Source organism: Bos indicus, chromosome 8 (assembly GCF_029378745.1).
Source record: "Bos indicus isolate NIAB-ARS_2022 breed Sahiwal x Tharparkar chromosome 8, NIAB-ARS_B.indTharparkar_mat_pri_1.0, whole genome shotgun sequence".
NCBI classification, from domain to species: Eukaryota; Metazoa; Chordata; class Mammalia; order Artiodactyla; family Bovidae; genus Bos; species Bos indicus.
This window is the reverse complement of record NC_091767.1, coordinates 32159686-32231774: the sequence shown is the minus strand read 5'-3', so window position 1 is coordinate 32231774 and position 72089 is coordinate 32159686.

Sequence of the window (72089 nt, the reverse complement as noted above, 5' to 3'; positions counted from 1 at the left end):
GGTGATAAAGTAAGAAAAGTCAAATTGTAATGGTGCCTACCCACTGGATTGAAGCACATAATCTTTAAAATGATAATCTACTGAAGACTTTTTCAGCAAAAGATTTTAGATTTAGATTTTAAAATGACAGCACTGTCACTATAGAAGATAGGCTGGAGGAACATGAGAATAGAAGCATTCTTTGAAAGGCAATGAGTAAGAAGTAATATTAATTTAATGACTATCAATTATTTTTTATATGCTAAATACTGAAAGGTGACAAACTTTTATAACCCTTAGTCTTAAAATTAATTCTTATATGTAAGATAAAACATTATTTCTAAGATAATCATGTTTACTAATATTTGCTTCCTAACTTTTTTCCAGATTTATTGAGATCTAATTAATATTAACAGTTTCCCTGATAGAGCAGTTGGTATTGAATCTGCCTGCAATCCAGGAGACCCTGGTTTGATTCCTGGGTCCAGAAGATCCCCTGGAAAAGGGATAGACTACCCACTCCAGTATTCTTGGGCTTCCCTGGTGGCTCAAACAGTAAAGAATCCACTTGCAATGCAGGAGACCTGGGTTCGATCCCTGGGTTGGGAAGAGCCCTTGGAGAAGGGAACAGCTACCCATTCCAGTATTCTGACATGAAGAATTCCATGAACAGAGGACCCTGGCAGGCTACAGTCCATGAGTTGCAAAGAGTTGGACACAACTGAGCGACTTTCACAGCACAGAAAGTTTAAGAAATGCAATGTGATTTCATACACATGTAGATTGCAAGGTTATAACCACAATATGTTAGTTAACACATCCATTACCTCATACTGTATGTGTTGAGAAATTTTATTTTGTCATCTTGCTGATATTACATCCCTAGACCCCTTTGTTTACTGAAGTATAGTTAATTTACAACATTTTGCTAGTTTCTGGTGTACAGCAAAGTGATTCAGTTACAACTCTTTCTTAATCACTTCCTCTAAAGAGGCTCTGAAAAGTCACCTTCCACTGCAAATTAAGAATTCAGGCTGAGGTGGATGAAACTGGAGCCTATAATACAGAGTGAAGTAAGCCAGAAAGAAAAACACCAATACAGTATACTAACACATACATATATATGGAATTTAGAAAGATGGTAACGATAACCCTGTATGTGAGACAGCAAGAGACATAGATATATAGAACAGTCTTTTGGACTCTGTGGGAGAGGGAGAGGGTGGGATGATTTGGGAGAATGGCATTGAAACATGTATAATATCATATATGAAACGAATCGCCTGTCCAGGTTCGATGCATTATACACAATGCTTGGGGCTGGTGCACTGGGATGACCCAGAGGGATGGTATGGGGAGAGATGTGGGAGGAGGGTGCAGGATGGGGAACACGTGTACACCCGTGGCGGATTCATGTTGATGTATGGCAAAACCAATACAATATTGTAAAGTAATTGGCCTCCAATTAAAATAAATAAATTTATATTAAAAAAAAAAAAAAAACTAATTCAGGCTGATGGAAGTTTTGCAGTCTTCCACATGTGCCTTCCTGGCTATCCTAGTGACCGTATCCAATTCTGCTAGCCAGAGGGGTACATGTGTAGCTAGATTTCATAGGTGAGGTCTGGGATATTTACTAATTTCCATATCTTTATAAAACACTTTTGATGTATTTTATCTTAAGCATGATATGTTTAACAGTTTTGCATGGCATACCTAACTACAGTTAATCCTTTCATTTAACTTGTGATATGCAGTCATGTAACAGATATCATTGGTGAGTTCATCAAGTGTTTGCTTCATTTTAAGTGCACAAAGTAGACAAAAGGAAACAGAAATAAGGAATAAATATAGTAAATGAGTCAACTATATAATATTTTAGAAGGGAATGAAAATAATGAAAAGAAAAAAACAGTATGAACACTGAAGGGCAGATTGGTAATTTGTAATTTTAAATTGAAAGTTTAGAGTAGTTAACATGAAGAAGATTTAAAGTTGAGTAACTGACTATATATACATGTCTGTTGGAAGACATTTCCAGACAACAGCGAAAATGTAGACCTGTGATTGCCATATCCTAGGACAGCCAGGAGGTGTGGCTAGAAATCAGTGAAATTTTAAAAATGTGAAGTCAAAGAAGGAACAAGAAAGGCCAAATTACACAAGATTATGTAGAGATCTCATTGTTTTAGATTTTACTCTGAATAAAATAAGGGGACCAGAAAAAAGATATGATCTGATTTACATTTTTAAAGTTTGATCCCTCCTGTGAGTATATATCCGAACAAAATGAAATGAGTACTTAAAAAAGATATTTGCAATCCCATGTTCACTGTAATAAGTTACAATAGAAAACTACATGTATAATTCAACCACAAAAGAAGAGATCTTGCCATTTATAAAAACATGGGTGAATGTAGATGGCATTATGCTAAATGACATTATGATACAACCAGACACAAGGAAACAAACAAATAAATAAATGGAATGATCTCACTTACATGTGGAATCTAAAAAAGTCAAGAACATAGAAGCAGAGAGTGGAACACTGATCACGGGGCAGTGACATAGGATGGCTTTTCCAGTAGGCATGTTTGGATGGGAGAGTTGGATTATAAAGAAAGCTGAGTGCTGAAGAATTGATGCTTTTGAACTGTGGTGTTGGAGAACACTCTTGAGAGCCCCTTGGACTGCAAGGAGATCCAACTAGTCAATCCTAAAGAAAATCAGTCCTGAATATTCATTGGAAGAACTGCTGCTGAAGCTGAAATTCCAATACTTTGGCCACCTGATGTGAAGAACGGACTCTTTGGAAAAGACCCTGATGCTGAGAAAGAGAAGGTGGGAGGAGAAGGGGACAACAGAGGATGAGTTGGTTGGATGGCATCACTGACTCAATGGACAACAGTCTGAGCAAGCTCCAGGAATCAGTGATGGACAGGGAAGCCTGGCATGTTGCTGTCCATGGGGTTGCAAAGAGTCGGACATGACTTAGTGACTGAACTGAACTGAACTGACATAGGATATATGGAGATGTGTTGGTTAAAGTGTATAAAGCTGCAATTACATAGAATGGTTAAGCCTAGAAAAAAAATGTAGAGGATGATGACTATAGTGAATAATACAGTACTGAATACTGGAAATTCACTCACAGTAGATTTCAGGTCTTCTCACCATCAAACAACAACAACAACAAGTTAACTACATGAGCATATGAATAGGTTGATTAGTTTGATTGTAGAAACTGTTTCACTATGTATATCAAATTACGTTGAAAATCTTGCATATACAATTCTTATTTCAAAAATAACAAACAATTTGAAAAAGCTCACTATTTATGCTACATGATGAGACTTTAGAAGCAAAGTTGGAGGTGAGGAGATCAATCAAAAGACTTTAGTAGTTATACACATGAAGAGGAGGGTTAGTAACTTGTCCAGAAGGCTAACAGTTAAATGATGAAATGATGTCTGATGCTGACTATATCTCATCTACCGGGGATATGGGAAAAAAGAGAGAACCAAGAAGGAAACCAATACTGACAACCAATACTGAGAGAGCTGGGAGTACAGCCGCTTTTAAAAATATCATAACAGTAATTTTGAATAGGACTGATATGGAATATTTACTGGGCATAAAATTTAAAATATTAAATAGACAATTAAACCACAGATCTGGTGATTCAGAGGAAGGTCTGGACTAAAGATATAAATTTCAGGGGATTTGATGTGGATTCAATTTAAAGCCGGGATACTACTCAACACTCACTCAATAAGGAAGTAAATGGTGATAAAAGCAGAGAATGAGAACTGATTAATGATTACCTTAAAACATAAGAAAATCCTCTCTGCAAAAAATGAAGTCTTAGAAATCAAGAGTTATGGAAGAGAGGATGATTAACCATGTCAAATCCTGTAGTCTAGTCTAGTTAAATGAGGACTGAACACAATTCACTAAAATTACCAAAATGGAAACAAATGGTAAAATTATCAAAAGCATTTTTTATTGTTGTGTTTTATTCAGTTTTTAATGGAGAAAGGATTTAGGAGACGAGGAGACAAATTGGAGAATCTTTGTAGGGTTAATTGGGAACTTTTCGAAAAGAGGAGAAAATATTTCATTAGATCTATTACATAGTGAAAAACAATAGAATTTTCTAAAAAGGATGATTCTAAAACATTAATCTCAAAAGATAGCTGAAAAATAATAAAATAAAATGATAAGGAATGGTTGGAAGTAGATTAGTACCAGCATTTTTTAACTCTCATCTCTTTACAGGAATCCTTAAAACCAAAATATATTTTCACATATTTCTTAGGTTTCTAAAATAAAGCAATTTGTTTCATCTTTTAAAATAAGTTGCATAATGTCAGAATTGCTAGATATATACCTTGGTTTCATTACAGACATATCACAAAAATTTAATATTACACAGAGAAAGGAATATCTATATTTTAATGCAATGCAATTTTCATATTGACAAATGATATAAAGTCACTAAAACTGCAAGAAAAAATCCATGTATTTCTAACAAACTATTATATTTGAATCATTTAAATAAAATCTTTTAGATTTTCCTGTTATTTCAATTCAGAACCCACTTCCATCTTTCCTCTAATAAATTATTTTTTGTCATTAGAGCTCTGATTTACAAACATTTGGGTGATATAAAGACTTAATTGTTATAGATTAGTAGGAGTGTGGCATGGAATCAACATTTGGACTATTAAGAAATCACCATTATTATTTACAGTTGATCAATACACAAAACTGCAAAGTGTGTGAGCATATTCTATTAAATACTCTCATGAAAGTAAATAATTTATAAGCAGTAAACTCTTTACACATAGTAGTAGTACTAAAATATTTAGGAACATAATTGATCAAAAGCCACTGTACTCTAGGAAGGACGGTACATCCTTATTAGGAAACTACATAACTAAATAGGGAACTATAGGGATATTAATAATAAATGCTGAGACTTCTCCTAGAAATATCATTTAATATTTTTCCCTCATTTTAGGCTTTCCCAGGAAAAATTTAATTGCATAACAATCCTAACGGTGCCATTTTTTGTCTATTTTAGTTGTCATAACATTTATTGTGTTATTAATTCAGCTGTCATCTTATTTATGTTATTAAACTTCTTAGAAAATGTTTATTTCATAAATTTACAAAACTGGTAACAAAGAAAAAGAAAGGAAAAATATCAGCATATATGGTTCTAAAGTTTTCAAGAAGTCCAAAATGAAATAAAAGCAGTAAGAGGGGGCATCCTTGTCTTGTTCCTGATCTCAGAGAAAATGATTTCTGCTTTTCACCATTGAATATGTCATTAGCTGTGGGGTTGTCATTTATGGCCTTTATTATGTTGAGGTATGTACCCTCTATGCCCACTTTCTGGAGAGTTTTTATCATAAATGGATACAAGTTTTTATCATACTACCCAGAGCAATCTATAGATTCAATACAATCCCTATCAAATTCCAAATGGCATGTTTGCACAGAACAGGAAAAATAACCCTAAAATCTGTATGAAGACATAAAAGCCCTTGAATAGCCAAAACAGCCTCGAGGGGGGAAAAAAAAATGGAGCTGGAGCAATTAGGCTTCCTGTTCAGACAAAACAGCTACAGTAATCAGAACAGTATGGTTCTGGCCCAAAAACAGACACAGATATCAATGGAACAAGATAGAAGGTCCAGAAATAAATCCACATGCCTGTGGTCAATTCATCTGTGACACAGGAGGCAAGAATATGCAATAGAGAAAAGGTAGTCTCTTCAATAAGTGATTCTGGGTAAAAAGGACAGCTACATGTAGGATCATGAAATTAGAACATTCTCTAACACTATATACAAAGATGAAAACAAAATGGATGAAAGACCTAAAGGCAAGACAGTTTCTATAAGGCTTCTAGAGGAAAAATAGGGGGAAATTCCTTGACATAAATTTACAGCAATATATTTTTGGATTCATTACCTGGAGTAATGCAAATAAAAACAAAAACAAATGGGATCTAATTAAACTCAAAAGCTTTTTCATAGCAAAGGAAACCATAATCAAAACAAAAATTCCACAGATTGGGATAAAATAGTCAACCAACAATGGGTTAATTTCCAAAATATACCAAAAACTCATATAGCTCAATGGAAAAAAAAATAATATGTGCAGAAGACCTAAAGAGACATTTTTCCAAAGATGACATACAGATGGTCAAAAGGCATATGAAATGATACTCAACACTGCTAATTATTAGAGAACTGCAACTCAAAGCTACAATGATGTATCACTCCACTCAGGTGAGAATGGTAATCATAAAAATATTATCAAATAATAAGTACTAGAGAGGGTTTGGTGGAAAGGAAACCATTTTATACCACTGGTAGGAATGTAAATTGGTGCAGCCACTATGGAGAAGAATAGGTTCTATTTTTAAAAAAACTGAAAATACAGTAACCATGTGATCTACCACCCTGATACCAATTCCTGGACATGTATTCAGAAAAGATAAAAACTCTAATTAAAAATTTAAAAAAAAACATGAAGTTCAATATTTATATCAACACTGTTTGTAGTAGCCAAGACATGGAGGAAATCTAAATGTTTATGTACAGATGAATGGATAAAGAAGATGTGGTATACACACACACACACACACACAAACATAGTAGAATATTACTAAGCCATAAAATGGATAAAAGTGTCATTTATACCAAAATGTATGGATCTAGAGATTATCATATTAAGTAAGCCAGATCAGATCGGATCAGATCAGTCGCTCAGTCCTGTCTGACTCTTTGCAACCCCATGAAGTGCAGCACGCCAGACCTCCCTGTCCATCACCAACTCCCGGAGTTCACTGAGACTCATATCCATCGAGTCAGTGATACCATCCAGCCATCTAATCCTCTGTCATCCCCTTCTCCTCTTGCCCCCAATCCCTCCCAGCATCAGAGAGTTCCAAAGAATAGCAAGAAGAATAAGAAAGCCTTCTTCAGCAATCAATGCAAAGAAATAAACCAAAAAAAAAAAAAAAAAAAAACAGAATGGGAAAGACTAGAGATCTCTTCAAGAAAATCAGAGATACCAAAGGAACATTTCATGCAAAGATGGGCTCAGTAAAGGACAGAAATGGTATGGACCTAACAGAAGCAGAAGATATTAAGAAGAGATGGCAAGAATACACAAAAGAACTGTACAAAAAAGATCTTCATGACCCAGATAATCATGATGGTGTGATCACTGACCTAGAGCCAGACACCTGGAATGTGAAGTCAAGTGGGCCTTAGAAAGCATCACTACGAACAAAGCTAGTGGAGGTGATGGAATTCCAGTTGAGCTATTTCAAATCCAGAAAGATGATGCTGTGAAAGTGCTACACTCAATATGCCAGCAAATTTGGAAAACTCAGCAGTGGCCACAGGACTGGAAAAGGTCAGTTTTCATTCCAATCCCAAAGAAAGGCAATGCCAAAGAATGCTCAAACTACTGCACAATTGCACTCATCTCACACGCTAGTAAAGTAATGCTCAAAATTCTCCAAGCCAGGCTTCAGCAATACATGAACCGTGAACTTCCTGATGTTCAAGCTGGTTTTAGAAAAGGCAGAGGAACCAGAGATCAAATTGCCAACATCTGCTGGATCATGGAAAAGTAAGCCAGATAGAGAAAGCCAAATATCATAGGATATCGTTTATATGTGGAATCTTAAAAAAAAAAAAAAAAAAAGGTACAAATCAGCTTATTTAAAAGACTCAAAGACATAGAAAACAAACTTATGGTTACCAAAGGGGAATGGAGGGTGAGGGATAAATAAGAAGTCTGGGACTAACAGGTACACACTACTATATATAAAACCAACCACAAAAATATTGTATATATTTTACACTATATATAAAAATAAACAACAAATACCTACTATATAGCACAGGGAACTATATATATTTGATACATTGTAATAACCTACAATGGATAAGAATATGAAAAAGTATATATGTATGTTCTATATATACATATATGAACATATGTATATATACAAATATATATTTGTGTATATATATACAAATCACTTTACTATATGCCCGTAAAACAACACTGTAAATCAATCAAATACCAATAAATAAACCATAAGCAAATATTTCATGTGTGAGAAAAAAAAATTTTGTTATAGAATTATATTCTAAAACTTAAAATATGAAATAATACTTAATAATTATTTGCTACTATTTGGTGTATGGTACTGACACAAAGACAGAAATATAGATCAGTGGAACAAAATAGAGATAAATTCATGCACCTATGGATACCTTATCTTTGACAAAGGAGGTAAAAAAATACAATGGGGAAAAGACAATCTCTTTAACAAGTGGTGCTGGGAAAACTGGTCAACCACTTGTAAAAGAATGAAACTGGAACACTTTCTAACACCATATACAAAAAGAAACCAAAAATGGATTAAAGATCTACATGTAAGACCAGAAACTATAAAACTTTTAGAGGGAAACATAGGAAGAACACTCTCCAACATAATTCACAGCAAGATCCTCTATGACCCAACTCCCAGAGTAAAGGAAATAAAAACAAAAATAAACAAATGGGACCTAATTAAACTTAAAAGCTTTTGCACAATGAAGGAAACTATAAGTAAGGTGGAAAGACAGCCTTCAGAATGGGAGAAAATAATAACAAACCAAACAACAGACAAAGAATTAATCTCTAAAATATACAAGCAGCTCATGCAGCTCAATACCAGAAAAATGAATGACCCAATCAAAAAGTGGATCAAAGAACTAAACAGACATTTCTCCAGAGAAGACATACAGATGGCTAACAAACACATGAAAAGATGTTCAACATCACTCTTTATCACAGAAATGCAAATGAAAAACCACAATGAGGTACCATCTTACTCTGGTCAAAACAGCTGCCATCAAAAAGTCTGCAAATAATAAATGCTGGAGAGGGTGTGGAGACAAAGGAATCCTCTTACACTGTTGATGGGAATGCAAACTAGTATAAGCACTATGGAGAACAATGTGGAGATTCCGTAAAAAATTGGAAATAGAATTGCCATATGACTCAGCAATCCCATTGCTGGGCATACACACTAAGGAATCCAGAATTGAAAGAGACATATGTACTCCAATGTTCATTGCAGCACTGTTTACAACAGCTAGGACATGGAAGCAACCTAGATGTCCATCAGCAGATGAGTGGATAACAAAGTTGTGGTACATATACACACTGGAATATTACTCAGCTATAAAAGGAGCACATTTGAGTCAGTTCTAATGAGGTGAATGAAACTCTAGCCTATTATACAGTGAAGTAAGTCAGAAAGAAAAACTCCAATACAGAATATTAATACATATATATAGAATTTAGAAAGATGGTAAAGACGACCCTATATGCAAGACAGCAAAACAGACACAGATGTAAAGAACAGACTTTTAGACTATGTGGGAGAAGGCAAGGGTGGGATGATTTGAGAGAATATCTTTGAAACATGTATATAACCATATGTAAAATAGATGACCAGTGCAAGTTCAATGCATGAAGCAGGAAACTCAAAGCTGGTGTTCTTGGACAACCCAGAGGGATGGGATGGGTTGGGAAGGGAGGTGGGAGGGGGCATTCAATGGGGAACACATGTACACTGCAGCTGATTCATGTCGATGTATGACAAAAATTGGCATAATATTGTAAAGTAATTAACCTCCAATTAAAATAAATAAAAATATGTATTGGGAGAAGAAAAATGTTTTGTTATAGAATTATATTCTAAAGCTTGAAATATGAAATAATACTTAATGATTATTTGCTAGCATTTGGTGGCAATAATCAGACTAATAATTTTCATAGATATGATTTAGAAAGATATGAAGTGAAAGTCGCTCGGTCATGTCTGACTCTTTGAAACCCCATGAACTATACAGTCCATGGAATTCTCCAGGCCAGAATACTGGAGTGGGTAGCCTTTCCCTTCTCCAGGGGATCTTCCTAGCCCAGGGATCGAAACCAGGTCTCCACATTTCAGGTGGTTTCTTTACCAGCTGAGCCACAGGGAAGCCCAAGAATACTGGAGTGGGTAGCCAACCTTTCTCCAGGGGATCTTCCCGACCCAGGAATCAAACTGGGTCTCCTACATTGCAGGCAGATTCTTTACCAACTGAGCTATCAGGGAAGCCAAAATCTGAATACACTCAAATAATTCATTATATTTGTGATTCAGAAAACACAGCAATTTTTCAGTCTACTACTATTATTAAGACATTACCTAGCTGTTTTTTAAACATATAAAATGCTGCTGCTGCTGCTAAGTCACTTCAGTCGTGTCTGACTCTGTGCAACTCCAGAGATGGCAGCCCACCAGGCTCCCCTGTCCCTGGAATTCTCCAGGCAAGAACACTGGAGTGGGTTGCCATTTCCTTCTCCAATGCATGAAAATGAAAAGTGAAAGTGAAGTCGCTTAGTCGTGTCCGACTCCTAGCGACCCCATGGACTGCAGCCTACCAGGCTCCTCCATCCCTGTGATTTTCCAGGCAAGAGTACTGGAGTGGGGTGCCATTGCCTTCTCCAAACATATAAAATATGGACTATTAATTCATTTCTATGAAGACCTACAAGGCCTTTTAGAACTAACACCCCAAAAAGATGTCCTTTTCATTATAAGAGCCTAGAATGCAAAAGTAGGAAGTCAAGAAACACCTGGAGTAACAGGCAAATTTAGCCTTGGAATATGGAAGGAAGCAGGGCAAAGACTAATAGAGTTTTGCCAAGAAAATGGACTGGTCATAGCAACACCCTCTTCCAACAACACAAGAGAGGACTCTACACATGGACATCACCAGATGGTCAACACCAAAATCAGATTGATTATATTCTTTGCAGCCAAAGATGGAGAAGCTCTATACAGTCAGCAAAAACAAGACTGGGAGCTGACTGTGGCTCAGATCATGAACTTCTTATTGCCAAATTAACACTTAATATTGAATAAAATGGGGAAAACCACTAGACCATTCAGGTATGACCTAAATCAAATCTCTTATGATTATATAGTGGAAGTGAGAAATAGATTTAAGGGACTAGATCTGATAGAGTGCCTGATGAACTATGGACAGAGGTTTGTGACATTGTAAAGGAGACAGGGATCAAGACTATCCCCATGGAAAAGAAATGCAAAAAAGCAAAATGGTTGTCTGGGGAGGCCTAACAAATAGCTGTGAAAAGAAAGAAGTGAAAAGCAAAGGAGAAAAGGAAAGATATAAGCATCTGAATGCAGAGTTCCAAAGAATAGGAAGGAGAGATAAGAAAGCCTTCCTCAGCGATCAGTGCAAAGAAATAGAAGAAAACAACAGAATGGGAAAGACTAGAGGTCTCTTCAAGAAAATTAGAGATACCAAGGGAACATTTCATGCAAAGATGGCCTCGATAAAGGACAGAAATGGTATGGACCTAAGGGCAGGAATACACAGAAGAACTGTACAAAAGATATCTTCATGACCCAGATAATCACGATGGTGTGATCACTCACCTAGAGCCAGACATCCTGGAATGTGAAGTCAAGTGGGCCTTAGGAAGCATCACTATGAACAAAGCTACTGGTGGTGATGGAATTCCAGTTGAGCTATTTCAAATTCTGAAAGATGATGCTGTGAAAGTGCTGCACTCAATATGCCAGCAAATTTGGAAAACTCAGCAGTGGCCACAGGACTGGAAAAGGTCAGTTTTCATTCCAATCCCAAAGAAAGGCAATGCCAAAGAATGCTCAAACTACCACAAAATTTTACTCATCTCATACGCTCATAAAGTAATGCTCAGAATTCTCAAAGCCAGGCTCAGCAATATGTGAACCATGAATTTCCACATGTTCAAGCTGGATTTAGAAAATGCAGAGGAAACAGAGATCAAATTTCCAACATCTGCTGGATCATCAAAAAAGCAAGAGAGTTCCAGAAAAGCATCTATTTCTGCTTTATTGACTATGCCAAAGCCTTTGACTGTGTGGATCACAATAAACTGTGGAAAATTCTGAAAGAGATGAGAATACCAGACCACCTGACCTGCCTCTTGAGAAACCTATATGCAGGTCAGGAAGCAACAGTTATAACTGGACATGGAACAACAGACTGGTTCCAAATAGGAAAAGGAGTACGTCAAGGCTGTATATTGTCACCCTGTTTATTTAACTTATATGTAGATTACATAATTAGAAACGCTGGGCTGGAAGAAGCACAAGCTGGAATCAAGATTTCCAGGAGAAATATCAATAACCTCAGATATGCAAATGACACCACCCATATGGCAGAAAGTGAAGAGGAACTCAAAAGCCTCTTGATGAAAGTGAAAGTGGAGAGTGAAAAAGTTGGCTTAAAGCTCAACATTCAAAAGACCAAGATCATGGCATCTGGTCCCATCACTTCATGGGAAATAGATGGGGAAACAGTGTTAGACTTTATTTTCTTGGGCTCCAAAATCACTGAAGATGGTGACTGCAGCCATTAAATTAAAAGACGCTTACTCCTTGGAAGGAAAGTTATGACCAACCTAGATAGCATATTCAAAAGCAGAGACATTACTTTGCCGACAAAGGTTCGTCTAGTCAAGGCTATGATTTTTCCTGTGGTCATGTATGGATGTGAGTTGGACTGTGAAGAAAGTTGAGTCCTGAAGAATTGATGCTTTTGCACTGGGGTGTTGGAGAAGACTCTTGAGAGTCCCTTGGACTGCAGGGAGATCCAACCATCCATTCTGAAGATCAGCCCTGGGATTTCTTTGGAAGGAATGATGCTAAAGCTGAAACTCCAGTACTTTGGCCACCTCATGAGAAGAGTTGACTCATTGGAAAAGACTCTGATGCTGGGAGGGATTGGGGGAAGAAGGGTAAGGGGATGACAGAGGATGAGATGGCCGGATGGCATCACTGACTCGATGGACGTGAGTCTGAGTGAACTCCGGGAGTTGGTGATGGACAGGGAGGCCCAGAGTGCTGCAATTCATGGAGTCGCAAAGAGTTGGACATGACTGTGCAACTGAACTAAACTGAATTCATTTCAACTTAACTTACGATAGAAATAAATTGGACAACTTCATTCAAACTCTACATTTCTACTAGTTTGGTAATTTTACATAAATACACTCCAATGATTTAACCTTGTAGAATTTTTTCTCAACTTTAGAGATTGTAAAATCAATTTACTTAACAAAATGAAATGCCAACAACAATGTGAACATTAACTTATAAATCAGCTTTTAAAATACTGATTTTATTCTTTCTAATCAATCATATGAGAAAATATGACTCAATGACTCATTTTAAATTCATTCCTGAAGGAATGCTTTCCAAAAGCGATATTATTATAACCTTTGGATATTAATTTCATTAGTGTAATTCTGAGAAATACATGAGGGTTTAAAAACTGCTTTCCATTAAAAAAACTGCTTTCCATTAAAAAAACTGCTTTCCATTAAGTTATATTAATTATGCTGCATATGTCAGACACTTGACTAATTATCTGAACTCAGGCAATCATAGGTAACTAAATCTACCATTGAGAGATATTAGTATCTTCAATATTATAAAAATGTGATACATTGAACAATGTGAATTTTATACTTTTTAAAAAGAAAAAAATCTTAAGAGAATAATTAATTGCCTTTTGGTGGGGGATAATAACTCTATAACCAAAGAACTTTTTAATATGGTACTAGGACTTCCCTGGTGGCACAAGGGATAAGAATCTGCCTGCCAATGCAAGGGCATGAGTTCAGTCCCTGGAAGATTCCACACACCATGGAGCAACTAAGCTGGTGCACCACAACTGCTGAGCCTCCGCTTTAGAGTCTGCAGGTCGCCACTTCTGAGCTCACCCTCTGCAACTACTGAAGGCCACGTGCCCTAGAGCTCCCATGCCACAACAACTGAAGCTGGTGTCCCTAGAGCCCGTGCTCTGCAACAAGACAAGTCACTGCAATGAAGAGTAAACCCCACTTGCCACAACTAGAGAAAGCCTTCACAAAGCAACAAAGACCCACCATAGCCAAAAATAAAAATTATAAAAATAAGTTTTTATAATATTATATATATTTTTTTCATTTTTTAAAAATATTGTAAAAATAAATGGCTTCCCTGGTAGCTCAGAAACTTCCTTAATATGGGAGACTCAGATTCCATCCCTGGGTCAGGAAGATCCCCTGGAGAACGGAATAGGTACCCACTCTAGCATTGACTAGAGACTTCCATGAACAGAGGAGTCTGGCAGGCTATAGTCCATAGGATCCCAAAGAGTCTTGACACTGAAGTAATTTAGCACATGCATTTGAATATATCTTTTTCAATGGCAACAAACTCTAGTTTTAGAGTGAAAAAAAAAAAAAAAAACAGGCTTGATCTGAAATTACTTTCTTTCTCCTGGTGTAAAATTAAGAGAGTTCATTAATGTCTGTGAGAATGAAATTGTTGTTTAGTCACTAAGTCATGTCCAACTCTTTTACAGCCCCTTGGAATTTCCCAGGTAAGAATACTAGAGTGGGTTGCCATTTCCTTCTCCAGGGGATTTTATTGACCCAGGGGTCAAACCCACATGTCCTGTGTTGCAGGCAGATTCTCTACCACTGAGACACCAGGGAAACCCAATTAATATTATTAATATATTTTAACAATAGATCACATCTAGTTTATATACAGTATTTTCAAAATCTTTCTTTCCTTTAAATGTCAAAGAATTATCCTAAGATAATTATTTCTGAACTAAGCCAAGGTCAGGAGTTAGGTGATTTGATATGTCAATATATTTAAAAGAGTACAGGGAAAAAAAAAATCCAAAGAGTTAAGCCCGATCCTCAGTATGGACAGACTCTTCCTGTCCATCACTCAACAATAAAATGAATATAATACTCACCTTCTGTGATGAAGCAGTGCTTGAAAAACACTGAAACAATGCATGTGACATAAACAACCAATTATAGTCACTCGGAAATGGATACAGACAAAGGATAAAATGAGCTTAGAAAACTACATCATGTTTTTGTTTACCATTTTCAACAGTCCTGCTTGCCATGAATTTATTTAAACTATGATTCAATTTGTGTCAAATATGAATAAATAAATAATATCTTTATATATCATTAATTCAGTATCCTCTTAAATACACGGTAAACATGCGATCTCAGAATCAGAAATATTCTCTCATCCATAGAATTTTTTTTGAAGCATAACATTCATATAGAAAATGTGAAACTAAGAGTTGTGGAGGCCTACAGTAAGCATTATTTCTGTTTGGCAACTTTCCCCCAGTATTTTATCTATGAGATATATGTAGTTTTTTATGGTATGAACAAATCACAATTATGCACTATACAACTGATGGATACATATTTCAGGTACTTTCATTTTGGAGAACATACATACCCAATTCCATTGGGTGTTAGGAATGGAACTGCTGAGTCATTGGATTGGTACGGGTTTAGCTTTATAGATAAAACCAAAGGTTTTATTCAAGTTATTAGTATAAACTCACTTTGCTGTGGCAGTTAGGATAATTCAGTTTTTCTCATTTGAATTGACATCTTGTCAATACTTGATATTGCCTGCCTTTTAAAAATTTAGTCATTCTTTTGGATGCATAATAATTTGCATTGTGGTTTTAATTTATATTTTTCTGAAAACTATTTTTAAAAGTTTAGTCCCATTTCAAAACCTTGTTTTTTCTATTACATGAAATGCTTGTTGAAATTCCTTATTCATCATCATCATCTGCTTTACACTATGAATTTAAGTCTTTGGACATGTATCAATGTATATCAATACATGTATATTTACAATGGATAGAAAAGTTTTATGCATGACTTTTTAGTCTTTCTGTGATTTTGTTTAATAAATAGAATTTACGCTTATTCCTTGGAAGGAAAGTTATGACCAACCTAGATAGCATATTCAAAAGCAAAGACATTACTTTGCCAACAAAGGTCTGTCTAGTCAAGGCTATGGTTTTCCCTGTGGTCATGTATGGATGTGAGAGTTGGACTGTAAAGAAGGCTGAGCACTGAAGAATTGATGCTTTTGAACTGTGGTGTTGGAGAAGACTCTTGAGAGTCCCTTGGACTGCAAGGAGATCCAACCAGTCCATTCTGAAGGAGATCAGCTCTGGGATTTCTTTGGAAGGAATGATGCTAAAGCTGAAACTCCAGTACTTTGGCCACCTCATGCAAAGAGTTGACTCTTTGGAAAACACTCTGATGCTGGGAGGGATTGGGGGCGGGAGGGATTGGGGGCGGGAGGAGAAGGGGACGACAGAGGATGAAATGGCTGGATGGCATCACTGACTCAATGGACGTGAGTCTGAGTGAACTCTGGGAGTTGGTGATGGACAGGGAGGCCTGGTGTGCTGTGATTCATGGGGTCACAAAGAGTCGGACACGACTGAGCGACTGAATTGAACGGAACCTATCTATTTTCCCTTTATTTTTTGTGCTATTTAATGAATCTTTACTGTATTGGTTATAGTCTGTGTTTTTTATAGAACCTTTCTTTTTTATACCTTTCATATTTAGGCTCTGACTTACCTGAAATTAATGTTTGTTTATAAGATACAAGATTCATGTTTTTCAGAAAGATATCCAATGAATTCAGAACATTTTATTTAAAATACCATCATTGAGAAAAGATCAAAATGGCAGAGTAAGAAGATAGGGGCAGGCTTCCCAGGTGGCACCAGTGGTAAAGAACCTGTCTGCCAATTTGGAGACATAGATTCAATCCCTAGGTCAGGAAGATACCCTGGAGTAAAGCATGGTACCTCACTCCAGTATTATTGCCTGGAGAATCCCAAGGACAGAGGAGCCTGGCAGGCTACAGTCCATAGGCTCTCATAGAGTTGGATACGACTAAAGTGACTTAGCACACATACACAGGAACACAAGGACTTCACCCCATCCCATGCACACATCAAAAGTATGTTTACATGTGGAGCACTTATCACTGAAAACTAACTGGATACTGGTAAAAAGAATCCCATACAACCAAGAATGAAAGAAAGATCCCCACAGAATCCAGTAAGAAGGAAAGAAAAGTGATTAGGTTCAGACCTATGCCCTTGGAGGGGACAAAAAAAAAAAAGAAGAGGGTTTAAAAGAGCAGATATCCTTCCTGGAAGTAAGTGCACATATTGGGTGCACATATTGGGTGCCCAAGTCGTGGGGTCCAATATTTGCAAGATAAGTCCACTTAGCTAATTTAAAAATGAGAAGGACTAACAGGAGTTCTGTAAGAAACATGGACTCTGCTGATCAAGACTCTGTACACACTTGCTTACTCCTAAAACAAGGTGGAGAGAGCAGAATGAAAAGCATGGAGTTCTGGCCAGGTTCCCATGACCAGTCCAGTATTTGTGCCTGACTGAGCTGAGTGCCCACTCTGGCCCCACAAGCTCCACAATGCAGCTCCAGACAAGGAGCAGTGCTGCCTGGGCTGAGGAGAGTACTCAGTTGTGAAGAACAAAGCTGGCTTGAACCTGAAAATGCATCTGAAGTGACAGGCACCCATTTTTGATTCTTAAGAAGTCAGCACCCTAAACAATGCTGAGAACCTGATCCAGTCCCTCTTGCTCCAGCACAGGCCCCCTCTGGGTAGAGGGTCCCAGCATTGGGAGGGGGAAGAGCACACTTAGAGGGAATGGAGCCAACACAGACCTGACTCTCAGGGCTTCTGATCCAGCAACTCGGAACCCGAAACCACCACAAGTAGGGTGGCAGTCACTCAGTTACTCAGTCATGTCCAACTCTTTGCAAACCCATGGACTGCAGCACGCCAGGTTTCCCTGTCCCTCACCAACTCCTGGAGCCTACTCAAACTCATGTCCACTGAGTCGGTGATGCCATCCAACCATCTCATCCTCTGTCATCCGGTTCTCCTCCCACCTTCAATCTTTCCCAGCACCAGGGTCTTTTCCAATGAGTCAGTTCTTCACATCAGGTGGCCAAAGGATTGGAGTTCCAGCTTCAGCATCAGTCTTTCCAATGAATATTCAGGACAGATTTCCTTTAGGATTGACTGGTTGGATCTCCTTGATCCAAGAAACTCTCAAGACCCTTCTCCAACACCACAGTTCAAAAGCACCAGTTCTTTGGCACTCAGCTTTCTTTATAGTCCAACTCTCACATCCATACATGACTACAGGAAAAACCATAGCTTTGACTAGACAGACCTTTGTTGGCAAATTAATGTCTTTGCTTTTTAATATGCTGTCTAAGTTTGTCATAGCTTTTCTTCCAAGGAGCAAGTGTCTTTTAATTTCAAGCCTGCAGTCATCATGTGCAATGATTTGGGAGCACCCCCCCCCCCCCCCGCCGCCAAAAATAATAAAGTCTCTCACTATTTCCATTGTTTTCCCATCTATCTGCCATGAAGTGATGGGACCAGATGCCATGATCTTTGTTTTCAAAATGTTGAGTTTTAAGCCAACATTTTCACTTTCCTCTTTCACATTCATGAAGAGGCTTTTTAGTTCTTTTTCGCTTTCTGCCATAAGGGTGGTGTCATCTGCATATCTGAGGTTATTGATATTTCTCCTGGCAATCTTAATTTCAGCTGTGCTTCATCCAGCCAGGCATTTCACATGATATACTCTGCATATAAGTTAAATAAGCAGGGCGACAATATATAGCCTTGACATACTCCTTTCTTGATTTGGAACCAGGCTGTTCCATGTCCGTTTCTAACTGTTGCTTCTTGACCTACACATTGATTTCTCAGGAGTTAAGTAAAGTGGTCTGGTATTCCCATCTCTTTAAGAATTTTCCACAGTAAGGTAGAACAGTGAACTTGGCCAGTGAGCAGAGTAGAAGTCTCAGATCACCCCTGGCTCTGGCTCCTGCCTCTCCATCTCTATCCCTGCATCCTCCCAAAGTGATAGTTGCCAGTACACCTTTGAGGCATACATGACTCATGCTCATATTAAATCCATCTCTCCTACCAAAGCAACTGGGCACGTATAGACTATATAAGAGCTCCCATACAAGGATTCCACTTTAAGACCAAGTTAGATAACTGTTTCTCTTAATTTTGTACAAACAGACAAACTAAAGGAAAAAAAAAAAAAGAATGAGGAATTTCTGTCAAGAAGAACAAAGCAATGAATACAGTGAGAATTTTAATAAAGAACTGCAAAATATAAAGAGAGATGAGTGTAAAAAAAAAGATAGATGAGTGAGCCAGTCAGAGCTAATAATATGATAACTTAAATAAAAAAAAAAAAAACTAGAAGGAAATATAAAGTATTGAAAGGGAAACTTTGCAATCTAGGATACTCTATCCATAAATATTATCATTTAGAAATAATGGAAAGATAAATAACTTCTCAGACAAGAAAAAACTATAATAGTTTATCAATAATAAACCTACCCTAGAATAAATATTAAAGGGTCTTCTCTAAGTGGAAAAGAAAAAACTACAAGAACAAGTAAAAGAAAGGGGAAAAACCCACTAGTAAAGACAAACACATGGTAAATAAAAGTGGTGAGACTGGACGTCCTTCTTTTGTTCCAGATCTTAGAGGAACTATTTTTAGCTTTTCAGGGTTGAGTATGATGTTAGCTTTGGTTGATCATTTATAGCCTTTATTGTGTTGAGATACGTTCCCTCTATGCTCACTTTCTAGAGGGTTTTAAATCAAATAGTGCTGATATATATTTTTTTATAGTTTGCCTATTTTTTTTCTAATTTTATTTTATTTTTAAACTTTACATAATTGTATTAGTTTTGCCAAATATACTTATAATAGCCAAGACATGGAAGCAACCTAGATGTCCATCAGCAGTGCTGATATTTTTAAGAACTTTTTCTACATCTATTGAGATACATCTATTGAGATGAGAGTCCCTTGGACTGCAAGGAGATCCAACCAGTCAATCCTAAAGGAAGCCAGTCCTGAATATTCATTGGAAGGACTGATGCTGAAGCTGAAATTCCAATACTTTGGCCACCTGATGCGAAGAACTGACTTATTGGAAAAGACCCTGATGCTAGGAAAGATTGAAGGTGGGAGTAGAAGGGGATGACAGAGGATGAGATGGTGGGATGGCCTCACTGACATGATAGACATGAGTTTGAGTAAGCTCTGGGAGTTGGTGATGGACAGGGAAGCCTGGAGTGCTGCAGTCCATGGGGTCACAAAGAGTAAGACATAACTGAGGGACTGAACTGAACTGATTGAAATGATAATATGGCTTTCATTCTTCAGTGTGTTGATGTTGTATGTCTAGAGACAAATGAAAAAGGAAACACAACTTTCCAAAATCTACAGGACTAACCAAAAGCAAATCTAAGAAGGAAGTTTATAACAATACAGGACCAACTCACGAGAGAAACAACAAAAATCTTAAACACTCTAACCTGCCATAGAAAGAAACTAGAAAAAGAAAAACAATTAAAACCCAGAGAAAGCTGAATGAAGAAAGTAATAAAAGATTAGAGAGATAATTTTAAAAAATAAATAGATAAAAAGAGAAAATATCAATGAAACCAAGAGCTGTTTTTAAGATAAGCAAAATTGGTATTTCCTTAGATGTGGTCATCAAGGGAAAAAAAGAAAGGACCCAAAAAAACCCACAATAATAAATGAGAGAGAAGAAATAACAACTGATATCATAGAGATACAAAAAAAAAAAATCATAAGAGGATACTAAGAACAGTTATGTAGCAAAAAATTGGACTACCCAGAAGAAATGAACTAATTTCTAGACACATACAACCATCCAAGAATGAATAAGGAAGGAAGAGAGAATTTGAACAAATTATCACTAATAGTGGAATTGAATTTATTATTTAATAACCCTGATCAATCAAAAGCCCAGGACCCGAGCGATCCTACCAAACATAAAGAAGAGCTACTACAAATCCTTTTCAAACTTCTCTAAAAAACAGAAGAAAATGAAACATTCCCAAATTCATTCTGAGGCCAACATTATCCTGATACAAAAACTATCAAAGACAATAATGACAACAACAAAAATACAAGTCAATATAATACAGATGTATTCATCAAGACATCTGCAAATCAAATTCAACAATACATAAAATGGATCAAATATCATGATCAAGTAGAATTTATTTCAGAGATGGAAGGATACTTCAATACCCACAAATTAATTCATGTAATATACTACATTAAACAAAATAAGGATAAAATCACATCATCGCAATAAACACATAAAATATATCTCACAAAGTTCAAGATACATTCATTATAAATATTGTCATCCAATTAATGATATAGAGTGAACATTATTAACACAATAAAGGCCATTTATGGCAAATCCAAAGTTAAAATCATGGTCCATGGTTAAAAGCTTTAAAGCTTTTCCTATAAAGCTTACAAAACCAGGAAGCTTACTCTCCCACTTCTATCTAACATTTTATCAGAAGTTCCAGACACAGCAATCAAATGAACAACAACAAAAAAAAGAAATAAACAGCATCTGAATTTGAAGTGAAAAAGTGAAACTGTTATTTTATGTAGATAAAATAATACTATGTGTGTATAATTCTGAAATGTCACCCCACCAAAAACAGTGAGAACTAATAAATTCAGTAACATTTAAGGATAAAAGATTAATATACAGAAATGTATTAGTTTCTATATGCTAATCATTAACTATCAGAAGGAGAAAGCAAGAAAACAGCTGCATTTAAAATCAATGAAAATAAAATAACTAGGAATAAACTTAAGGAGGTAAAAACCTATACTCTAAAAAAAAATTAATGAAAGAAGTTGAAAATGATACTATCAAGTGAAAGATATCCCAGGTTCTTGTATTGTTGAAACTACATGATTTCAACATGTTTGAAACTACAGACTTAGTGTAATTTCTACCAAAATACCCATGACATTTTCCACAGAACTAGAACAAATAATCTATGAATGTATATGGAATCACAAGACTTTTATTGCCAAAGTCATCTTGAAAAATAACAAAGTTAGCAGTATCACACTCCTAAACTTCAAATTTATACCACAAAGCTACAGTATTCAAAACAGCATGATACAAAAACAGATACATTGATCAATGGAATAGAACAGCCAAACCAGCTAAATTCATGCACTTGTAGCCAATCTATAACATAGAATGAAAAACTATGCAATATAGAATAAACAGCATCATCATGTAGGACAGCTACATGCAAAAGAATGAAATTAGAACATTCTCTAACACTGTACACAAAAAGAAATCCAAAATGGATTAAACCTAAATGTAAAACATGAAATCATAAAATGCCTAGAATAAAACATTAGTTGAACACACTTTGACATTTATGTCAGCAATATTTGTTTTAGATCCATCTCCAAAGGGAAAAGAAACAAAAGCACAAATAACCAAATATGACTTCATTAAATGCTTTTGCATGGCAAAGGAAACCACAGTCAAAATGAGAAGACAACCTCCTATAGAGTGCAAGAAAATATTTTCAAATGATATTCCTGATAAAGTGTTAATATTAAGATTATATAAACAGCTTATAAAACTCAGTTTCTAAAACAAACAATAAGATAAAAAATGGGCAGAAGATATGAACATTTTTCCAAAGAATATATAAAATGCCCAACAGGGATGGGAGAAGATGCTCAATATTGTTAATTATCAGAGAAATGTAAATCAAAACTACAATGAGATATCACTTCACATCTGTCAGAATGACTATTATCAAAAAGAACACAAATACAAATATTGACATCATAGTGCATTGGAATAAGGATGGTCTTTTTAATTGAAGAATAGTTGATTTAAAATATAATATAGTTTCATCCCTATAACATAGTGATTATATTGTAAATCAACTTAGATATAAAAAGAGACCATGTATGTGTTATTTTCAAATGTCCTTTTATGTTATACTTATCTATTTTTTTCCATTGTTACACCAATAATAAATACTAAATAGTTTTAATCCTTATAGGTTTCTGTACAAATATTGATACCTAGTAGTCTCTTAATTACTTTTATCTCAAAGTATTCCTGGAATAATCAGATTTAAATTTCTAATACAACCCAATAATGTAAGATTTACTGAGGCAAAGTTATTATTGACTCCAGTTGTAATTCTTTTTTGATAAGAAGCAAAACCAGACAACTAAATTAGGGCATGAACTCTATCATGAACTATAACAATACATTTTAAACATTAGTATGTACTGTGTTTAAGTTTGTTACTTCTGCTTATGACAAGATTTATCAGAACTACACAACATTCAAAACAGAGCAGGGACTTTTCTGTGTCATAAGTATCATTAGCAACTTTAATATGAAATATATGTTATAAAACTAATGTACATCTTTTCCCAAGACAGAAGAATGAGATGAAAAGAAGAAAAATTAGGCTGAACCATAATTAACACTTTTTGCATATTTATTAACAATTCTCTTTTAGAGTAACTCCCATCCTAGCACTTGAATGAAATAATGATAGCAATTATCAATGCTATATTCTATAGTTGTTCATAAGTTCTTAAAGTAATATTTCATAACTATAATTTATTGAATCCCTGCCATGTAAAGTTCTGTTTTATAAAACTATAATCTCTGATATTAAATTACAGTTATTCATATTTTTGCAACAAGAAAATGAGGCATGGAGAGCTTAATAAAGTCATGCCTATAAGAAGGGCCAGAATAGGGATTCATGTCCTGCCTTTCTCATTGCAAGATGCCTCCTTTGTAAGCATAAAATACCACATACAGTATCCCTTTGATCCTAAAAACACTGGGAGATAGTTTAGAATTTTTTTCCTGTTTATTTCATAAGTAAAAAAACTAAATCATTAAAAAATAAGTTATCTTTAGATTACAATGCATAGAAAATATTTGCCCAATCCAGTTGATTGCAAATCTGATTTTCTCTTTTTCTTCATAACTATTATTAATACATCCTTTAAAAGTTGACTTTTACTTAGCTTTATTGCCCTTTTGCTGTATTAGGTGTGAGTTTTACACAGTAAGGTTTTAGTTGGATGTTTATGGTCAGAATCATAATCAAAATTAAAAATCATATTCAGTATGAGAATTTTGAAAGTGTACTTCTTTAAACTGATTTGCTGCAATTGAACTGCTTGAAAAATATCTTCAAGGAAAAAGGGTTCACCCTAAGAAGAGAGGCATTTTGCTTTGCTTAAAAACTCAAGACCAAAACATTTAGTTGACCAAAAAGTTCACTTAGGTTTTCCAAGATGTTATAGAAAAATCCAAATGAACTGTTTATATAATTAAATATATAAAAGTTTTTATGATTAAAATCCACCCAATATAATTAAAACCAAGAATGTTGATATTTTCTAGAATCATTGGCTAGAAATATTTCTTCACAAAATTTTTGAGATGAGAAAAATAGAAATAAACAAGTAACACTGAGGAAGTTCAATTTAGGTATGAAGAGGAAATTTCCCTTCTCTAGAGAATCAACAAAGAAGACAAAAATGGGAACCAAACAAAAAATAAATGCCCTTAACAAAAATGGAAACAGGAATTAAAAGAAAACATAAACAGCCTTGTTTCTGATGCCTAGAAAATAAGAAGGGAAAAGATAAAGGTCTCAAAATCAGGGAATAATAATAAGGAGTTAGGTTTTCTCATAGAGGAGATAGAAACAGAGGGGCTGACTGGGAAAAAGACTCACTTAAGCTACGCTGGTGACAAATTATCTGGTGTTAAGAATTCAGGACGTAGGTAAGTCAATCCCACTCAGTCCAGATTAAGTGAGATGAGGTTCAAGTCCAGCAGTGCATCAGATCAGTTGACAGAAGGCATTTTGATCATATTCATAGTGGAATAAGACATTACTGGAGAGTTTAAGGAAAGAAGTGATGCGATACGATTTACTTTGTGAAAGACCACTTCAGTCGCCTGGTGAACATCAAGCAGTGAGAATAGATCAGAGAAACCAGTTAGAAAGCTCTAAAATCTTGGTGGAGATGAATATTGTTTAGTCTAGAACAATGGTCATGTAAAAGGTGAAAATTGGGGAAATTTAGAACTTCATTTTAGAAATACAGTCAAAAGGAAGAATCAGAATAAGTGACAGGGTTCTGTCTTAAGCAATGGAATGGGAGGAAGTGTAAATTTCTAACGTAGAAAAAAAAGGAAGGATATGACAGACTAGGGGAGAGTAGGAAAAAAAAAATCAACATTTCTGTTTTAGACATGGAGAGATTAAGTTGCATCCTGGGTATCCGGAGGATGGATACCTGAAGTTTTAGTTCAGGGGAGAAATTATATATATATATATATATACACACACACACACATACATATACATATATATACATACACACAATAATCATATCATTATATTATTATAATTAACATATTATAAATTTACAGATATAATTTACATATAAAGTCTCTCCTAAATATATGCATATATATTTGAAAAAAATATTCAGCATATATGTGTGTGTGTGTGTGTGTGTGAAAGAGAGAGAAAAAGAGAGAGACTCATTTATCTAGAGAAAAATCTGAGTACCATAGCTTCTTGCTGTGATTACTTAGTCCAGGAACTCTGAAATCTTGATTTCACATTCAATCATCCCTCTCTACAATCTACAAATGTAAGAGAAAATAGCCAATTTAGCAGTGGCTCTGCTCTATGATATAATCTAGTCCATGTCATACTTTACAGAGATTGAAGGAAAAGCCATTTGAAACAATTTTAGTGACTGTTTGTCATTATGTGTATTTAATTTAATGGGGAATACTATATGCTTATTAATGTTTAAAAATATGGCAGTTAGATAATCATACAGGGAGCTTTGATAAATAAGATACAGTGAAATTAATTGGAATTAAGTTTATTCAAATTTAATTGAAATGTTGATCTAAGTATTCAGGCCCACAACAAAAGCTATTACAAATCTATTTTAAAAAGTAGACAGTCCAACAGAAAGATAGATAAATGACTCAGGCAGAAATTTCACAAATGATGATATGAAAGAAGTCAATAAATAAAAACAGCTCAACTTTGATATCAGTGAAATGAAAATTAACACCACAATATAGTACTGCTATTCATTTACTAAAATGGCTAAAATGCAAAGAAGTTGTAGATGATATCAATATCAGAGAGTGGAAACAACAAAAGTCATTATAGATAGATTAGATAGATATTGAATCAGTATTCTTAGTATGAAATGAATATTAAGCACACCTACAGTATTAGTATCTCTAGCAAGTTGATTTATATACCCATCTATCTATCCCATACTGTTGGCGAATGACATGTATGCCAAAATGTCCAAAAGAAAACATATCAAATCTCATTATCTAGAGGAAACCCTGAGTATCAACTCTTCTTGATTTTGAAATCTGGAAGGTCCTTAGGTGGCTACTAGTTTTTCTAAACACAAAAATATCCATTTATTCTCAAATTAAAATCGATTTGCAACTGCGTGTTCAAATGGTTTACTAACACATTTACTTGAAAAGATCCAATCAGTATTCTTTGTATGAAAGGACTTAAAGCATACCTACAATATAGTGAATTATTTTAAGATTAAGAATACATTCATCTCAGTTTTGGAGAAGGCAATGGCACCCCACTCCAGTACTTTTGCCTAGAACATCCCATGGACGGAGGAGCCTGGTAGGCTGCAGTCCCTGGGGTCACTAGGAGTCGGACACGACTGAGCGACTTCACTTTCACTTTTCACTTTCATGCAATGGAGAAGGAAATGGCAACCCACTCCAGTGTTCTTGCTTGGAGAATCCCAGGGACGGGGGGAGCCTGGTGGGCTGCCGTCTATGGGGTCACACAGAGTCGGACACGACTAAAGTGACACAGCAGCATCTCAGTTTGGTCATGAATATCTTATAAACACAGAATTGTCATCACCTTCAACTCAATCCTGATTCACCTATCCAAGAAGTTCACACTTATAGCTTGTTAGACATAAACAGCTTGAAAGACACTTAGTCTCAATATGACTAAAACCTATCACCTCATCATGAGGAAACTCTTCTGATCTTTATTATTTAGATGAAGTTTTTCCTTCATCTACTATTACATTTTTCTTCCTATTTTGAATAAATACTAATTTACCAGGTATTTAGTTCTTCCATACTTATCACAAGTAAACATAACAGAAATAGAGTTCATATGCCAATATACAAATAATATTCAAATAAATAATATTCAAATTACCTTGCTGATAAAGTTTAATTTAATATAAAGTAAATGTTAGAAGAGGTTATAATATATACCAGATATATTAGAATATTAACATCCACATGTCTACCTTAGGTGGTTATTACTTTTAACCACAGTACATAAAGATTTAGAGTTTTTTCATCCTTTGCATAGGGAAACATATTTTGAGATTTTAAAGTATTTTTTCTTCAATATATTCAACAATCTGTTTTCCCAGACTAGGGAATAGAAAAATATAAAGGGTTCTTATCAGCAAAAGTAACACTTGTGCTGAGTTATTCATGGAGAATCAAATGCAATAAAATATGTTATAAATCACTTTGCAATTTCCCAATCCAGTCATATATTAAGTCAAACCAGGAACTCTAAAAAAGAAAAGCCTCAAACATAGATTTTACTATAATAATGACATCATTAGACATAGATGGTTTTCTTTACCCAGACTTATTTGCATTCCTCAATATCCTAAGAAAGGTTTAAAAAAAAGGCAATTTACAAATAGAGAACCTCTCAGCTGGTATATGCTTACAATAGAGCACAAAGTAGTAGCTAGAAGCTACAGATGATGTTTTTAAAATAGAGAACAATACAATAGAGCACAGTAAACCATGTAATGTATAATGTATATAATATACATTATATTATGTACTTATTATATAAGTACTTCAATTTCTGTCCTCATTTTCCTCATCTTTACAGATAAGTGAGATGGTGATAACTGTAATCTCTTTTGTTGTTTGACAGGATAAAGTTATACATAAATTTAACCACAGTTCCTGACAAAAATATTTGATTAATAATACTGTTAATGTGTCAGCTTCTCTGATAGCTCAGTTGGTAAAGAATCTGCCAGCAATGCAGGACACCCCGGTTCAATTCCTGGGATGGAAGATATGCTGGAGAAGGGGTAGGCTACCCACTCCAGTATTCCTGGGCTTCCCTTGTGGCTCAGCTGGTAAAGAATCCACCTGCAATAAGGGAGACCTGGGTTCCATCCCTAGGTTGGGAAGATCTCCTGGAGAGGGAAATGGCAACCCACTCCAGTATTCTTGCCTGGAGAATCCCATGGACAGAGGAGCCTGGCAGGCTACAGTCCATGGGGTCACAAGAGTCTGATACGACCTAGAGACTAAACCACCACAACCATACAGTTCATGGGTCACAAAGAGTCGGACATGACTGAGCAACTTTCACTTCACTATTAATATAACATTGGGAAAAGTTTCTGTAATAGTTTTAATATTAATTTTAGAATTTGTAGTCACTCTTCCATTTTTTAAAACACATATACCTTCTTTCCTCTTTTAAGATCTCCCTCATTTTTACCCATTATCAATGTCATTTGATATATCCTGCTTCTCTTTCAAATTTCAATTATTCATTGATTTATTTGTATCTGTATTGATTCATGGGTAGATATTAAACAGGTTAAAACCATTATTGAAATTTTACTCTGATGTTCACGTTGTCCAAGATTTGGCCAATAAGAAGACATTCAAGCCTGTTTCTATGTCTTCTTGACACATCCCCATTGTTTGTTGAACACTTTATTGATCTCTGATACAAAAAGATGCTTCAGGTTCATCTTATGTCTACCCTTCCCAGCCACTCAGTCAGTCATTTTCAAAAGAGGAATCTTTGCCCCTGTTTATGTTCTTTAGAATTCAAAACACCTAGATGTTAGAGACACACATCACTGTGATGGTGTTGCTGCTCCTATACTCTATCACTGCAAAGAACTATGCATACACACAGCAATTTATACCTGTATTTATTTCTCTGTATATTTCAAACCATGAGTTTAGATCTATACTTCCAGGTATAGCACAACAGTAGATTTTAAACTGTTTTCTCTCTTTTCATATATGTAACTATATCACCCTGAGAGTGATATACCTAGAGCCCTCATTCATAATACATTTGCTCTTTTAATCAATCTCTCTGTGAATCTCCCTTCTCCAATATCAATTTTATCCCCCCAAAGTGCCTCCATCACCCTGCTTAGACTACAACCACCCCACTATGCAGGTTTTCTCTCCAATCTGCTTAGACTGTGACTTCTGTTCTGAATCATCCCCATATGAGCTCTAACTTCCTTTGCTAAGTGGCCCCCTACATGGATTTAACCTTCATCTTGTTTAGATTCCAACTCCCAGTTTCAAGCCATCAGATCCCTCATCCTTAACTTCTGACATACATGCTTGTGTCTATCTGCACCATTGAATGGATTTATGTTGAAACTGGGCTTTCATGGTGGCTCAGATGATAAAGAATCTGCCTGCAATATGGGAGACCTGACTTCGATCCCTGGGTCAGAAAGATCCCCCGGAGATGGGAATGGCAAACTACTCCAGTATCCTTGCCTAGAGAATTCCATGGACAGAGGAGTCTGGCAGGCTACAGTCCATGGGGTTGCAAAAAGTGAGATATGACTGAGTGACCAACACAACAGCAAATGTTGAAATTGTTCAGGAGGAGAAGAGAAGATAAATGAAGAAAAGAGAATGAAAAGTTGAGAAAAAAAGGAGAGAAGTGGTCATTATTATAGCTTAAATAACAAGTAGATAATAAAAAATATTTTCAATGTGATATATACATGGAGATATTATTTACATTAACTTATGTCATCACCAAACTCTCAAGTTTATTATCTAAATATATGTAATCAGCTAACATACATACTACATAAAATGTAATTTTTGTGTTCTCAGTCTGACACTCCTAAAATATTATGCCTCATTAACTTGCTTTTTAGTTTTGAATTTCTAGTTGAATTAACAATTAGTAAATATAATTTGAAATTAAGGACTCTTTTTTGAGGATGTGGTTGTAGGCTTGTTAAAGAAAGTGTTGACCTAGTCCTTAATAGAGGAGAGGAAAGGTAAAATTTGGAGAATGAGTTAGGCTGTCTTGTGGTAAATGCAAAGTTCAGAGAAACTAAGGATGAAAGTGTGTAGATCATTATTCAGAATCAATTTTAGAAATATTTCCTGGCAGATTTAGCTTTTAAGAACTAATTACCTCTCTTACCTAAAAAATAGGTGGCTAAAGGGACTTTTCTCTGTAGCCTAAAGCACCATGCATGAAATTCAGTATTATATAAATTTTAACAGTTTTTCTGTGGTTAACTTCATTAAGAAAACAAAAATATTTTTAAAAGGTTACTATACGATATCAAATTTTTCCATATAACAGGTTTATGCTACTTATGTACTGTACAGAAAAATTATTTCTGCATCTAACATAGCCTGAGATGTATAATTACCTAAAATTTTTGAAATAAATTGCTTTTTTGTAGTCTACAATACCAACTTATCAACTAAGAGTTTCAGAAACTCTGTCTAGTTCAAATTACTTAAAGCAATTTATTGATGATAACTTGCTCCTCAAATTTCATAGTACATCTTGAGAGAAAGTAATTTTGCAATTAACAATTTATTCATTATTCCTCATATCAAACGAAGTTTGATTTTTTTTATGAAATAAATGTTTTTCTTTTAGCAGTTTAAAGTATACAATGATAATATATAGGTATATCCATAAAAACAACAAAATAATCTTCTTATTTAAAAAAGTATTCAGTTCAGTTCAGTTCAGTCGCTCAGTCGAGTTCGACTCTTTGCAACCCCATGAATCACAGCACGCCAGGCCTCCCTGTCCATCACCAACTCCCAGAGTTCACTCCTTAATAGATATAAAATGGAAATACACAGTTCACTATGATGACTGGTGGACCAGATTTTGGGGAAAAAAATCATTATTTTTTAAATTATGTTCATTCAAATACCAATCAAGAGAATATAAATATATGGCACTACATACTTATATACAATACATAGATCTAACAATTGACTGCTGTTAGTAAGGAATTTCTAAATATCAATAATTAAAAAATACTTAAGGAATTAAATATAAATTTCACAAAAGAGGAAAGTAAAATGTCCAATAAACCTATGAACATTTCTTCATCTCTGTTACTGAGCAGGAAAATGTAAATCAAAATCACAAAGAAATACTGCCACACATACCAGGATGCCAAAAACTGTTAAAGTCAATATTATTTTATCTTGACAATAATGCAAAGCAGCTTTATACTATAATTCTGATGAGAATATGCACTGATAAAACTTTTGGGGGAAACTATTTAGCATTTGATTATTCTATGATCCAAAAAGCATTCCTAGCAGAAGAGATACGAGAATATTCTCAGTAACACTCTCAATAACAGCCCAAACTAGAGAGCTAGACAGGATTCACATCTCCATGAACACTAAAATGGATCAATATACATACACACACACATATTACATAGATATATGTATATATACAAGTATATGTTATATGAATGGCACATATAAGTATATATGTTTATATTCTGTTGCTGTTTATATGTATACATTACTGTTTATCTGTTGTTGTTTAGTTGCTAAGTCATGTCAGACTCTTTTGTGACCCCATGTACTGTAGCCCACCAGACTGGAGTGGCTTGCCATTTCTTTCTCCAGGGTATCTTCCTGACCCAGGGATCAAACCTGCATCTCCTGCATTGGCAGGAGCGTTTTTTACCACTAACCCACTGGTAAAGAACACAAACATATATTAATATAGATTTGTCACTATATATTATTCTAACTATTTTATATAAAGGTTTGTATAAACTAAGAATATGACCTAGTATAAATATATGTACAAATATACAGATTAAAAAATCTAATCAATAACATACAGTAATAAGAATGAAAAATATGATATGCAAAAAAATAAATGAATAGCAATTATCATCATGTTAAGTGCAAAAAGTCAGATGTATTACTTTTAAAAAACACAAATTTATGATGATAAAGCTTATCATATTATTTAGTTTGGGGATGTAACTAAATAGAGCAATAGTAGGAGACCTCTGAGGACTCTGGAAATATTCTCTATCTTAATCTGGTTGCTGGTAAAATAGACTTTAATTTTCAAAAATTTAAGCTATAAACATTCAATAAAACATATAAAAATATTCTCTTCAGATTTGCCTAAGTAATAGTATTCTAGGATGGGATTTTTCATTTGTGTAGTTATAACCATAAGAAGGATTAACACATAAAGTGCTCTAGAAATGATCAGACCAAACTCCAATGTAAAAAAAAAAAAAAAGGGAAAATAAGGTATTGAAAGATTAGATGATGGTACATATTGAAGCAGAAAACAAATCTATGACTCTACATTCAAATGCAGGCCTCCATTCTGAGCTCATTCTACTTCATTAGGATTTATATTCATTCAAAAATGTTTCTTCATTTAATACACCTACTTCTATTATATACCATAGTTTTGATACTTCCCACAGCATATTGACAACATTTGTGATTAATAACAATTATTAATCTATTTTGAGCAATAAATAATATGGGTAATACATATGTCAAATTAGCCTGTATTTATTTTTCTTCATTTATTGAATAAAAATAGTTTAATGCAATGATGCTTTGTAATCATACAATCTAAACACAGGGCATCATAAATCTGTACATATGTTTTGTATCTTCTAGGTAGATAAGACCTGATTTGTTGGCAGCTTTTCCTTTCCTGACACTGCAGAAAATGCACTTGAAATATTTAATTCTAGGAGAAGTTTGTACTGGGTCATATTCTTACTTGATACAAATCTTTATATAAAATGGTCTTATTGTTACAAAATAGTATAAAGCTGGAGGTAAAACATAAATTGTCAAAGACTCCTGCTGCTGCTGCTGCTAAGTCGCTTCAATTGTGTCCGACTCTGTGTGACCCCAAAGATGGCAGCCCACCAGGCTCCCCCGTCCCTGGGATTCTCCAGGCAAGAACACTGAAGAGGGTTGCCATTTCCTTCTCCAATGCATGAAAGTGAAAAGTGGAAGTGAAGTCACTCAGTCATGTCAGACTCTTCGCGACCCCATGGACTGCAGTCTACAAGGCTCCTCTGCCCATGGGATTTTCCAGGCAAGAGGACTGGAGTGGGGTGCCATTGCAAAGACTCCTACTGTCCAGTTATTTAATAGTTTCCTCCTCATACATGTAGGGTATCTAGCTGGTTGAAGTTTCCTTTGCTTTTCAGTAAAAGATCACAAATAAAGAGTTCTATGGTTCTGCATATGTGACTGTATTACACACAAACGTGATATAGTTCACACTCAATAGTAATCTTAAAGACACAAATGGGATATGAATATATTTGACAACTACACTAAATATTTGTATCTCTCTGCAAGCTTCTGTGTATACTGGCATGAGCAAACCAATAGTCAGGTAACAGGGACCAAAGGTAATTGCAAATAACTTGTGTTAGCTTAATGCTTACACAAAGCTATGATAAAGCCTTACAAATAGCTATGAAAAGAAGAGAAGCAAAAAACAAGAGAAAAGGAAAGATATACTCATTTGAATGCAGATTTCCAAAGAATAGCAAGGAGAGATAAGAAAGCTTTCCTCAGTGATCAATGCAAAACAATAGAATGGGAAAGACTAGAGATCTCTTCAAGAAAATTAGAGATACCAAGGCAACATTTCATGCAAAGATGGGCTCGATAAAGGACAGAAATGGTATGGACCTAACAGAAGCAGAAGATATTAAGAAGCGGTGGCAAGAATACACAGAAGAACTATACAAAAAAGATCTTCATGACCAAGATAATAACAATGGTGTGATCACTAACCTAGAGCCAGACATCCTGGAATGCAGACTCAAGTAGGCCTTAGGAGGCATCACTATGAACAAAGGTAGTGGAGGTGATGAAATTCCAGTTGAGCTATTTCAAATCCTAAAAGATGATGCTATGAAAGTGGTGCACTCAAAAAGTCAGCTAATTTGGAAAAATCAGCAGTGGCCACAGGAATGGAAAAGATCGGTTGTCTTTCCAAGCTCAAAGAGAGGCGATGACAAAGAAAGCTCAAACTACCACACAATTGGACTCATCTCACACGCTAGCAAAGTAATGCTCAAAATTCTCCAAGCCAGGCTTCAACTGTACGTGAACCATGAACTTCCAGATGTTAAAGCTGGTTTTAGAAAAGGCAGAGGAACCAGAGATCAAATTGCCATGAGCTGCTGAATCATCGAAAAAGCAAGAGAGTTCCAGAAAAACATCTATTTCTGCTTTATTGACTATGCCAAAGCCTTTGACTGTGTGGATCACAACAAAATGTGAGAAATTCTTCAAGAGATGGGAATACCAGACTACCTGACCTGGCTCCTGAGAAATCTGTATGCAGATCAAGAAGTAATATTTAGAACTGGACATGGAACAACAGACGTTCCAAATTAGGAAAGGAGTATGTTAAGGCTGTATATTGTCACCCTGCTTATTTAACTTATATGCAGAATACATCATGAGAAACACCGGGCTGGGAGAAGCACAGGCTTGAATCAAGATTGCCGGGGAAAATGTTAATAACCTCAGATATGCAGATGACACCACCCTTATGGCAGAAAGTGAAGAAGAACTAAAGAGCCTCTTGATGAAAGTTAAAGAGGAGAGTGAAAAAGTTGGCTTAAAACTCAACATTCAGAAAGCTAAGATCATGTGGCATCTGGTCCCATCACTTCATGGCAAATAGATGGGGGAACAGTGGAAACAGTGGCTGACTTTATTATTTGAGGCTCCAAAATCACTGCAGATGGTGACTGCAGCCATGACATTAAAAGACGCTTACTCCTTGGAAGGAAAGTTATGACCAACCTAGATAGCATATTGAAAAGCAGAGACATTACTTTGCCAATAAAGGCCCGTCTAATCAAGGCTATGATTTATCCAATAGTCATGTATGGATGTGAGAGATGGACGATAAAGGAAGCTGAGTGCCAAAGAACTGATGCTTTTGAACTATGGTGTTAGAGAAGACTCTTGAAAGTCCCTTGGACAGCAAGGGGTAACCAATCCATCCTAAAGAAATCAGTCCTGGATATTCATTGGAAGGACTGATGCAGAAGCTGAAACTCCAATACTTTGGCCACCTGATGCGAAGAACTTACTCATTGGAGAAGACCCTGATGCTGTGAAAGATTGAAGGCAGGAGAAGAAGAGGACAACAGAGAATGAGATGGTTTGATGGCATCACTGATTCAATGCACATGAATTTGAGTAAACCCTGGGAGTTGGTGATGGATAGGGAGGCCTGGTGTGTTGCAGTCCATGGGGTCAAAGAGTTGGACATGACTGAGTGACTGAACTGCATGTGGTGGTGTTAGGAATTGAGGCCTTTGGCATCTAATGAGGTTTAGAAGAGGTCATGAAGGTGGAACCCCACAATGGAATTAATGCTGTCAAGAGCCAAAGAGTTTGCTTCCTCTCTCTGCTCTCTGTCATGTTAAGGAGATGATGAGAAAAAGATCATCTTCAAAATAAGTTTTCCACAAACACTAGATCTGCTGGCACCTTGATCCTGAATATCCAAGCCTCAAGAACTGTGAAAAATGAATGTTTGTTGTTTAACCTCTCCAGTTTGTCATCATCTGTTGGCAGCCTGAACTGACAAAGACACCATCACATGTGAAGTGAGTTCTATCAGCTTATATTTCATAAACTGAGCATAGCCTGAACTCATCCTCAACCTAAAGACATAGACTGTATTCAGAATTTGCTAAACCTTTCACAATTTATATCATTTCCCTTCTTCTTTTAAAATAATTTTTCCAAGTGTTCATATCCATATAATACCGTAGACATATGGACAACATGAAAGTTTGATTGACATTAACCACTGGCCCTCTAGGCATCCCGTAACCTTATATAGTTATAGAAAATAGCCACTTGCATCCTAGGAGTAACAGGTGAAAAATAAATTCTGGGTTGTTAGAGAAACTGCACAATGGATTGAAAACATATTGCTCTATATCCAGAGGAAGAGAATTCTCTCTAGAGAAATGCTCTTGTCAGCAATGAATCAAATAAATTGTTTGCTTTACTGAAGTCAGAGGAAAAGATATTCTTAAAAATATCAACATGCACCTACTGTTTAGTTAGATAAATAATAAAAATGTGCTTCCTCTCTTCCTTAATTCTATTTCAACAATGAGAGTATCATTAAATTTATAGTTCTTTGAACCTGATGTGTTTATGCAATGCAGATGAATCCATGAAGTTAGAAAGCATTGAAAAGTATGATTCACTTTATCATTTGATTCTCTCAGGCTGACAACCAAAAACTTAACTGCAGATGAAGATGGGCATGATCCAGTCTCATTCTTTTATCTGTCTCTCTCTTTTTCTCACTCCTTCCTTCCCTCTTTCCAAGCCAACTACACAATTTGTTTTTTAAGACTGTAGACCTTGAGCTTCCTATTTCCTGATGTATATTAGGAGGTTTTCATCTACTCTTTTACAGTTTGATATCTTAGATACAAAGATGTTTTCAGTGATTCTTCTGAAAAATTTTCTAGAATGGGAAACAAAAATAATTTAAGCCTTTATAAATATACTGTAATGTTTAGTGATTGTTTAAAATGAGAACTTTTTGACTCTCCTCTTTCAATATTCAGAAAACTATAATTATGGCATCCGGTCCCATCACTTCATGGCAAATAGATGGGGAAACAGTGGCTAACTTTATTTTTCTGGGCTCCAAAATCACTGCAGATGGTGATTGCAGCCATGAAATTAAAAGATGCTTACTCCTTGAAAGGAAAGTTATGACCAACCTAGACAACATATTAAAAAGCAGAGACATTACTTTGCCAACAAAGGTCCATCTAGTTAAGGCTATGGTTTTTCTGGTGGCCATGTATGGATGTGAGAGTTGGACTGTGAAGAAAGCTGAGCGCTGAAGAATTGATGCTTTTGAGCTGTGGTGTTGGAGAAGATTCTTAAGAGTCCCTTGGACTGCAAGGAGATCCAACCAGTCCATCCTAAAGGAGATCAGTCCTGGGTGTTCACTGGAAGGACTGATGTTGAAGCTGAAGCTCTAATAATTTGGCCACCTGATGTGAAGAGCTGATTCATTTGAAAAGACTCTGATGCTGGGAAAGATTTGAGGCAGGAGAGGAAGGGGATGACAGAGGATGAGATGGTTGGATGGCATCAATGACTCAATGGACATGGGTTTGGGTGAACTCGGGAAGTTGGAGATGGACAGGGAGGCCTGGTGTGCTGCGATTCGTGGGGTCGCAAAGAGTCAGACACGACTGAGCGACTGAACTGAACTGAACTGAGAGATCTCCTCAATAAAATTAGAGATACCAAGGGAACATTTCATGCAAAGATGGGCTCAATAAAGTACAGAAATTGTAGGGAACTAACAGAAGCAGAAGATATTAAGAAGAGATGGCAAGAATACACAGAAGAACTATACAAAAACGATCTTCATGACCCAGATAATTACGATGGTGTGATCACTCACCTAGAGCCAGACACCTGGAATGTGAAGTCAAATGGGCCTTAGGAAGCATCACTACTAACAAAGCTAGTGGAGGTGATGGAATTCCAGTTGAGCTCTTTCAAATCCTGAAAGATGATGCTGTGAAAGTGCTACACTCAACATGCCAGCAAATTTGGAAAACTCAGCAGTGGCCACAGGACTGGAAAAGTCAGTTTTCATTCCAATCCCAAAGAAAGGCAATGCCAAAGAATGCTCAAACTACCACACAATTGCACTCATCTCACACACTAGCAAAGTAATGCTCAAAATTCTCCAAGCCAGGCTCCAGCAATATATGAACTGTGAACTTCTATATGTTCAACCTGGTTTTAGACAAGGCAGAGGAACCAGAGATCAAATTGCCAACATCTGCTGGATCATCAAAAAAGCAAGAGAGTTCCAGAAAAATATCTACTTCTGTTTTATTGACTATGCCAAAGCCTTTGATTGTGTGGATAACAATAAACCTTGGAAAACTCTGAAAGAGATGGCCTCTTGAAAAACCTGTATGCAGATCAGGAAGCAACAGTTAGAACTGGACATGGAACAACAGACTGGTTCCAAATAGAAAAGGAGTACGTCAAGGCGGTATATTGTCACCCTGCTTATTGAACTTATATGCAGAGTACATCGTGAGAAATGCTGAGCTGGAGGAAGCACAAGCTGGAATCAAAATTGCTGGGAGAAATATCAGTAACCTCAGATATGAAGATGATACCACCAATATGGCAGAAAATGAAGAACTAAAGAGCATCTTGATGAAAGTGAAAAAGTTGGCTTAAGGCTCAACATTCAGAAAACTAAGATTTTGGCATCTGGTCCCATCACTTCATGGCAAATAGATGGGGGAACAGTGGAAACACAGGCTGACTTTATTTTTTGGGCTCCAAAATCATTGCAGATGGTGATTGCAGCCATGAAATTAAAAGATGCTTACTCCTTGAAAGTTATGACCAACCTAGACAGCATATTAAAAAGCAGAGACATTACTTTGCCAACAAAGTCCATCTAGTCAAGGCTATAGTTTTTACAGTAGTCATGTGTGGATGTTGAGTTGCACTATAAAGAAAGCTGTGCACATAAAAATTAATGCTTTTGAACTGTGGTGTTGGAGAAGACTCTTGAGAGTCCCTTGGACAGCAAGGAGATCCAACCAGTCCATTCTAAGAGAAGTCAGTCCTGGGTGTTCATTGGAAGGACTGATGTTGAAGCTGAAACTCCAATATTTTGGTCACCTGATGTGAAGAGCTGACTCATTTGCAAAGACCCTGATGTTGGGAAAGATTGAAGGCAGGAGGAGAAGGGGACAACAGAGGATGAAATGGTTAGATTGCATCACCAACTCAATGGATGCGTGTTTGGGTAAACTTTGGGAGTTTGTGATGGACAGGGAGGCCTGGCATGCTGCGGTCCATGAGGTCGCAAAACGTCGGACATGACTGAGCAACTGAATTGATCTGAACACTCACCACAACATCTGAAAATTTATCTAATATTGATAACCTTTCTATTTTTCAGAACTAATTTTTGAGAAAATGTCACTTTTTCAAGTTGTGTGAATGCTAATATATCTTAGTCTTATGAAGATTTCAGTAAATGTGCAACAAGTAGAGTTGAATCAAATGTAAAATTGCATTATTCTAGAATATTATTTATATATAATTTAATCTTCAACCATATATATATATATGTAATTATCAATCTGTATATAATATGTATCTTTTTAATATAAGCTATGTTATACATATCTTCAAATATATATGTGATCTTCTATAATATGTATAGTGTATACCCCCTTTATATAGGTTATATGGTTCATATGTGTATATATATATTTTTTTAATATTTTAACACTACAATGATCTATCACATCTGTACAGAGATGCAACAATTCATTTTTTAAATAAACTATAAAAGTTGTCAATGATTCAGACAGTAAAGAATCTTCCTGCAATGTGGAAGACCCAGGTTTGATACCTGGGTCAGGAAGATTACCCTGGAGAAGGAAATGACTACCTACTCCAGTATTCTTGGCTAGAGAATTCTATGGACAGAGGAGCTTCGCAGGCTACAATCCATGGTGTCACAAAGAGTTGGACTTGACTGATCAGCTTACACAAATTAGTCTATGAAATAGATACATTATTTTATTTACTCAGTATTTTCTCTGATTTTCTATTGGCTTAACTGAATATTTTTGTCAATATACTCTTTAATAATTCCATGAGTATCTATCCAATAGGCCTACAGAAACTGACTGTGTATTCTTTATTTGAATAAGCATGAATAAATTGCCTTCTGAAAGTCTGCAGCAATACATATACTGTTGAATTTGAGGGTAAAGAAAACACATTGTCTGAAAATAATGCCTTTTATCTCTTTTTAAAACATCAACCTTACTCTATTTTTGCCTTGTCATATTGACTATTATTAGGACATATTAAAATTATACCAGTGATTGTGGGTTTCCATATTTTTTTTCCTAATTTTAATAGAAATACTCAAAAGTTTCCACATTAGGTATCATGCTTACTGTTGATTTTTAAAATATATCTTTTTCTCATGATAAGAAGTTTTTCTCTAATTTTAAATGCAGAAGAGTTTTAAACTTAATCAGAAATAAGTGTTGGAATTATCAAATGCCTTTTTATATCTGCAGTGATTACATTAATCTATTAACGTAGTAAAGCATGTAAGTGGTTTTTCCTGTCATCAGTTATCCTTGCAATCCTAGATCAAAAATTTAAAAATCATACCACAGAACTCTTTTAGTATGATGCTGTATTGAATTACTTATATTTCATTTAGAATTTTTTTAAATTTTATTTTATTTTTTAACTTTACAATATTGTATTGGTTTTGCTATATATCAACATGAATCTGCCACGGGTATACACATGTTCCCCATCCTGAACTCTCCTCCCTCCTCCCTCCCCATACCATCCCTCTGGGTCGTCCCAGCGCACCAGCCCCAAGCATCCAGTATTTGGCTGAGCCAGGTCTTACTTGTAGCATTTGGATATCTAGTTCCCTGACCAGGAATTGAACCCTGGCCCTCAGCATCTGGAGCATGGAGTCTTAGCCACTGGACCACCAGGGAAGTCCCTCATTTAGAATATTTTTATGTTCATACATCAGTTTGGTTTATAGCATTCTGTCATATTCAATATTTTACTAGATTGCATGTCAGAGGTATGGTAATCTCATGTGATAAAGTATTTATCTGCTCTGAATATTTAAAATTAAAGATAACATTATTATTTAAAAGTTTGATTGAATTCTCAGTCCTATACAATCATCCCTTCACAGGTGCCTGTGTGTGTTAAGTCACTTCAGTAATGTCTGACTCTTTGTGACCCTATGGACTATAGCCCACCAGGCTCTTCTGTCCATGGGATTCTCTAGGCAGGAATACTAGAGTAGGTTGCCAGCCCTCCTCTAGGGAATCTTCCTGACCCAGGGATCAAACCTGTGTCTCTCATGTCTCCTGCATTGGCAGGCAGACTCTTTACTTCCGTTGCCACCTGAAAAGCCCCATCCTTCCATATCCAAAGGAAATTGGTTCCAAGACAGACCTAAGGATCCCAAAATCCATGAATGTTCAAGTCTCTTGTGGAATACGGTGAACATTTGGATATATGCATACACTCTTCTATACACTTTAAATCATCTCTGAAAAGAAAGGGAAAGTGTAAGTAGCTCAGTCATGTCTGCCTCTTTGCGACCCTAAGGACTGTAGCAAAGCTCCTCTGTTCATGGAATACTTTAGGCAAGAATACTGGAGTGGGTTGCCATTTCCTTCTCCAGGGGATCTTTCCAACCCAGGGATCAAACCCAGGTTTTCTGCATTGCAGGCAAACTCTTTACCATCTGAGCCACCAGGGAAGCCCAACAAATCATCTCTAGATTAACTATAATACCTAATTGAATGTAGATCAGATCAGATCAGTTGCTCAGTCGTGTCCGACTCTCTGCGACCCCATGAATTGCAGCACGCCAGGCCTCCCTGTTCATCACCAACTCCCAGAGTTCACTCAGACTCACATCCATCAAGCCAGTGATGCCATCCAGCCATCTCATCCTCTGTCGTCCCCTTCTCCTCTTGCCCCCAATCCCTCCCAACATCAGAGTCTTTTCCAATAAGTCAACTCTTCGCATGAGGTGCCCAAAGTACTGGAGTACAGCTTTAGCATCATTCCTTCCAAAGAAATCCCAGGGCTGATCTCCTTCAGAATGGACTGCTTGGATCTCCTTGCAGTCCAAAGGACTCTCAAGAGTCTTCTCCAACACCACAGTTCAAAAGCATCAATTGTTTGGCGCTCAGCCTTCTTCACAGTCCAACTCTCACATCCATACATGACCACAGGAAAAACCATAGCCTTGACTAGACGAACCTTTGTTGGCAAAGTAATGTCTCTGCTTTTGAATATGCTATCTAAGTTGGTCATAACTTTCCTTCCAAGGAGTAAGCATCTTTTAATTTCATGGCTGCAGTCACCATATGCAGTGATTTTGGAGCCCCCAAAAATAAAGTCTGACACTGTTTCCACTGTTTCCCCATCTATTTGCCATGAAGTGGTGGGATCGGATGCCATGATCTTCGTTTTCTGAATGTTGAGCTTTAAGCCAACTTTTTCACTCTCCACTTTCACTTTCATCAAGAGGCTTTTGAGTTCCTCTTCACTTTCTGCCATAAGGGTGGTGTCATCTGCATATCTGAGGTTATTGATATTTCTCCTGGCAATCTTGATTCCAGCTTGTGTTTCTTCCAGTTCAGCATTTCTCATGATGTACTCTGCATATAAGTTAAATAAACAGGGTGACAATATACAGCCTTGACGAACTCCTTTTCCTATTTGGAACCAGTCTGTTGTTCCATGTCCAGTTCTAACTGTTGCTTCCTGACCTGCATACAAATTTCTCAAGAGGCAGATCAGGTGGTCTGGTAAGTACTATGTAAATATTAGTTATCACTGTGTGACAAATTCAAGTTGCAATAATTTTAAATGGAGTATAACCTATAAAATATTGAATCATTAAGCTATACACCAAAAGCTAATATAATATTGTAAATCAATCAGACTTCAGTCAGAAAGAGGAAAAAAACAGAAACAAAAAGTGTATCAGTAACACCTACAATTACATCTGGAATAACGCCTATTCTGGAAATGTCAAGAACCAATTGATAAGGAAAAGATGTGAGGCTTTTGGAGGTAAGAGATGGTAAGATACATAAAGAATTATCTTACATAGCAGTAACTTTTGGTAATGGCCAGATCAAAGAAGTATCTCATGATTAGTTATTAAAAGTAGTTTCAGAGATTATCAAATAACAGTAATATTGATCATTTTAACTTTTCACTGAATTGTCAAATAATCTGTGAATACATGTGGATTAATGAGATATTGAGAGTACAAGCAGTTGGAAAAAGAACACAGAATAATTTGTCATATAGCAAATTTAACCTTCATTTGTGAACAATATATTCCTAGAAAGCAAAAGAACATGTCAATTGAAATTGTCTCCCATGAATCAAGCCACAATAAACTGAAATTCATCTCCAATTTTCCTAAAGATGCCATTTAATTTTTTTAAAATTCTCAAAATGAGCAGATTGTCTTATTCACTAAGTCACCTTCCAGAACTAATACTTTATAAGTGTAATTCCTCCTAAAATAAATAGGGATCAACAAACGTAAGATAAATTAAGAACATATTACCTACATATATTTTTTAGAAAGCTAGTAATAATCATTAAGTACTTTACAAACTGTGGAAAATTCTTAAAGAGGTGGGAATACCAGGTCACCTCACCTGTCTCTAAGAAACCTGGATGTGGGTCAAGGAGCAAGTGTTAGAATCTGACATGGAACAATGGACTGGTTCAAATTGGGAAAGGAGTACAATGATGCTACATATTGTCACCCTGCTTATTTAACTTATATGTTGTACACTTGCAGAGTACAACATGCAAAATGTCAAGCCAGAATTAAGACTGCCAGGAGAAATATTAACAACCTCAGATATGCAGATAATACCACTCTAAAGGCAGAAAGTGAAGAGTAACCAAACAGCCTCTTGATGAGGGTGAAAGAGAAGAGTGAAAAAGCTGGCTTAGAACTCAACATTCAAAAAATTAAGATTATGGCATGTGGTCCCATTACTTCATGACAAATACATGGAGTAAAAGTGAAACAGTGACAGATTTTAATTTCTTGGGCTCCAAAATCACTTCAGACAGTGGCTGCAGTCATGAAATCCAAAACTTATTCTTTGGAAGGAAACCTATGACAAATCTAGGCAGCATATTAAAAAGCTTTGCCAACAAAGATCCATATAGTCAAAGCTGTGGTTTTTCCAGTAGTCATGTATGGATGTGAGAGTTGGACCATAAAGAAGGCTGAGTGCCTAAGAACTGATGTTTTTGAACTATGGTGCTGGAGAAGGCTCTTCAGAGTCCCTTGGACAGCAACGAAATCAAACCAGTCAATCCTAAAGAAATTAATCCTGTATTTTAAGGACTGATGCTGAAGCTGAAACTCCAATACTTTGGCCATCTGATGCAAAGAACCGACTCACTGAAAAAGATGCCAATGTTGGGAAAGATTGAAGGCAAAATGAGAAAGGGCTAACAGAGGACAAGATAATTAGATAACATCACTGACTCAATAGACTTGAATCTGAGCAAACTCCGAGAGATAGTGGAGGGCAGATGAGCCTTGCATGCTGTATTCCATGGGGTTGTGGAGTGTCAGACATGACTTAATGACTGAACAACAAGGATTATCATATATAAAGTATTTTTATGGATATTCTCTCACTAAATTTTAAGACACTGAAGCAAAATAGATCATGAGTCTCATTTTATAGATTAAGAATGTAGGTGTGTTTGTTAAATATATTGACCAACATCATGCAAGTAATCAAAAATCATCTATACAGAAGTCAGCCTACAAGATCAGTTAAAGAAAAAAAAAGAAAAGCTATCATACTAACTTAAATTATTGTATTGATTTCTAATTATTCTTTGATCTTTGATAACACTAATCCTTATTTTTTCATGGGATCACAAAGAATTGGACACAACTGAGCAAGTGAACTGAACTGATAGAACTATTTGATTAAATTCAGTTCAGTTGCTCAGTCGTGTCCAATTCTTTGCGATCCCATGAACTGCAGCATGCCAGGCCTCCCTGTCCATCACCAACTCCCGGAGTTCACTCAAACTCATATCCATCGAGTCAGTGATGCCATCCAGCCATCTCATCCTCTGTCGTCCCCTTCTCCTCCTGCCCCCAATCCCTCCCAGCATCAGAGTCTTTTCCAATGAGTCAACTCTTCGCATGAGGTGGCCAAAGTACTGAAGTTTCAGCTTTAGCATCAGTCCTTCCAAGAACACCCCGGACTGATCTCCTTTAGAATGGACTGGTTGGATCTCCTTGCAGTCCAAGGGACTCTCAAGAGTCTTCTCCAACACCACAGTTCAAAAGCATCAATTCTTCGGCGCTCAGCCTTCTTCACAGTCCAACTTTCACATCCATACATGACCACTGGGAAAACCATAGCCTTGACTAGACGGACCTTTGTTGGTGAAGTAATGTCTCTGCTTTTGAATATGCTATCTAGGTTGGTTATAACTGTCCTTCCAAGGAGTAAGTGTCTTTTAATTTCATGGCTTCAATACCATCTGCAGTGATCTTGGAGCCCAAAGAAATAAAGTCTGACACTGTTTCCACTGTTTCCGCATCTATTTCCCATGAAGTGATGAATAGAATTAGCAAAAAAAAGGCGACATTATGATAATTGTTTCCTTTCCCTAAAAGGAATATTTTTAAAGATTTGTTATTTAAAAAAAAAAAAAAAAGTGCACTTTTTCCACTTCCTTAGCAAGTGTCAGTGGAAGTGTTAAAGCAGTCAAATTTAAATTTCCTAAAATAGACAACCCATGAAATAATCGTCTGTGAATTGGTACCAAGATTGAAAAATAAAATTAATTCAAAGAATAAGTATTCATTTATTGTGTGAGGTTGGTGATATATAAATGTAGTCTCACAGGATATTCTAAAAAAGACCAAATATTCATTTCTTATTGATTGTTCCAAATTACAAACTGGAAATATAAAAACAAGACATTTTTGTTTGGTTGAAGTAAATGAATTGTGCTTCTAACCTGTTATGTTAAGTGAAGTGAAGTCGCTCAGTTGTGTCCGACTCTTTCCAACCCCATGGACTGTAGCCTACAAGTCTCCTCTGTCCACGGAATTTTCCAGGCCAGAGTACTGGAATAAGTTGCCATTTCCTTCTCTAGGGGATCTTCCTGACTCAGGGATCGAACCCAGGTCTCCCGCATTGCAGGCAGAGCCTTTACCATCTGAGCCACTAAGGAAGCCCAACCTGTTATTTTAGTAAGCATTAAAACTTGAAATGGGTCAATTTTAAAATATGTTCTCTGACAATCTTAAGTTTCCATGTAGGCATTATAATTATCACACATTTTTACAGTTGAAGTATATTAGCTATTAATCATAGAATTCATTTCAGTGAAATGTGATATTATTTCCTCATATATTAAAGTATATTAATACTTGTAAATAGAAAGGATAATTTAATGTAACTTCACAGAAATCACAGATTAACAATTTAAACTATCCATCTCTGTAACATGAAGTCTTCACTAAGTAGATGAGAGCAATTGAACAACTTTCGTATCCGACATTTCCTAATGAATGGAAAAGAATGTCATTGTGTCCAGATGATTAAATGGATATCAGAATGTACAAAAGGACACATGTCTCTTGGTGCCCCCTAAAACCTTCTGTCCATTCAAAGAGAATACTGCAGGAAGCTTTAGTCTATTTATTTTGTGAGCACAGGTAATTTTATTATGTCCAGATTGGAACTTTCATACTTACCATGAAATCTCCTTCAGTTAGAAAAAGCTAAAAAATGAAAGGCAACTTTCTTCACACCTCATCTCTGTAGCTCAGTTGATTTTAGGAAACGTAACTCACCAAATAGGTCACAGAGCACAGATCCTTTGGTCCATCAAAACTGCAGTGGATCCACTGCCTCAATCTTGACCTTACAATTGGTTGACAGAAGCTTTTGAGTGTCAGTGTCATAAATCAACAAAAAGTTAAAGTTGTACTTGAAAAACAGTCACATCACACAATGGAAGGAACTGAATGTCAAATTACTTCTCTAGCTCAACTGTAAATGAGAATGATATTTATGAAGCATTAGCACTATATTTTTTTGTAATGAGTATCTAAATGTTTTTATCAGAGATTAAATGCAAGTATAGCACATTAAACTACAGCAAATACCTGGAAGATTCTCCTTAGCAGTTTAATCACAGCACTTCCCAAAGTCTGCTTAGACCAGTGACAGTTATTTCAGATGCATTTCAAAGTAAGCACATTGTGAATTTAATGCAGTACAGTGAATATCTGCACTAGTTGAAGCATACTCATTCCTGAAGGGGACTCCCTGTTTCCCAGTAGCAAACGTGAAAAACTTTTATTTTTAAAAGTACGAATACTAGGGGAAAATGATTATCTTAACTACTAAACTGCCAAACCTTGCTACTAGGTTTTGGTGGTACAGAGGGGATGGGTATTATCCCAGGATCTGACCTTAGAGTCTAGCAGATTAACAAAAAAAAGTTAAATAGTGAGAAATTATTACAAACTCTGATGAATATGCAACTGGAGATACACGATGTGTTGCTGCAGTACAATTCAGGATCAACTAACCTAATCAAAAGAAGTAATAAATATTTCACCTATTTTGAAAGTGAAGGTATGTGAGTAAAGAAGGGAGTTTGGCATTTTTTTAATACTAGGCAAGTCCTGACTCTGAAAAATATATTAAACAACCATATAGATTATAATCCCCTTGAGGGTGATGGCTATGCTTACATTTTAGATTCTACAGGTTAGAGATTACATCATAAAATATAGCATGACAAAATATTTGGTGGAATGACTCTACAGAAGAAGCAATGAATAAAGGAATGAATTAATGAATTAATAAATGAATCATTGACCAAGGGGAGAGAGAGAGCCTGAAGATGATGTCTTTGCAGAGCATCCCCAAGTACATCAAAGATGAGTACAAAGGCAGACACACTGTTTTCTCCACATATGTGTCACACATTTAACTTGACCATCTCCATATTTAAGAAATTAAAACCATTTTGCACTTTGTAATCAAGTCATTTTCCATTTCTTTTTGAGATTCAATCAACTAATTAAAAAAAAGATGAGAAAAAGAAGTAAAAGAGAAAAATTGAAAGCCATTAAATTCAGAGTACTGCCTATCTTTTGCCATTCAATTTGCAAACACACCAAATTGAAACACAACATTGTCATCTGTACTTTCAATCAAGTGCCAAACATAGGGTTATGATTCTGCTCCAGTTGCAATATTTTCCATTATTCAACTTATTTAATAAACTGTCCCTTAAAAGGGGCCTGATAGGCTTTTTCACAGTGAATCAAAGAACTGCTCTGCTTTCCTCCTTTATAATGCATGCTACATTTGAAGCTAATGAAGTATAACCTCTGAGCTGATACTTTTGTAGATGAAAGAGACATCATGTCACATCTTCTATTTATTTCATCAGCTACTCTAGCCAGTGCAAAACACATTGAATTACCTTGTACTTCATTTATGACAGATGATAGGCATTCTTATTGCTATCTTGTCTAATTATTCCATACCATATGCATATTTTAGCTATTAACTATGAACAAAATTACTAGGAAAAATCAACTGTGATATAGATGATACATGTAAGAAATGCAATAATCAAGATAGTCCTGATCATGTATTTTACAAAAGTGGATATAGTCTCCACCTAGAGCCAATATCCTTTGAAATAGTTATTTTTAAGTGCTTTTATATCACCTAACACTGTTTTCATAAGGCTTTGCTATTTATTAAAAAAATCTAGAAAGGTATTTCAGATAAAAGTATATAATCATCTCTGCAAGTAGGACTACCTCATTTTCAAAGGGCGTCAAAAGGAATAATTTGTCACTAAAGAATGCTCTCATTACAATAACAGTATTCAATGTCACTAACACTAGTCAGTTCAACATGTAATAATATTCAGGCATAAGCTATATTCAATCTGTTAGCATGGTATAGGAAATAAACAGCCTTTTCTATTTATAGAGGCATATAAATTTAAGTAAAAAAAAAAAAACAGGTTTTTATATGTAACATTTAGCAGCTTTGTAACTTTAAAAAATGCTAATGTAGGATATAACTTTTTAAAAATTGACCCTACAAGTAAAATTCCAAAAGTGTAAAGATATTTCCAAGATAGTAAAGTCTACCACTAGGAGTAGAAATACCATTTTTACTCATAAGAATAGAAAAAACCGTTTTGCCTACATGCAGATAATCACACAGATTACTCGACAAATAGAAAGTCCTCATTGTATTACATAACCTATTTCTTTATAATTGATTGTGAGCTTGCTTACTCAATAAACCATACTTCTTCTAAGCACAGTAAGTTTTACATTTGGAAGTGAGGAAAAATATTTGAAGTGGAACTATAAATACTCCAAGACATATCATTACAAGGAATTGTATCATGAATTATCTTAATCAAAACAGAGATGAAAAAACTATGGTAAGTCTAGAGCATAACTAATTGGAAAATTGTTCCACAGGTGCATAATAACAAAGTTATTGAAAACATACATAACAAGTTATTATGTCAATGAAACAAAATTAATAGGGAACAAACACACTCAGTGTACAAAAGCTACGTCAAGCCTCTCTTCTAAAAATAAAAATTGTCAAGGATCTTTACAGTCAAAATGACTACACAAAAAGGAATGAAAATAAAACTGTGTAACTTAATCAGCAATTAAAAATTGGACTCCAAATCTGTTATTTTTATATATTTGTAAAATTGTGGAATTTTAAGGAAAGTAAAATATTAAAAGCATAAATTACTTTCCAAAATAAGTGTTCTTCATTTGAACTCAAAATTTGCTTCTGTTATATCATCTCTTCAGCTATATTAATCAATCTAAGTTGTGTAAGTCACTGATTCAAGATGCATTATGGCTAAGGTCTTAATAACTCTGCAGTATACAACTGAATTAATTCTCAGCTTCCATTCCCCCAGAGACAACCAGGCTCTGTCTTAGCATGAAACCTGTCTGTTCCTTAATATAGTGTTGTCAAGTTTACTTCATTAGAAATCACAAGAAGCCCATTTTATTCATGGCTCATCTACTCTGGGTCAGTTCCCCTATTTGCAAAACAAAGCACTGAATCAACACCAAAGCTCTAAAATTTAGTAATTCTAAATGATCCAAAATTACGAATTCTATTACTTATTTTTAAAGAATACTAGATCAGAAGTCCAAATATTCAAGGTATGAATGTGCATCTGTTTTCTGCATATAAGATACAATCACACAAATACAGCTTTTCTTACTTATAATTAGACTCTGTATTGTTTAAATAAATATAGTTGTCCCTATCATGTTATCCTATAATTGAACATACATTTACATTCTTCCTTTTATATGTTTCCAAAATCAAAGAAAGCTAGTACATGATCATTCTTTAACCATCACCAGAACAACAGTATTCTAGTAAAACTTCATATCAAGTTCAATTTCAATTTAAGAATCCCTCTGTTAGCCCAGCTGATTCATAGAGTTTCTGTGAAACTTGATCTCACCAGGTGTATTTTAAAAATTGTTCATAATATCTTAATATATTCAGCATGATATCAAATAGTTATATTAAAAGATTTTAACATTCTTTTATGAACCTATGGATTGTTAAATACCTATATTCAGCTTTCTATAAACATTTCACAACATTCTTGACTATCTAAGCAGGACCCTTTAAAGAAATAAATTTTCCATGTCTCCCTAGAATATATACTCCAACTGATAGGTAAGTATAATGAGACTTTAAATGATTAAGTATAGGTTCAAGAACAAAATCAAAACTTGAGTAGACTTCTTGCTGCTCTGCATTTGTATTTATCACGAGACCTTATTTTCCTTGTATATTAAATACATAGAAATAAAATATGTTTCATATGATTTTCACAGGAATTATATACACTAAAGGATATGAAGTATCTTGAATAATTTCTGGGTATGTGACTATTGTCCTATAAGGAAATATATTTTAATTATATAATTATTATATCAAATGTATACATAATTTAATATTAAATTATATATGGTCATTATTACATACTGCATTTATATTGACTTTCTTTAATGATATCATATATAATTACTATAGGTGAAATAATAAATGCTCAATTATTTTAAAAAGAGGAAAAATCTATGCATTTATCTATTACTTTTTTTAGATATAATTATTTTATATATTTTTTTGCTTTAGGTGAACTTTATATTTTTATACATTTAAAATATTCCTTTTGATATGTAGAAATGTTCTCAAGTCCAGATATCTATAAGGTGAAATTAAACTTCTTTTGAGTTTTTACTATATTCATATTAACAATTCATCAAGTGGAAAAACATATTCTCTACAGTACAAGAGTAATTAAAAGGTGCACTTATGAAATCTATATAAATATGTTCATCTGTGACTACTGTCGGAGAAGGCAATGGCACCCCACTCCAGTACTCTTGCCTGGAAAATCCCATGGACGGAGGAGCCTGGTTGGCTGCAGTCCATGGGGTCACTAAGAGTCAGGCATGACTGAGCAACTTCACTTTCACTTTTCACTTTTCATGCATTGGAGAAAGAAATGGCAAGCCACTCCAGTGTTCTTGCCTGGAGAATCCCAGGGATGGGGGAGCCTCATGGGCTGCTGTCTATGGGGGTGCACAGAGTTGGACACGACTGAAGCGACTTAGCAGCAGCATCAGCAGTGACTACTATAAACCTTTATTATTCAAATACATTGAATCATGAACAAGATTTTTGTCAGTTTAGTCATCATAGCACTAGTTTATCAAAAAGCTACATTTCTGCCATGCTACTTAAAAACATGATTCACTTTCTCAGAGTTTCTGTACAACTACAAATAACACTAACAGGAGTGTTCCATTGGAGTACATGCGTCTTTTTGAACTATGGCTTTCACTTTCACTTTTCACTTTCATGCATTGGAGAAGGAAATGGCAACCCACTCTAGTGTTCTTGCCTGGAGAATCCCAGGGACGGGGGAGCCTGGTGGGCTGCCGTCCACGGGGTTGCACAGAGTCGGACACGACTGAAGCGACTTAGCAGCAGCAGCAGGGTATATTAGATTGCTGAGTCAGTATGGTAGTTTCATTCCTAGCTTTTTAAGTAATCTCTATATTGTTCTCCATAGTGGTTGTATGGTTTACATTCTCACCAACAGTGCAAGAGAGTTCCCTTTCTCCACACCTTCCCCAGCATCATTTGTAGATTTTTTTGATGATGGTCTTACTGACTGGTATGAGGTGATAACTTATTGTTGAAAAATACACATGTACATACATGTATTCCAGTACACAATTGGCTATTACTCAGCCATAAATAGGAACAAATTTGAGTTAGTTCTAGTTAGGTGGATGAACCTTCACTGTACAGAGTGAAATCTGAAAGGGAAAAACAAATATCATATATTAACACATATATATGGAATCTAGAAAAATGGTATTGATGAACCTATTTGCAGGCAGGAATAGAGAACTCAGAAATAGAGAATAGACACAGTGGGGGAAGAAGAGGGTGGGACGAATTGAGACAGCACTGAAACACATACGTTACCATATAGAAAATATACAGCTAATGGAAAGTTGGGGTGCAACACAGGGAACTCAACCTGGTGCTCTGTGACAACCTAGAGGAGTAGGACGGGCCGGGAGGTGGGAGGGAAGTTCAAGATAGAGGGGGTATATGCATACTTATGGCTGATTCATGCTGTTATATGGCAAAAACTAACACAACATTGTAAACCAAATGTCCTCAAATTAAAAATACATTTAAAAAGAAACATGTTCCAATCCTATATATGTGACAAATGCAATACGCAATTAAAAAATATGTATTAAGTAGCTACTGTATACCAGATGGAAGATCCCCTGAAGGAGGGCAGGGCAACCCATTCCAGTATTCTTGCCTGGGGAATCCCATGGACAGAGGAGCCTGGTGGGCTACAGTCCACAGGGTCGCAAAGAGACACAACTGAGGTGACTGAGCACACAAACATGCACACTAGACTAGATACTTTCCTATGAGGTAGACAGAGAGATTTGGCAAGTAAACCAAAGACAATTTCAAAGTGTTTTAAAACAGTCCAAGCAATGCAGTATTACATTTTGTATAAGATAGAGAGATAGTAAATCTTATTAATGAAATCTATCTGAAGGTATATTTTCTGCATGCAATTTTGCTTTGGTGGGCCATAAAATATAACTAATAGTTTTTATAATGTTCTATAAGACCTTATTGAATTTGGCCTTTGCAAGATTCAATGGAAACAATCTACTAGCCAAAAGAAGAAAAGCAACTGAAGTTATAGAAGGGGCTTCCCTGGTAGCTCAGCTGGTAAAGAATTCACCAGCAGTGTGGGAGACCTGGGTTTGATCCCTGAGTTTGGGAAGACCCCCTGGAGAAAGGAAAGGCTACCCACTCCAGTATTCTGGTCTTGAGAATTCCATAGACTGTATAGTCCATGGGGTTGCAAAAAGTCAGACAAAACTGAGAGACTTTCACTTCATTTCACTTCAAACAATATGAGAATAGCTTGAAACAGAGATTATACTGGTTTTGGAGGCATTACTGTAATCTATTAAAGATTATACAAGGAAGGGGAGAAATATTTGAATGGTGGCTTCCTGCACATTTGGAAGAAATTATTTAAAAACTGTGATAAGCTCTCAATTGAAAAGCCAAGCTGTTGATTATATATGGATTTGCACAATCAAGATTCTAGTATATCTCAGCATATCAAATGTCATCCCAGGAAAAGCATTGCTGATTATGTGCTAATTTTACTTTTACAAAATAGAATTTCAAGGAATTTTCAACAAATGCTCAATGTATGAGAACTGATTGTTGTCACTTGACACTGGGAGATACGTAGGTGCTTTTGCAGAATATCTGTTCCATCCTCTTATGGGTAATCTTTCCTAAGTCTTCTCTTAGAAACAACTCTATATCCTATGGCACATTCTTTGGTCCAGAGCTGGATGGCACACAGCACAAGACTTTTATTTAGCCTCCATTCCTTTCCGCTGATACATCATTCAACAATGATTTTTACATATAGTACCAAGAGATGCCAGTTTTAAGTCTTCTGTTCTAGGAACATCTGCCATCTTTTAAAGCTTAGTTAGTGAGACCTAACTTCATTTTAAAAAAAAAATATTTCACATCCATCTAATATGTCTGGTTGCCATGCAGATACAGATTCTGATCATATGTATGAGTGAAGTTAAAGAATGCAGACATCAGCATACTACACATTGCCAGGTGACTGTTTCACTGGCTTTAGGTGATTCTCATTATCTTTTGAATTGGGACAGAGGAGTTAGCTATGCTTGATAAAGCTGCTTAGGTGTGAAAAAAGAAAAAAGTATGTGATATTTTATGCCTTTAAGAGTGTACAGAGTAAAAACTATTAAACAGAATAGCTGAACCATGAAGGTCAGCATAGTATTTGATAGAAGTAAAATATGTAGCTTCTTGATAGTTTCTCTAATCTGATTATAACGCATATAATTTCTTGCCAAATCTTAAAGATTCTGAATGGAGATCTATTTTATGTATAAATCGATAGGCTGGATATTTTTGTTTTCTATTATCTGGTTCAAAACTGTTACAAACAGGTAACTATGAATTTTTACTGCATATTTTCTCAAAAGAGATGCTTCCCAATCCTTTGGCTGTAGTGGTCAGAATAATAAGAGGTTCAGCCAAGAATTAAAGAATCTTTGCTGATTTTCTGATGTCAGTAGTGCTAAAAAACACAAGGAAGGGAAACCAGTATCTTCAACCACTTTCCCAGTGAAAATGAAGAAGCAATAAGTGAAAAATAAAAAGTCTTATTAATATATAATTTTATGAATATTTTTGTTTGCAAGTTTTTAAAATACTTTGAATTGTTACTCAATTTTGTATTTTTCAATCCTTCATTTCTTCTTCTTTAAAGAAGAAATTAAAGTATGGTGAAGTGTTGATGGTGTGTTCACTCTATCTTTGTTTTTGTAAACATTCATAAATAAAATGATTAAAAAGAAAATATAGCTGACACTTGTTTTCCATTCCATTATAATAAATCTTCCACATATATCTCACAATGAAATCATTTCTAAAACTTGCTGCTGACCTCTTCAATTCCTTCTCCCCAGTTCCTCTGGAACATTTGCAATTGCTGCATAGCTGTAGTTTGCTGGCTTTTGTTATAAAAATCTGGATTCTCCATTTATCTCTGTGATCAATTCTACCCAGTTTCCTTGCTGAACCCCTCTTACATTACTGTATCTTTACTTTGTAAAGATTATTTCAAGCTATTACACTATGCCCTGTTACCAGAATCTCTGAGAAAGTCCACCTACATCATGTCACTAGTTCCCAATTTTGTATTCCGATTCTTGTCCTATGTCCTGAGCACAAGGACCGAATTATCAAACAGACTGGGACTAAAATACACATATGTCCACCACCACCAGAAACTGACCATGTTCAAAATTGAGCTCATCTTTCTCTCCAGTTATTCCTCCTTTTACTTCCCTTCTGTTTATCCTCTATATTGTCACATAAATTGTCCTTTACTCATCCATCTCCCCTCTTTCTTATCTACCTATGGTTACTAAATGCTGCCAAGTTTCTTCTCTCTCTCACATCTCACATATATAGAATCAATTCCACTCTACAGTCACAGTTCTATTTCAGATCTCATTCTCTCTCCCCTGAAACATCAACTCAGCCTAACTGCTCCTCCTCTCCTCTCTCACCTCTGAAAAAGTGAAAGTGTTAGTTGACCATTCGTGTCTGACTCTTTGTGACCCCATGGACTATTGCCCACCAAACTCCTCCATCCAAGGAATTCTCTCTTTTTTTTTTTTTTATTTTATTTTTTAACTTTACAATATTGTATTGGTTTTGCCATATATCAATATGAATCCGCCACAGGTATACACATGTTCCCAGTCCTGAACCTTCAAGAATACTGGAGTGGGTTACCTTTCCCTTTCTCCAGGGGATCTTCCTGACCCACAGATTAATTCTTTATCATCTGTACTGGGATGTACAGATTCTTTCCCATATGTACTGTCAGATTTCTAAAGTACAGTTATGGGATTATACAATATTTTATGTGTTCTAAGGATTAAGAAGGATAAAGGTCAAACTCTAGCCTGATCTACAATGTTCTGTAAAATCTGACTACCATCCACCTTCCCAGTTTACTTTCTCACTTTTTCTTCCTCCCTCTTACTTTTCTAAAGTCTTCCCACCTCCAGTCACTTATGTACTCAGTATTTTTTTCTCACTTTAGAGGTAACAAAACTGAGAATATAGAGTTTGTATAAATATCTCAAGATAATTAAAACATTAGTTCAAAGTCTTCCAATGCCAAGTCCAAATCATTACACTACCTAAATTGAAGAAATCAAAATACTACTAATATTTCTTTCCTTGAGATAAGAAAGTGGCAACTGTTTTCTGAAGATATTTAATCTCAGGTTTGATATTTCCATGCATCGGTTTTGGAATCAAGTCTAAGTGATTGTTTTACCTTTACTCAATCCTAGTTCTGAAACATTAAAAAAAAAAAAAGGTTCTTTAAAGGGTTTTAATCACTAATTGCCTCATAGTGAAATAAGGGTAGCAAAAAATTTCACTCAGAACATTACTAACTGAAATCAATGAGTAAACAACATATATAATTTCCTAAGTTTTTGGTTTTTTTTTTTTTTTTTAGTTTGAAGGATATGAAATACCTAAAGGAATATCCAAATGTTTCCAAACTCCAAATTGTTAAATACAACCAAGAATAAGTTAAAACAGTTTTTAATATTTTTGTATGTTTATCAGCAGCTTACTAATGAAAGATGACACACATAGCATTAAAATAACACATTTTTTGCACTAATGATAAGACGTACCATGTTCAAATATTTCAACTGTGAAATTTTTATTGGGGTTGAAATTCAGATATGCTGGCTTAAAGTGCACTGTTCTCTCTCAATGTTACTCTATTTAATATTTTCAGGAGAATTACTAAAAACTTCTATTTCATTTATCTCCAGAGAAAGCCATCTTTGTAAGAAATATTTCAATTTAGAAATATTTAAGCATATATTTTAAATACATTTTTAAATAATTTCCTTTTAAAATAATTTGGTCCAATTAATACAATTTTATATGGTACTTAAAACACTTGACCAATTTCCATGTTTTAAATATTTCTAAATTAAAAGAATTAAATATAGGAAGAAATATTCTGAGCAAACACAGGCTGCCTCCTCGAAAAGCTGAGAAATGTAAATAAGCAACACCAAGAGCCAAAACATGATTTTCACTAAACATTACTTGGTGTGAATAGTGCCCCACAGAGTTGTTTCAGGATAATTCATTTCTTCTATAATGAGATCCAATGGAGTAAATTTGTAAGCACTGAAGACACATAAATGGCACTGCCAATTACCCGGTGTCATCACAACATACTTCTTCCTTCTGACAAAATAGTGAGTGAGATTACACTAAGCACAGTCTAGGGACATACAGCAACTACCGAAGAGGTAGTTTGCCTAATCTTGGTAATTATGTCGTAAGTGCATTCCTTCTAACATTGCTGCTTGGAGTTAGACATGTATTTTCCCTTCTGTGTCTTTGAATACTGTGAAAGAAAAATGCTGTGTTTCAGCTTCGAGGTATCTGAGTTTCACTGGGAAATCTTTTCCAAAAGTTCTAGAAACCATGGAAATATATCACTCATCGTGGATTTTAGGCAGAGATCAAACTGAATCTGACTTGACATTTTGTGCGATAGTAGATCGGGAATGCTGAGTTGTTTGAGTAGTATGGTTGGGAGGTCAATTGGTGGTTTATAAAGAGGGATTTCTGGATCCAAAGATACAAATACAATTCAACTCTAAAGACTTAATCACAATAGCACCATATTCCTTTGGGATGCTGACTCTGTTCCTAGCAACAGGTCAGAGGGAGAAAATCACCTAATTGTGACTCAACAACCTGGTTTTGACTTCTGACAAAAATCACATGCAGTATTTTTCTAGTGCCAATAGATATGGCTTTTAAGAGACTTGCTATGTAGTCATAAGTGTCACAAGAACCAGTTATGTGACTTAAACCAGGTTATGTTACATCTCTGATCCCAATGACCTTTCTCTGTGAAATGAGTTTGAGACTAGCACACACAAAAAAATATGATTATCTTCCTTCATGTGAGAAAACACTGAGCTACATTCATTTTCTGAATATCTCTCCCTTCATTATTCTCTAGCATGACAGATTTGGATGAAAGACTTGGCAACTGACTTTTCAATATGTTGACTCTCTAGCCTTATTGCCCTCGGTAGTTGTTCTTGGTCATAAAATTAATAGTGTGCATCATGGAACCTGCACTGAATAAATATTCACTACATGTTAGTAAGTGTTAAGCATTGTGTTGAGTGCTGAGGGTAGAAGAAAACTATGATATAGACTTTGTCCTAAAGATATTACAGCAAAGACAAAATGGGAAATCATTCACTATTCCTGGTGTGCTTACTATGCACCAAGTTGTACAGTTGAGTTAATAGAGGAGCAGAGCAATATGTGTTCAAGTTTAGATTTGATTGCCTCCAAATGTATGTGCCAATAATATACTACCACAACAAGGAAGAGGGTTCAGTAAATTTTCATGCAGGCTCCTCTGTATTCCAAGCCTTGTTTATGCATTGATATATTCCTTAATGCCTTTAATATATAAGCTTATCCCACCAAATTCCCTGAGCCAATCTTAATCAATGCAGGCAGCTTACTCTAGGTCACCTTCCCTTCCAGCGGGCGTTTCAGGAGTTATGATGTTGACTATTAATCAAACAATGTACAGAGTGTCACAGGAAATCCTCGTTAATGCCCTCAGCTCCCTTGCCTAGCAAGGTTCTGACCATTTGTTTTGTCTATGCCAATTCCCTCCTCTATGACAGTGGAATTGACTCTAAAAGAAGAGTCATCATCTGGAGTCTAGACTACTTCCCAGAACAAGCATCTCTATGAAAACCAATACTGTCAATCATCAGACAGAAGATATCTGTCTGATATCTGTCTGATGCCTGACCTTGGAAGGCCAAAAATCATCTTAGTTTTTTGTCTAATGATTATTTTTCTTGGGGCTAATCATAAAGCTGGGCTTTTTCTTGGCCTCAGGCCTTTTTGATTCTGAATTTTCCTCCATTAGCCTCCCTCCACCTAAGGTCCTGAAAAACTCTCGACATTTTTGTTGTTGTTGTTGTTATGACTCTTTAAGAATCTTGTCACTATTAATTTACAGTGATTACATGAACCTGTTAAAGAAAAAAAAGTGAAAGTTGCTCAGTGGTATCCAACTCTTTGTGACCCCATGGATTGTAGTCTGCCAGGCTCCTCTGTCTATGGAATACTCCAGGCCAGAATACTGGAGTGGGTAGTTATTCCCTTCTCCAGAGGATCTTCCCAATCCGAGGATCAAACCCTGGTCTCCTGAATTGCAGATGGATTCTTTACCATCTGAGCCACTAGGAAATCCCAATCTGCTAAGCAGACTATCTATGCAATAGGTTTGGCTTAAATTAATGCATCTTGCTTAAGTTAAATAAATGTGATAAACCTTTACAATGTTTGCACATTTATTTTTTTAGACTGAAACACAAATGACAACACTTTGCTGAATAGATTCTCTGCCTTTCTTCTACTTAAAATCAACACAGTAATTTAACGACTATATCTATGGATGCCAAACTCTTCTTTGGCAAATGTTTTTCTCTCTCTCATCTATCTGTTCTGTGATCTCTATGGGCAACGGTTTCCATTACTCTGGAATTAACTTGAAAATGTCTGCACGACTAGGCATTTGAAAGCACACCCTGAGATTTGTAGGGTTCCATGTTCTGATGGATTAAATAGACTTGATTTCTGGGAGCATGCATATTTTTAATTGATGTGTATATTTAATTGTGCAGATGCTGAATTTGTAGGATCCATGAGTGGATGTTCTATATGTCACTACTTGAAAATAGGAACTAGCTTTCTTTTAATGCAATTACATTCAATAAATATAAAATGCAGTTATTCTTTGACATTGCCTTATAATAGAAAAGAGAATACATTTTACAAAAAGCTTATTTATCATAATTCTACAGAAATTGCTAGAATTGAAACAAAATGTGTTTTCTCCTCTCATAGCATTTTTAAAAAGTACTTCATTTTAGGTGTACTCAATAAGATAATGACTATATTCACTAGAATTCCATAATTAAGAGTAACAACCCCAGTCATAATAAGATGTTGAAAATAATATATCAAATTGCTGAAATGTTAAAATTTGCAGAGCTCCTTATAACATAGGCCTTATCATACCTTAGCTAAAAGCTTATTATTTACTAATTTTGTGATTTTGGATAATTGCATTCTCTCAGAACTATTTCCTAACTATATTATGAGTTGACTAAGCTACATCAGAGTTAATACAGGTAAAAATGTATATTTTGTTGATAAATTCTTAATAAATATTACTTTGTATTAGAACAAATTTTATCCAGAAGCAACTCTGTAAGACCCTCACCAACCAAGAAGCTCACCAGGAAAAGAAAAAAAAAAATGTACATATGGATGTAATCATCATAAGTAATGGTGATCAATTAGTTCTGTGGTATTTTGAGAAGGACTGGTAATACATATTTTGCTGGAGTAACAGATGATACATGAGAGTAATCGAGAAAGCATTTGGGAAGACTGAAAGGAGAGTCACAACAGTTTTCCTAAAAGACAATTGTTTTCATTGCATAGAATTTGTTGTTGTTCAGTCACTAAGTGGTGTCTGACTCTTTGCTACCCTATGGACTGCAACACCAAGTTATCATTTTCCCCTCCAAGGGATATTCCTGACCCAGGGATTGAACCCGTGTCTCCAGCATCTCCTGCATTGGCAGACAGATTCTTTACGTGCTGAGCCATCTGGGAATCTATCTGCAGAGAATAATCATCTTCAAAAAACTTGGTGATGTTAATGTATAGAAAGGCAGCTGACTTTTGAACATTCATTTTGCATCATGCAAATATGCTAAATATATTTATTACTTTTAACTATTTTGCAGAGTCTTCAGGGTCTTCTAATTATAAGGTCCTATCATCTTCAAAAAGCAATAATTTTATATCTTTCTTTCCAATTTGGGTGTCTTTTACTTCTTTTTGTTACCCCATTGTTTTGGCTGGGATTTCCAGTAATAAGTTGAATAAAAATGTCAAGAGTGGGCATCCTTGCCTTGTTCCACACTTAGAGAAAACTTTACTTTTTAACTATTTACTGTGATGTTTTATTAATGTGTGAGCTTTGCATATATAGCCTCCATTGTGTTAAGGTAAGTTCCTTCTATAATTAATTTCTAGAACTTTTTTTAATCATAAAAGGGTACTGAGTCTTGCCAAATGCTTTTTCTGTATCTAACAATATGATATTATCATTTTTATTGTACATTCTTTAATGTGGTGTATCACCTTCATTTATTTGTTATGTTGAACCATTCTTGGATTCCAGGGACAATTCTATATGGTCATGGTGTATGACCCTTCTAATAAGCTGGTGATCTCAGGTTTTCAATATTTCATTAGGATTTCTGGGTCCATGTTCATCAGGGAGACTGCCTATAATTTTCTTTGGTGCTTTTGTCTGCTTTCTGTGTCATGGTGATGCTTGCCTCACAGAAAAACTTTGGAAGTTTTCCCTCTTCTTCTATGTTTTGGAAGAATTTATGAAGGATTGAATTATGTTCAAAAGGAAATTAAGGAAACATTACCGTTTACAATTATAGCAAATAAATTATTTAGGAATAAATTTACCTAAAAAGGAAAAGACTTATGCACTAAAAACTATAAAACACTGATGAAAGAAATTATAGCAGACACAAATATATGCAAAGGTACTATGTGTTAATGGATAAGAGTTATTAACATTGTCAGCATATCCATACTACCCAAAGTGACCTATAGATAAAATGAAATCTGTATAAAAAGCCTAATGGCATTTTTTACAGGAACAACAACAAAAAGATCCTCAAATTCTTATACCTCACAAAAGACTCTGAATAGCCAAAGCACTTTTGTGCAAGAAAATATACCTAGAGGCATCGCACTCTCTCGTTCCACATATATTAGAAAACTATAGTATGGTAGGTTTCCAAGGTGGCTCAGTGGTAAAGAATCAGCCTGAAATGCAGGAGATGCATGAGACGCAGGTTCGATCCCTGGGTTAGGAAGATGCCCTGGAAGGGAAATAGGAACCCACTCCAGTATTCTTGCCTAAAAAAAAAATCCCAAGGACAGAGGAGCCTGGTAGCTACAGTCAATGAGGTTGCAGAGTCGGACACAACTGAGAAACATAGTTGAGACACAACCATGCACACAATATGGTACCGGCATTAAAGAGCTATATGGACAGTGGAATAGCACGTATAGAGAAGCCAAAAATAAACCTACACATACTCAGTCAGCTGATCTTTGACAAGGGCACCAGAATACAAAATAGGGAAAGTTTTATTCAGTAAGTAAATGCTTCTTCAATAAATGGTGTTGGGAAAACTAGCCACACACATGTTCAAGAAAGAAATTGGACTCATCTCACACCACACACAAAAATCAACTCGAATGGGGTGAGGACTTAAAATAAGACCCCAAAGCATAAAACTTCTAGAGGGAAAGAGCTTCTGGATACTGGCCTGGTCAATGATTTTCTGAATACCAAAAGCAAAAGGAGGTAAATGGGACTGCTGCTGCTGCTGCTAAGTCACTTCAGTCGTGTCCGACTCTGTGCGACCCCATAGACGGCAGTCCACCAGGTTCCCCCGTCCCTGGGATTCTCCAGGCAAGAACACTGGAGTGGGTTGCCATTTCCTTCTCCAATGCATGAAAGTGAAAATTGAAAGTGAAGTCGCTCAGTCGTGTCGGACTCTTAGCGACCCCATGGACTGCAGCCTACCAGGCTCCTCCGTCCATGGGATTTTCCAGGCAAGAGTACTGGAGTGGGTGCCATTGCCTTCTCTAAATGGAACTAACCTAAACTAAAAAAAATCCTTCATGGCAAAGGAAATAGTCAACAGAGTGAAAACGCAAACCATAGAATGGGAGAAATACATGCAAGCCATATTTATGATAAAGTTATTATTATAGAAAGATATAGATATCACCAACAACTTAAAAAAAAACTACCAAATGAAAAGAAAGGAGCTGGATATATATTTTGTCAAGACTTACAACTGGCTAACATATATGAAAAGGTGCTCAATGTCACTGATAATCAGTATGATGCAAATCAAAACCACAATGAGTTAATACTTTCACACCTATTAGGACAGGTATTATGAAAAGAGAAAAAATTCCTGGTGAGGATGTTGGTGTTATGAAAAAGGAATACTAGTATACTGTTGCTGGGAATGTAAATTAGGGCAGCCCCTGTGGAAAACAATATGTAGGTTTCACAAAAAACGAATAACAGAACCACCATATGACTCAGTAATCCCACTTCAAGGAATGTACCTGAGGGAATTACAACCAGGATCCTGAAGGGAAAACTGCACTCCCACGTTAACTGCAATATCCATAATAGCCAAGATATGGTAGCATCCTAAAGGTCCATCGACTGATGAGTGAATAAAGAAAGTATAATACATACATACAGTGGAATATTATTCGGGTTAAAAAAGGAAGATAATTCTGCTATTTTCAACAATATGTGTTAAACTCGAGGACAATATGCTAAGTGAAGTAAGCTAGACACAGTAGGCTTACCTCAAAATACCACTTACGATATATAAAATAAAACGTGCAAAATCCCATTCATGAATCTAAAATAGTGAAACTCCTGGAATCAGAGCGCTGAATAGAAATAACAAAGTATTTGTCAGGGGCTGAGGAAAGGGGGAAATGGAGAGAGATTAGTCAAAGATTTAAGTAGTAGTTATACAAAATGATTAAGTTCTAGAGATTTACTCCACAGCAGAGTGTATCTAGTTAACAATAATGTATTGTATACTTAACATTTTGCAAAGAGAATAAATCTTAGGTGCTTTTACAATAAAATAATAATAGTAACAAATAAAAAAGAGAGCAGGAAGAATCTTTTGCAGGCAGGAGACAGACTTTGGGCAAAAACTATGGTGATGTTTCACAGGTATATATGTATTTCCAATCTCAAATTGGACAGATTAGTGCAGCTTTTGTATGTAAAAAAAAATAAGCCAAAAGAAAAGACTCGGAATAGAAAACAGGAGACCTGTGATGGAAGACAGACCCAAAGCGTCAAAACAATAGATAAAAATAGGAATTCTATGGTGAAAAAAAAGTTTAAGCATACAATTTCATCCTTATTATAGCTTACTTTATTCTTTCTATTGTCTTCATTCTTTTCTGTGACTTTTATTTCAACATTTGAATACGTATATTAGGTTCTTTTAAGAATAACATCACTTGAATTTATAATCATTTTATTTAATGATTTTATACTGTCACTGTTCATTCATTTTCTTCTATTAATATTGTCTCATACTTTAAATCTGTAATTACATCCACAGCCCTAAGTTTTCATCCAATCTCTCAACATTTATTCCTATGTAGTACAGCTCTTATCCTCAACTTTCAACCAAAGTTATTGTAATAAATTATCCTGGACTTGCTTCCTACAATACTCATTGGAATTGTCTCATGGTTTTCAAGTTAATCTAATAATTTGTGACATTATTCAACTGACCACTGGTTGATTTCATGAATAAATATATTAATTTCAATATCAAAACACTCAGGGCAGCTGAATATAATTAATTGAACAAGCCATGCCTGAGAGAAGAAACAGGTGAATGAATCTTTCAACAAATGTTTACAGCCTATTACTGAAACTTTTCTATGTATTTCTCTGCTTCATTCTATTATTTCTAGCTTTCTTATCACCTCATTGCCACATGTTTTTACCTAAGCTGTGAATTGTACCACTGTATACTTTTTGTCCCTTCCACTACTGAATTTAACAACTTAAGTTTTTCAATATCACCTCTGTGCTGAAGACTCCTGATCTTTCCAATTTTAATCTTTGTTGTTTTTCTGTTTGAAATCTCTAATTGCTTCCTAGACAATTCCATTGAATATTATCTTTTTTCCTCAAATAGTTAGAAGCTAAAACGGGACTGTTTGATTACAGTGTCTTTCACTTTGTGTGCAGAGCTGCACAGAACACCAAGGTTGGCACTGGAAAAAAAAATGAGCAACACTTTACTGTCATACAACCTACTTCAAAACTTGGTGCCTATTTTTCACCAGCATCTGGGATCACCTAGTTCCTCACTACTAGCCAAGCCCAGGAATATCATTGCATAGGCTCTTCCCTTTGACAGTACTTTATATCCACTGATCTCTCTTCCTGCTAGAAAATGTAAAGGTCTGCAATTTCTTTCCATCACATGTACCAGTATTCATCAGGACTGGTCACACAATAGAATTATGTGGAAGATTTAAATGGATACTGTTGCTTAAACTACAGCCCCAAATATTCTTCTTTAATTAGTAAGAAGTGAGACTTGAGAATTTGAATTGTGATAAACTCCCTTGATGACTCTAACATGAATCCAGACTCTTCCATGACTAAATTACAAGAAAGCATCTGGATTATTTTGTTTAATAATACATGTTGTCTAGACGCTGCTTCCTTCTCTCTCCAGACTCATCTTCGCCATGTACCCGGCACTGGAGCAGTAGTGCACTACACTTGTCACTCCCTAAATATAGCATGTGGTCTACTTCACAGAACTAACATGTTTCTCATGCTCTTGTCACATTTCTCTAATTCCAAATCACCCTTCAAATCTCAGTTCACACACTGCCTCTCCCAGGAAGCATTCCTGGATGATAATATCCCTGTGCATCTGTTTATGGACTTCCCTTGTGGCTCAGCTGGTAAGGAATCCACTTATATCTTCACCTATGTTAATTTGTAATAAATTTGAGAATATAGAGTGGTATCTTATTTCCTGAATTTTAATAAGTAGGACTCACACAAATGTTTCATTCTTATATTCCCATTTGGTCACTAATGAAGAAGCATTGAAAAGTTTGCTGCTCCTACTGCTGCTGCTAAGTCACTTCAGTCATGTCCAACTCTATGTGACCCCATAGACAGCAGCCCACCAGGCTCCCCCGTCCCTGGGATTCTCCAGGCAAGAACATTGGAGTGGGTTGCCATTTCCTTCTCCAAAGCATGAAAGTGAAAAGTGAAAAGTGAAAATGAAGTCACTCAGTCGTGTCCAACTCTTCCTGACCCCATGGACTGCAGCCTACCAGGCTCCTCCACCCATGGGATTTTCCAGGCAGGAGTACTGGAGTGGGTTACCATTGCCTTCTCCAGAAAAGTTTGCTAAGGTTGACCAAACCAAGAGCTGAGAGTAACCATTGCTATTTAATCCAGTGACCCTAAATTGTGCTAAATATGTCCCATTATTTTCCCATTTTTGGAGGTGGGACGTGACAAAGAAGAGCAGATAGAGATTAAAACTAGACTTATCCTGCACTTACAAATAGAGAAGGAAAATTAGAACAGAGCACCTCTTCACACAAAGGTAAAAACAATGGAATAAGAAATATTCTCACAGAAACAAGTCTTCCTAACAAGCTGTGTCACCTGAGATTAAATTACTTAACTTTGTATTACTATGTTTTGCAAAATTCCTTCCTGTGTTATTGTTTTAGACCATAAGACTTTCTAAAACAGTGGAGTTTATTCTTCATTATTCATTTTTCAAATCGTACTGACTACTATTTATTGTCCATGAGGTTCTCCAGGCAAGAACACTGGAGTGGTTTGCCATTTCAACTTTTTATTGAGTACCTCATAAATATTAGATAGCCATTTATTAGAGTTATAGCCATAACTCTACAAGATAGAAGAACATTTAATGTAATCAAACTTCCAGTAAATCAAATAATTTGATTTTAACATGTGTAATTTATTATGTCTTCTAAGTGATACAACCTGCAAACATTCTCAAGCTATTTCAGTTCAGTTCAGTCGCTCAGTCATGTCCAACTCTTTGCGAACCCAAGGACTGAAGCACGCCAGGCTTCCCTGTCCATCACCAAATCCCAGCCTCATGTCATGTCAAACTTATGTCCATCACATCGGTGATGCCATCCAACCATCTCATCCTCTCTTGTCCCCTTCTCCTCCTGCCTTCAATCTTTCCCAGCATCAGGGTCTTTTCCAATGAGTTGGTTCTTCACATCAGGTGGCCAAATTATTGGAGTTTCAGCTTCAACTTCAGTCCTTCCAGTGAATATTCAGGGTTGGTTAGGATTGACTGGTTGGATCTCCTTGTAGTCCAAGGGACTCTCAAGAGTCCTCTCCAACACCACAGTTCAAAAGCATCAATTCTTTGGCACTCAGCTTTCTTTATAGTCCAACTCTCACATCCATACATGACTACTGGAAAAATCATAATTTTGACTAGACCGACTTTTGTTGGTAATATTGGTAATGTCTCAAGCTATTTAGAATATGTTAAAATAAGTATTTAGTAAAATCTTTTAGAGTCTGCCCTGGTGGCTCAGAGGTTAAAGCATCTGCCTGAAATGTGGGAGACCTGGATTTGATCCCTGGGTCCAGAAGATCCCCTGGACATATGCATAAGAAATATGAGAAGAACTAACTGAGATTAAAAAAAAAACACAAGAATAAAACAAAACTACAGCAAAAGTAACAAAAATTCAGAAGTGATCTTTCCCAAAACTACTCAAAGAGCAATGGGAATAGTTATGCACTCAGAAGAAAACAATAAAAAACATAGTTATCAATAAGGCAATACCTATTCACTGGGAATGAGATGGCTGGACAGCATCACCAACTCAATGCATAAGAGCTTGAGCAAATTCTGGGAGATAGTGAAGGACAAAGAAGCCTGGCATGCTGCAGTCCATGGGGTCACAAAGAGCTGAACATGATTGAGCAACTGAACAACAAATTCACTGGGCACTTACAAAGTATATGTTTATGTGATTATGTATATTCATGGATATATATAGAGAGATAGATACATACATACATATGGAGAAGGCAATGGCAACCCACTCCAGTACTCTTGCCTGGATACATACATACATATATTCACAGATTCATAAACATATGACACATTAGTGTGTATATACATACACAAATACATGCACATATATATATATATATAATAAATTAGTATCACATACTGAGATATATGTATGAGCTTAGTCACTTCAGTGTGTCCGACTCTTTGTGACCCCATGTACCACAGCCCTCCAGGCTCCTCTGTCTATGGGATTCTCCCGGCAAGAATACTACAGGAGGTTGCCACGCCTTTCTCCAAGGGATCTTCCTGAACCAGGGATCAAACCCATGTCTCCTGCACCTCCTGCATTGCAAGTGATTCTTTATCGTTGAATGACCAGGGAAACCTGATATATGTATATGTGTTTTGTGTGTGTACATATATGCAAATATGTACATATGTGCATACAGACAACACACACACAAGTATGTTACAGCAGCACCTGGTAAATAGTGAGTTATATAGACATTAGCCATTGTTGTCACTGTTTTTGTTATCATTGTTATTACATGCTAGCAGTTATCTAAAACCTGAAGAGTTCATGAATTGATATGTGAAACTAGGATCCTTATGACTATTCAGTAGAGAAAGACTACAGATATAAGGATGGAATTCAGAACAACAAGAAAATAATTGCAAGAAAACATCTGTGATGTGACAGTAATTTGAGTGTGTAGGTAGAGGAGAAGATGACAAGCAAGTATAGATTTTTAGGCATAGTTCAAAGGAAAAATCCACAAGTTTGCCTATGGATTAGACACAGAGTATTAAGGAATGAGGAATCAAAAGGATCACTCTATAGATGGCGGTGATTAAAAAGTACAGATGAGGGAGGGGATATATGTATACCTGTGGCTGATTCATGTTGAAGTTTGACAGAAAACAGCAAAATTCTGTAAAGAAAGTATGCTTCAATAAAAAATAAATTAATTTAAAAAAAGTACAGATGAATGTTGTCCAAATTCAGATGAAGAAAAGGTCTGCATGCAACTTGAGCTATAGGAAAGACCACATCGATGATAGTGCATTTTGGCTGGGCCTTCTAGAAAGAAAGAAAGTGAAGTCGCTCAGTCATGTCTGACTCTTTGCGACCCCATGGACTGTAGCCTACCAGGCTCCTCTGTCCATGGGATTTCCAAGCAAGAATACTGGAGTGGATTTCCATTCCCTTCTGCAGGAGATCTTCTGGACCCAGGGATTGAACCCAGTAAAATATAAATAGATACATGTTTCCATTTATTTCTCTTATACAATTTTACATTCTTCTAGACTTTCCAAATAGTAACTGATGATAAATAAAATTTCCACTGCTTTTAAGACTTCCAGTGTATGTACCTGGGGTCATATATTGATCCAAAGTTTATAAGAAGTTGGAAAACTGCAAGGGACCAAATTCTTTGCCAATCCCCATCACTATTATTGTTACTGTCAATATTCATTCTATTACTCTAAGCTGTCTCTATGTGAACATCCACTGATACCTTTCAGAAACTATGGGGCAGGTCCCTTACAGAGATCCACAGATCACACAGTCACATAACTTTTGAGGGGATGCTTCTGAGAATGTTTCATATCTTCAGTCACTTGATTATGCCCTCACTGACCAAAAATACCAAAATCTTAGTCTCTAGAAATACAAGACCACTTAATATGGCTTTATTCATTTGACATCTTCTTCAAGAACCACAACAAAAACAAAACTACAACAGCCCACTGGGGAAGAATGCCAAATGTTTAGAAATTTCTGACTTTGATCCTAAAATACACAGACTAATAAATACCATCCATGTTTCCTCTGCTTCCACATGATGAACTAAAACTTAAAACTGATCTTAATCACTTCCTTAAAAAGGGAATAAAAAATATCAACAGCAGCAAAACTAAATTTCAACTATTTTGATAGACTTTGCTGATGTATCAATAATTTTAATTTTTCCATCAGTGGAAATTTTCAGAAGGTATTCTAGGTAACATTGCTAAAATAAATGGTTACCTACTAGTTAAAACTTCATTGTTTTAAAACTAAAAACAACTGTGCAATTTGTGGAAGATCTTTGTTTTTTATTCATTTTTGAATGTAATATTAAACCTAATCCCCAGTTGAATGATAGAATGGACATAATTTTTTCTTATATTCAACCATTTTATTAGAGTATTGTTATATATAGAAGAATAATGAATACACCCTAGCAATAGCTAGTAAGGCTAAAGATATTCACAAGCAAATTGAGTTGAAATCATAGAGAATATTACTACTCATCTGGTACTCCTGAGCTGCTATGTCTGATAAATATAATTTCATCACAATAAAATTCAGAAAGATATTACAGATATAAAGCCAGAATTATTCAAGCTATATTTCACTTTTCCAATGTTCTACAATATATAATATTAACAGTTGATAAGATACAGGTTTATCATTTTTTTAAATTCTCAAACAGCTATTTAAAAATCTCCTTTTAACCTACATGTGCTATACATCTATGTTCCTCATGTAGATGATAAAATAATAAAATGTTACCCAGTTTTTCAGTACATGCATTAAGTTACAGGATTATAGAGTAAAATATGGAATAGTTAACCTGGAAAAAAAAAAAAAAAAGAGAAAGAGAGAGAGAGAGTTCTGCTCTGGGTGCTTTTCCTTCTTTCTTTGTTCCAGAAGCCACTTGACAAGTCTGCCAACATGTTAACCTTTCTTCTCTCTCCCCAGAGTTTCTAGTAATAGAACAAATGTGCTGCTTCCTGTACAAAATGAGCAGTGTGCTTGTAGGCTGAGGTGGGGTTTGCATTTCCCCATCAGCATGATTAGCCTTGACTGCTTGGATCCACACTTGAGTTTGGAAAACATACACAATACTAAATCACTTTTCTTTCTGAAATGCAATGTAAAAAGGGAAGTGGATAGAACATGTGTATGTGTGTACAATGAATTAAGCTTATCAAAATTATTTTTACCATCTCATGTGATCATTGCAAAATCACTGCCAGTGGGAGTTTCAGGAGACCCTTAGGAAATCTCTGTTATTTACAACATAACAATAACCCTTATTTCATCTGTGAAAACTGAGATTGCAGTCATTTATTCTCCATTCATCCCTTAGGTACATATCCCATCTATCCTGATACTATAATACACTTCTGGAGACTGTATATGGACCATAGCAATCAGACCCTGTTATCCTGTGACTTCTCATTCAGTTTGGCCAATTAGAGGTGTTGACAGGAGATCAAAGAGGGGGAAGAGAATCAACCTAAGATGTATGTTTTCCCCATCATTCTTTCTCTGAAGTGGCTCTGATAGAACCACTGTTTACCTCCATGAAACTAGATTCTACATGGGAACTCCACTTGCCTGATCCCAGACCTCACCCAGTCTTCAATACCACCCTTTAAAAAGGCAAAACATAGGCTCAGATGTACTACTGCTAACACCAGGCAGCCTCAAATCCTTAATTGATTCTTTAAATCTAGCCCATATGTCTATCAAAGATCCCTTTGCCACAAATAACTCTTAAAAAAAAAAAAAAAAATCACAGCTCAGTACACTGTCTGATTTTTCTGTGGATTAGACAGAAACAATATTACAAGACTGAAGGTTTTACCCCAGAATAAAATAAATTCAAGTTGTGGCAAAAGAAAATTATGAATTATTCGAAACTGAAAAATCAACAACAACAACAAAAAACCTTTATATTTCTGGATCTTCAGTCCGAAGAAATTATGTGTTGACTATTTTGTGATACTTCTGTTAGAAAATAGAGGATGCCATCTTTCAATTACCCAAGTAAGAAAAAAGGAAAATGGAATCAGATATTATGACTGTCAATCACCTAGATGAGTGATTTTTCAAATAATATATTTGAATAGTAGGTTATAATATTATATTTAGTGCACTGTTAAATCCAAATGATCAGTCAAGATCAGCAATTTTTAAAAGGTACAATAAGTTAAACAAGTCAGAGATTTAATTAAAATATAAATGATCACAATGAGTTGCACATTTTAAGGTTGTTTTTTCATGAATTTGTCACAGTGTAAAACATAATTCTTACCTTGAGTTACATTTTTAAAAGCTTGAAAATTTATTTAATGAAACAGGATCCTTTCTTCCTCTGGATGCATTTACAAGGCTAGGTCCACAGTGGTCCATTCTATACAGACTACAATATATCTATGACTTCCAAGGTTGAAAGAATCATTTTTCTTCAGGATTTTGACACAAAAT